The sequence below is a fragment of the Pantherophis guttatus genome, chromosome 5, assembly GCF_059756535.1.
Source record: "Pantherophis guttatus breed Tessera chromosome 5, ASM5975653v1, whole genome shotgun sequence".
NCBI lineage: Eukaryota > Metazoa > Chordata > Lepidosauria > Squamata > Colubridae > Pantherophis > Pantherophis guttatus.
Window position 1 is genome coordinate 62,748,329 of NC_142067.1, and position 72,089 is coordinate 62,820,417.

The 72,089-nt window shown below is 39.9% G+C and overlaps 1 protein-coding gene and 1 pseudogene across 1 annotated transcript; both read left to right on the forward strand.

Annotated features, from left to right (window-relative positions):
* Positions 1–17,228: 17,228 nt before the first annotated feature.
* Positions 17,229–39,143, forward strand: LOC148113413 (uncharacterized). The gene is made up of 4 exons (XM_087871548.1): positions 17,229–17,924; positions 35,505–35,571; positions 37,878–38,066; positions 38,953–39,143. The coding sequence occupies exons 1-4, from the start codon at positions 17,229–17,231 to the stop codon at positions 39,141–39,143; spliced, it is 1,143 nt and encodes a 380-aa protein (XP_087727674.1).
* Positions 39,144–39,187: 44 nt separating this feature from the next.
* LOC148113414 (uncharacterized) lies at positions 39,188–41,493 on the forward strand (annotated as a pseudogene).
* Positions 41,494–72,089: the final 30,596 nt, after the last annotated feature.

Sequence of the window (72,089 nt, forward strand, 5' to 3'; positions counted from 1 at the left end):
CGCAGGGGAGAAAAATAAAAATTGATAGTTTGAGTACAGCACAAGATTTCCTCAACCAGCTGAGAGGAACAGGGAAAGAACAAAGTAGTAGAGAAGAATTAGAGGCAGCGGCATTAGAAGAGGAAACCCCACACCAACGGAAAACTAATGAAGGACCCTTGGAGGAGAAGAGGACAGAAGAAAAGGAAGACAAAGAGGCCAAAGGGAAAAAAAACTAGACCATTAAGAGCCGTACGAGTAAATAGAAACTAAAACTGGACGAAGAAAGCAGGAATGAATGACTGGAAACTAATATCAGTAAATGTAAATGGACTAAATGATTATAAAAAGAGAAAACTAACACTTACAAAATTAGTGAAACAAAACGCAGACATAATTTGCCTACAGAAGGTGCACATAAAAAAAGAAGAGGGCAAATGAGTACAAAAAATTTGGAAAAACATTTACCACATTAGCAGAGAAAAAAAAAGAGGGGGTGGCAATTTATGTCAAAAAAGGAATTGAAGCAGAGCAAAAATATAATGACACAAAGAGAAGAACTCTAATGATTGAGCTTAAGAGAGGGAATTCCAAAATACTATTAGTAGGTCTATATGTTCCAAATAAAAATCAGGGGGAATACTTCAAAAAACTTCATGAACAATTAGGAAAAATTGAATATAACGAAATTTGCATAATAGGCGACTTTAATGGAATAGTAGACCCGGATAAGGATTATAAAAGCAATAAAAGTAATAAAAACAAAAGGGCAAAATTACTGAGAACCTTTTTTGACTTAGTGGAAGAATTAAATTTAATTGATATATAGAGGACCCTACACCCAAATAACAGACAGTATACATTTTATTCTAATCCTCAAAAGTCATGGTCTAGAATCGATATGGCATGGGTCACCAGGAATCTTGGATTAGAAATAGGAATGAGAGAAATCAGCCCAAATATATGGGCAGACCACAACCCCTTAGAAGTAAAGTGGAAGAGTGCACAGAGGAAGAAACAACAGAGATGGAGGTTTAATGTGAAATTGTTGAGAGATAAAGAATGTGTAGACAAACTTAAAGAAGAATTAAAGTTCTTCTTCAGAGAAAATGAAAATCAAGAAACCCCTCGTGCAATAGTATGGGATGCAATGAAGGCCTACCTGAGAGGGGTTGTGATATCATATAGCGCACATAAAAATAAAGAAGAAAGCAAAGTCTTGGATGATTATTTAAATCACTTAGGAGAAACGGAAAGGAAACTCCAAGAAAACCCAGGTGATAAAATAGCAAAAGAAAGTTGGCTGATGTGGAGGCACAAATTGAATATCATAGATCAAGAAGACCTGGCACAAAAAATAAAAAGAACAAAACAATACTATTTTGAGAATGCCAACAAGTCGGGTAGATGGCTGGCTTATAAATTAAAAAAGGAAAATAAAAAAGGGACAATCCATATATTAGAAGACTCTAAGAGTAATTTGTTGAACAAGGAAGAGGATAAATTAGAGATAGCTAGGGAATACTATGAAGCTCTTTATAAAGAAGAGGAGATCCCAGAAGAAAAAATAGAGAATTATTTGGCAAGTGAAGAGCTTCCACGGATAACAGAGGAAGAAAGGGAAATGCTCAACGGAAAGATAACGGTTGAAGAATTAAAAACAGCGCTCTCCAGACTCAAAAACAACAAATCACCAGGCCCGGATGGATTCCCAGGAGAAATATATAAAAATCTAGAAGAAATATTACAACCAAAATTAGTGGAAATTTACAATGAGGCATTGATGGGCTCTAAAATCCCAGATTCATGGAGGGAAGCCCATGTCACACTACTGCCGAAAGAGGGTGCCGACTTAAAACAAATTCAAAACTATAGACCAATTTCTCTCCTAAACTCCGACTATAAATTATTTATGAGTATAATGGCGGAAAGAACAAAAAAAATATTGAACACTTGGATACATAAGGATCAAAATGGATTTCTCCTGGGGAGACAGATTAGGGACAATCTGAGAATTGTGTTGGACGTTTTAGAATATTATGAAGAACACCCAGGAAAGCAGATGGCCTTAGTCTTTGTAGATGCCCAGAAGGCATTTGACAATTTAAATTGGAATTTCATGATTAAACAAATCAAGATAATGGGATTTGGAGCAAATTTTGAAAAGATGATAAAAAGTATTTATGACAACCAAAGGGCGAGCATCTTATTAAATGGAGACAGGACCAAAACATTCCAGATCAGGAAGGGGGTACGACAAGGTTGCACCCTATCACCACTATTATTTATTTTGGCCTTAGAAGTTCTGCTACGGAAAATCAGGAATAATGGGGAAATTAAAGGATTAACAATCAGGAAAGAGATATATAAAATGCAAGCATTTGCAGATGATGTGGCTTTGATTTTGGAAAACCCATTAGAATCCGGACAAAATTTTTTAGAGGAGTTGGGTAAATATGGAGAAGTAGCAGGATTTAAATTGAATAAAACTAAAACCAAAATACTAACCAAGAATGTGACTGAGGTCCAGAAAAAAGAGATAGAAGAAAAATTGGGATTATAGGTTGTTAAAAAAATAAAGTATCTAGGAATCTGGATAACTTCAAGGTGTTCATCTCTAAAGGAAGACAACTATATCCCCTTAACTAAGAAAATAAAACAAGATTTGGATAGATGGAAGAAAATACAATTGTCACTTCTAGGCAAAATAGCTTCTATCAAGATAAACATCCTCCCAAAACTATTGTATTTGTATCAAACGATACCTGTAAATCTAGATAAGAAATTCTTTTTAGATCTTAACAAAAACATTAGGAAATTTATATGGAGTGGGAAAAGACCAAGGATTTCACTTAAAATCTTACAAGGAAAAAGGGATTTAGGGGGATTTGGACTCCTGGATTTGGAAAGATATTACAGGGCAGCCAAGCTAGTATGGATAAGGGAGTGGGCCACTCTGGAAAATGAAAGGATCCTAACGTTGGAAGGCCACGACCTACAGAAAGGGTGGCACGCATATTTATGGGACACAGAGAAGAAAAAGAAAACATATTTTCATAGGCATAAAATTAGAGATACTTTAATACAAACATGAACTGCAATTAAACAGCGATATTATAAAAAAAGTCCCAAAGTGGCTCTCCACGATGGAGGCCCTGATTTATCCTAATAGATGGGGAATGAAGAAAATGTGTAGATACAAAGACATACTAGATGAAGGAGGAAATCTTAAGTCTAACGATGCCTTGAGAGATCAAGATATCAATTTAGACTGGTGGACTTATCTACAAATAAAGTCTAGATATCAGAAAGACAAGGAAGAATGTGGCTTAGAATTAGGATCTAGTGGATTTGATAAGGTTTTGATGGGAACAGAAAAAAAGATTTTGGCTAAACTATATAATTACCTATTAGATGATGATAGAACAGAGGATACAATTAAAAACCAAATGGGAGCATGGGAGAAGAATATTGGACGCAGTATAAATTTTAATGAGTGGGAAGAGGCATGGAATAGGAATTATAAATTGACCAGAGCAGTGACTTATAAGGAAAACCAGTATAAAATGCTACACAGGTGGAACTTAGCCCCTGCTAGGCTAGCAAAGATGTATCCAAATATTCACCCAAACTGTTGGAAATGTGGTCATGGGCAGGGCACCTTCTTTCACATGTGGTGGACATGCCCTGGTGCGAAAAGGTATTGGAGCAAGATTTGAAGATGGTTACAAGAAATAATTGGAGAACATATTGAATTGACACCTGAGATATTTCTCCTGGGAATAGTAAAGAGGATTATGGAAAGAAAAAGACTTATTTAATTATACATATCACCACTGCTGCTAGACTGGCATATGCACAATACTGGAAAGAGAAAGATCTGCCAACAGAAGAACATATAATTAGGAAAATACTGGAGCGCGCAGAGATGAGCAAACTAACACATGAAATAAATGAGGATGAAAACTCAGATTACTATTCTGTTTGGGGAAGGTGGTATGAATGGATGAACGATAAAATAAAAAAAGGAGGAAAAGATGTGCCTAATAAAAAGAATAAGTAGCTTAAGAAATACCAGGTGCATATCTTGTGTATATGTATATATGTATAAACACTGCACTTCTGATATAAATAGAAATGATATTTAATGTATTTCACAAACTTAATAAAACATTTAAAAAAAACAAAAGAACTAAATCCTTTAGTCTTTATAACTTTATTGATATTGGAACTGAAAAGAAAAAAATAGAAAGAAAGTTTGGACAGATTGGAGAAAGAAAACCGGAATATACTGGGTAGCAAGATGAGAAAAGTACCACAGTTTGATTAAAATGGATGTAAATACTTTCTATGTAATTGATGTCTAAATAATGTAAGGAGGAGAGTTCCTCCTGCTTCTTTCTCTCTCTTTTCTACTTTTTCTTTCCTTTTTTTAAATATCCTCTTATTATATTCCTCTCTTTTTCCCCCTTTTTTTTCCTTTCTCTTTTTGAATCTTCCTTTTTGATTTTTTCTGCTATACTTTTATTCCTTTTTTCTTCTCCCTTTCTCTTTCCTACTTTTACCTTTCATTACTATTATTAAGAGAAGTAATTTTCAAAGTGGGGAAAATGTGATTATAGAAAAACTACAAGAAATATGAAGATTATGAATGAATTTTTGATTATTAATAAGAATTGTTGATAGATTCAACGACTACAGAAAATTGTTTCTTTAAAATGGTTTAAATTATTGTTCTTTATAGAAAATAAGAAAACGTGAATGAAGCTTTGAATATTACCAAGAATTGTTTATAGACTTTATGACTATTTTAAAGTGAGAAATGTCATTATAGAAAAACTACAAAAAATGTGGATATTTTGAAAGAATTTCCTTAAAAAAATATTAATAAGTGTTCCAATGGTTACAGAAAATGGATTTGAAAGTGGTTTAAATGTTGTTTTTCTACAGTAAATAAGAGAATGGGAATGAATTTTTGAATATTAATAAGACTTGTTTATAGATTTTATAACTATGGTAAATGGGTTTTTAAAATGGTTTAAAATGTTGTTTTACATAGAAAAACAAGAAACAAATAAGAAATGGGAGAAAATTAAAGAAAATTAATAGTTCAGGAGAGAGTAGGAGAGAAGATATATACTAAAACGCATTATTAGTTTAAATTGGCAAAAAAGTATGATTTTGAGGATCAGATAATTAAAGCTAAATTGTGAATTAGTCAAATATAAGGTTAGGAGCAGAGGAAAGCATTTCTGGAGAACAGCTGATTAGGCTGTGAACCAGCCAAAAATAAACCTAGGAGGAGCGGAGGAGGCAATGCTGGAGAGCAGTGAGAGCCAAACTGCGAACCAGTCAAATATAGGGTAAGGAGTGGAGGAAAGCATTCCTGGAAGACAGCTAATTAAGCTGTGAACCAGCCAAAAATAAACTTAGGAGGAGTGGAGGAGACAATACTGGAGAGCAGTTAAAGCTAGACTGTGAACCAGTGAAATATAGGTCAGGAGTGGAGGGAAGCATCCCTGGAAAACAGCTGAAAAGCTGTTATCCAGCCAAAAATAAACCTAGGAGGAGTGAAGGAGAAAATGTTGGAAAGCAGTTAAAACTAAACTGTGATCCAGCCAACAAATAAGGTTAGGAGTGGAGGAAAGCATCCCTGGAAACCAGCTAATTAAGCTGCAATCCAGCTAAAAATAAACCTAGGAGGAGTGAAGGAGATATTTTTGAAGAACAGTTACTGATTTTGAAACATTCTTAAGAGAGGAATAAAATACTTTATGTTGATTATTAGATGTGAGTTGATGTGAGTTTTCTGCGGGCCACCCATGAGGTCAATATTGAGGAAAGACTCGGACACGAGTTTTCTCAGGATGAGACGACCCAGATCTGACTCCGGGAGCCTCTTTTATTGTACACAAACAAAGGCAGGAGGGGTTTGTTAGCATAAGCCAATAATATATTACAGCATGTCTCATGTAATGCATACGTAAGTACAAGTAATACATGGAAGCAATGCCCAAATTTGGGAAGATCTACAATCCTAGCTGCTAGTGAGTTGTTACAGTTATCTATGAGTTGTTGCAACCTTTATCTAGTTTTTCGCATACGCGGTACAGCATGATTCTCTCATGCCTGCGCGTAGCTCCTGAGCATGTTACAACATCTCCTACTTTTTGTTTTAATTTTTTAAACACGATCATCTTCCTCATCAGAGAGGGCAGATAGCAATGCCTTTTGCTGTAGTATGTCGTTAGTGTCTGTTTGGGCTATGTTAATATGTTTTTTTCTGGTTTGGCAAATATGTTTGTCATCATAGCAAACAAAGCAGGAATACATTGGATACTACAACATACAGAAATAAGCAAAGCAATGATCATGAGTACAGTAGACAATATGTTCTTCAGCCATCCGGTTTCTGCAAATGTTTGTAGCTCACCCATCCTTTTATTATGGTGAACAAAGTTAGTGGAAAAGTGGCCAGGAGATGTCAAGCGAGGTAGGCCATCAAGTTTCTGAGTTGTATTCCAGTTATACATTTCCACAAATCGCTCGCACAAATTGTAAATCCATCCGGATCCAGGCACCCAAGAAAACCACATGTCAGGAGTTTGTAACCTCTGAGTTATTCTGGAAGCCCTATCCTGTAAGTCCCGAGCACCTTCTCTGACCACACCTGATTTGTTCCTCCAGTTCCAGAAGGGCTTTGGTTTCACTTATCAGGACGTCCTTCCTATTGGAGGGAATAAAACCTTTGCACATTTGCAGAAGGGAGGGGAGACATTGGATACAGCAACAAAGCAAAACAAGCAGTACGATTATAAATACAATAGTTGGCATAATTGATTTCAACCAAGAACCATCCGGGAGCCATGACCAAAGAGCAGCCCAGATGTCAATGGCGCCAGATCCATCGGATGATAAGGGATTGTTTTTGATCAAGTTTTCCATATGTTCTATGGTGTGAGTGATGTTATACTGATAATCAGATACATAGGTACAACAATGTGAGTGTATGAGGGCACAAACGCCTCCTTTAGAAGGCATATCGGTTATGTAAGACCACCTCCCTGATTTCAGCCAGTTCTTTGTTCATCAGCTTCAGCACCTTGATAGTCTCGTTGAAAGTATGTACTGTCCAGATATTTAATAAATGAAGATCCCGATAGTTCATTGCCACCCAAGATTGGGCAAGATGTCTCTGGATATCTGAGTTTTTAATGAGCCACCCAGTGTCAGTGGTGGGTGTGGTTTGGGAAATAGGAGTAGTGGAATTTGTCTGATTAGCAGCTATTTGAATGTCTTTTATTACTGTCCCATCATGATTGAATGTAGAGGCTGCTGACATGAAGGATCATGAGATGTAGGGGCAATAGATGCAAGATCATGACTTAATTCCAGAATCTGTGATATTTAGTCTCCTTTATGCAATTGTTGCAGAGGCCCATTGTCCTTATTCACTCTCCCCTCAGCTGGAAATGTCAATATGGGAACCTTAGGTGGTGGAGTAGACTTAGGTAGAAAGTAAGGACCTCGTACATAGACAATGCATTTTTGGCGGGAGTGTACTTGACTTGAAGTGTATGTATGTGGGGATTTGATATTCCTTACATGGTCACTTGAGAGTCCCAAAGCTAACAATGTCCAAGGCCATAAACAAATCATAGTCACTTATACGTGTGAAACAAAATTACTAGCAAAATTAAAAAAACAATTACCCACAATACCCACTCCCAAACTTCTACTAACATTAGTATGTGTAAGAAAGTGTTATATTAAAGCTAATAAAATGTATATGTACAATGTGAAGGTAGTTTCCTCCTGATGAATCTTCCGCTGTGCGTTGAGAGTCTGTTGCCGGTAGGACTCAGCAAGGTGTTTTCTTCTTAAATCTCAGCATGAGGGGTTTCTCCTTCTTTTTGTTGTAAATGAAATGGTCTGACATGTCTTTTGGGGATCCAAATGGTGCGATTTTTGTACTGGACAGCAGCGTATCCACAGCCCCAGGTAATAAGGTCAGCGGGCCCTTTCCAGGCAGGATTAGGTGGTTGGCAGAAATAGACCTATGGTTTGGGGTAGCTGATGGGGAAGCAGAAAAATGACGGGTCGCAGCCGATGTGGGAGGCTGTCCAGTCAGGTTAAGAAAGTTCAAAGTATATAAGCAAGGATTGAGTTTGTTTTGCATGGCTGGGAGGCCGAGGCATTTTTCCTCTTTCAATTTATAAGCCAAATTTGTGTGTGATGGACCACTTGTTACAAAAGTCTGCAAAGGCAGTACTGGTGTACGCAGGTCCATTGTCAGTTTTAAGTTCAATTGGGCGTCCCATCAATGCGAAAGTCTGAATACAATGATTTATTACATGTTTGGTTACTTCTCCCCTTTTTGGGAATGCCATAGTAAATCCTGAATAAGTATCCACGGAAACATGCAAATATTTCCATGGGGCAAAGGATGGATACTGAGTTACATCCATTTGCCAAATTTCACAAGCTTTGAGTCCTCTAGGGTTTATACCCATAGGGATAGAATGAGCTTGTTGACTACAGGTAGGACATTGTTGTATGATGGCAGTCGCTTCGGCTGCCTTGAGACCAAATTGCTTCACTAATGCTTTTTTATTTTGATGGAAATCTCTGTCTCCGCCACCCACAATATCTATAACCTTCCAATAAACAAATCTCCTTATAACACTATACATTCAAGTCCTTTCTCCCACTGCCATTCTGACTTCCAAGCCAGCCCAAGTCTATGCAAACCAACTTTCTCTTCCCATCTATAAACAATTCAACCCCTTCTCAGCACCAGTATCTGATACTTCCAAAAGTCAACTTTCTGCTTTCCTTCACTAACTCTCTCTTACCTCCCCACTTCTGGGTTAAAACCCTCAAAGCCATTCCCTTACATTCCCTGTAATACTGGGTTCTTTGCATACCAGTCTTTATTCAAAATAGCATAATTATCTATTCACAGCCCACAATATCCAGTCAATCCTAAAAATTTCCTCAACTCTTCAGGTGTTATCTTCTTTCATTAATTAAATGTCCTAAGTATTTTATCTCTCTGTCTACATATTGTAATTTCTAACTCATCTCTGTGATAATTCCTAAAAAGGCAGCAATTTATGCTGCTGACAAACAAACAAACAAACAAACAACAAACAAACATACAAACGAACAAACGTGCCATCTGTTAAGTATGCAGAATGCACGCAGACATAAAAACATTAAGGAGTAAGAAAAACAGCTTCAAAAATAAAACAGACAATCTGAATGAGGTATTTTGAGTCAATACTCTGAAACTGTAAAGGCAGGTATCAGATATCACCCTTTACCCCGCCTTTCTCAGGCTGGTTCTCTGAGAGAGAGAAAAATGGTGAAGAGAACAAAAACCGTAGCCCCCCTTTTTGTGCCACTCACCTCCCAGGGAAAAAAGGAGGGGGTGAGAGAAAGGAAAAAACTTTTTAAAATGGACAAGCCTCCCTCCTCCTGGGAGGACAGGAAGAGAAAGGAAAAAAAATGCTTATACACAAAATTACATTTCATGCAATCCAATAAATGACTTCATACACACCCATTCACATCTGTACTGCAATCAGACCTTTTGTATAATACGTCCTCCATGCAAATTAGTCATTAAAATTATTTCAATGAACTAGCTTATTCCCAAAACAGTGGAAAAAATTTCAGGCAGCAGTTTTAATCACAAAAGGTGATATTGGGCCCATAACCATTGCCTGTTTTTCCAAAGCCTTAAATTCAAGCCCAGTCAATTTGCTGGCCAGCCAAGCATATCATAATTAAAATTATTTCAACCACATACTATTCCACACACTATCATTATAGATGTACATCAACAAAATATTTTTAACAGAAATCACTTCAAATTGATCAGTTCAAATCATCTGAGTTTTCCCATTTAGACAGGTTTTAATTTTATTACCTGCTAAACCCCGGGTGGGAAGAACAATAAACAATTTACAAACATACTGAGAGTCAGAGATCAGAATAAAAGGTTGTTAAGAAAAAGTGTGGAAAGCTGAGATAGCTGCATAAGTGAAAGTCAGATTTTGAGATAGAAAGAACAATATTTATTAAATCAGTTCCATTTCTTCGACAGGCTGGAATACGCCCCAAGGTTATAATTTCAGGAATAGCTCGGATAAAGGGTAAAACATTTTTAGATGGTAATGAGACAAATAAAGCCATTCAATGCAATATACTTTTTGCTGTTCTAAAGCAGCCAATACTCCTGTGGGTAGCTTACTAGTAGGAAATATTAACTGACAATTTCTATGAGGGATCCAATCCAGAAACTGAATACTCAAGATGTTAATTAAATCTCCTGGCTTTTTTCCTTTAGTCAATAACTCAAATAATGGGCTAAGTAAATGCATAGGTAAAGAGAAATATGAGCGGACCCAATTAATAGTACACAGTAATTGTTGCAAATTTAACTTTGGGTAACTTTATACAAGGAGTAGCTGGAGCAGAAAGAAATTGCAACAGTTTATGCCCTAAATACAGATAAGAAGCATACAGCTGTATTTTTTCTGGGGCAATGTGCAATTCATTTACACATAAATCATTTTGTATTTCAAAAAGCCAATTAGGTTGTTTTCTTGAGGTTTGCTGCCTGGTGATAAAGCAGTGCTAACAAATTGGTTTTATACAATGTTCCTATATCCTGACACACTTGAATCATATCTGCCAAATTAAGATATTTTCCCAGCCCAACAATTGCTTTTCGGCATTTGGGAGTGGCGTTCTCTGTAGCTTTTTTCCTTATGTTAGAGAAGGCTTGTTGACGCTTGCCAAAAACAGGCATTTTTCTGAAGGTTTGATAAGCACATTCAGAAGAAACTTGCAAAGTTGCAGCCGGTAGGAATTTCTTCTATATTCCACCCCCCTTTTTTTGTCTAACTGTTTCTTTAAATTCTGCTTAGTGGGGGGTGTAACTAACTCCTTCAGAAGGAACTGATGATTCAATTAAAGATGGTTTTGAGGTGACAATTTTAACTTTATAATCAGGTGGAGGGCTTGTCGTTAATAGTTGCCCTTCCAAGGCATCAGAGCTATATTTTCTATTCCTTGATGACATTAATCTAAAAAGGAACCATTATCAGTGTCCTGAAGGCTTTTTTTTTTTTTTTTTTTGTCATGCGTCATTAAACAGTCTATAGCCAATCTCCAGAGTGCCAGAATTTTTCCAGGGCTGGGAAGGTTCATGGAGGCATGTTCCTATCTGCTTCCACACTTTCACTTTTAAAGAGCCCTTTTCCGGATAAGCCGGATAATGTTGCCAAATGTATTTTAGTACACTGATTAGATGTTTTTTGGGGGGAATGGGAAGCGGTTTATCAGCTGCCTGGCTAATTACACTAGATAATTTGCAGATATCTCGAAGTTCATTGAGATGAACTGCCTGGTCCTTCGAGAAGCCCGACCCCATACTCACGATGTGGGAGGGTGCTCCGTTCACCGACGGCCGTCCCTGGGTGCGAGGCTATTCCCAGCCGGGGGTGAGATGGGTGGGTGACACGGATATCACGTCGGGGTCACCAGATGTGAGTTTTCCGCGGGCCGCCCATGAGGTCAATATTGAGGAAAGACTCGGACACGAGTTTTCTCGGGATGAGACGACCCAGATCTGACTCCGGGAGCCTCTTTTATTGTACACAAACAAAGGCAGGAGGGGTTTGTTAGCATAAGCCAATAATATATTACAGCATGTCTCATGTAATGCATACGTAAGTACAAGTAATACATGGAAGCAATGCCCAAAATTGGGAAGATCTACAATCCTAGCTGCTAGTGAGTTGTTACAGTTATCTATGAGTTGTTGCAACCTTTATCTAGTTTTTCGCATACGCGGTACAGCATGATTCTCTCATGCCTGCGCGTAGCTCCTGAGCATGTTACAACAAGTTAAAAGAAACATTGACTTGATTTGGGTCTTTGAAATAAGGAAAATATATGAAATACTGATTGTTAAAATGATAAATGAATATTATAAAGAGCTGTTTAGATTTGAAGTTTAAGATTTAGGGTGATTACATAATAAAATATTAAATGTTAGAATAAGATGTTAGATTGAATGATAAAAATTGGGTTTAGATTTTTTCTTTTTTTTCCCCCTTTAAGATGTTAACTTTTGAAATTTGGAATTTATACTTATTTTATACCAGATCAAACCCTTGCTCTAAAAAGATGCTGTTTTATGTTTTATGTTTAAAAATAAATAAATAAAAATTTCAAAAAAAAATCTCTTCTTTTGAGAAAAGAGTATACAAGATCTTGTGCTATCTTGGTTCACTTCCTTACCTGCGGCCGCTCTCAGGCAGTATTGATAGGAGGGGAGAGATCCAGCCTCGCCCACTGCTTTACGGGGTTCTGCAGGGTTTGGTACTCTCTCCGCTCCTGTTCAACATTTATATGAAGCCACTGGGTGAGATCATCTGTCACCATGGACTGAGGTATCACCAATATGCTGATGATACTCAGCTGTAAGTCTCGGCTTGTGGTGAGTTAAGTGATATCGTGTCCTCCCTCTCACCGTGCCTAGAGACTATTAGGGGCTGGATGGGGAGCAATGGGTTGAAACAACTATTGCAAGACCAAATGGCTCTGGGTTTGAGGTTCATTGGCTCAGGAAGAATTGCCACCTTTGGTCTTGGATGGGGTGGCACTGCCCCAAACAGATCCTATGCATAATCTAGGGGTTTGACTCCTGCTCAAAGAGCAGGTGGTGGTCGTGGCCAAGAGGACCTTTGCGCAACTGCAGGTTGTGTGCCAGTTATGCCCTTTCCTGGACCAACAGTCCCTACTCACAGTCACTCAGGCCCTAGTCACTTACCGTCTTGACTATTTCAATGAGCTCTACATGGGGCTGTCCTTGAAGAGCATCCGGAAGCTCCAGTTGGTGCAAAATGCAGCGGCCCGCATGGTTTTGTGCAGACCCCAGTGTGCACATGTATCACCTCTCCTGTGGGAGCTGCATTAGCTGCCAATTTGCTTCCAGGTGCAATTCAAGGTAGGTGCTGGTTGTCACCTTTAAAGCCCTTCATGGCAGCTTCCGCTTGGCTCCGCAAGCTTTGAAGATGCTCCTTTTTGAGCGCCCGTTTCCTGGTTCCGTAAAAGTCCCAGAACAGCCGAAAAACTGCTGTCTGGAGGCTTGGAACCCTCTCCCCAGGCAAAGGGGAGAGAGAAGAGTCGACAGGCGGAGGTAGAGCCCCCCAAGTGCGCTAGGAGAAATCCTGGGGCGCAAAGGGTGTGGGCTCCCTATTGAAGCCTGTCAAGCTGCTCCGGACCAGGAACGACTCCGCGAAAGCGGAGCTAGAAGCTGCGACCAAAATCTGCTGAAAATCAACGGGAGGACTTTTAACATCTGTACTTTGATTGCAGACAGAGCAAATCAGGAGAAAACAAAAGGAATTTGCAAGTAACACTTTAACTCCGCTTTAAAATGCAGAAAATGGCGCCTGAGGGCGGGAGGAGGAAACTACCAGAGAAAGTGCTTGTTAAGGCTTGTTAAAGTTTGCAACAGTGATACAGCTACTGGATTACACCCTAAGGGAAAGTTTTAAAGGGGAAGCGTCCATGGAAAGAATTTGGTATTGAGGAAAAGAATTTGGTACTGACTTTAATTAAAATCTGGTTTTTATACTGTGTGGAAAAGAGTTGAATTGTTGTCCAGATAGCTGGATGAATACAAAGTGGCTGAAATATGGCTGACAATAGGGCTGGTGAATCAGCAAATTTCCAAGCCGTGACTGTCCAGGCTTTTCAGGAACTTTTAGACTTTTTTACCTCAGCCCTGTTGGATACAATCGAAAGGGCTTTTTCAAAAAACAGCTTGGGAAAATATAAGCAGTTGTTAGAGGGACAGCAGGAAATTATCCAGAAGAATTTATTTTTGGAAGATCAAGAGATGGACAGGTTAAGGGACTGGCTGGCACAGTTGAAACAAAGATTTTGGTGGACGTTTCCATTCAAATGACAGAAAAGCAACAAATAGTTTCTTTATTGCAAACTGACAATCTTTATGGCAACAAATTTTGGCTATATGGACAAAGAAATGGACTGAATGATTATACAAGCAAGAAGAGACGAACTGGGGAATTCAAGTTAGAAAACGTGATCTCAAGAAGAGAGCGAGTATTTCAGAAACATCAACCTCAAATCACCATTTTAAAAGTTTCAAAAATAAAACTGGGGGGGCTGTTGAAAGAATTTATTAAAAAAAAGGAATGGAAAAAATATAGAAAGAAGAGAAGAACAGAAGATTAAGAAAGATGTCTTCCTGTGGATTTTGAAATTGGCATCGGACAAATATGTGTTTTAATAGTATTAAGAGATTTATAGAATGCTTAACATAAGGTTATATTATTTTAAAAGATATAGATTTTAAGATGGAAAATTTTTCTTTTCTTTTCTTTTTCTCTTTGAAGGAAGAGGATTAATGTTAAATTTAGAATTTCACTAGGGAGTAATGTTTGTATACAAATGGAATTTATTCATGATTTTTACTGTTTGTAAAACTGCTAAAGTATCGGATTATACATTAAGGAAAAAAATTTTTTTTAAAGTAGGAAAAATGAACTTAATTTAATTGGTTTTGAGAATATATAAAAGGGAGGTTGATGAATTGGAGCAAGGGAGTTAAAGAACATGTGAGAGTTTTGAACTTTATAATTTGTTAGTTTATTTTAGCATATGTTTGTTAGATGCTATACCCTGTTTTTGCTCTGGGAAGTCGGGGGTGGGGGGGTGGGGAGGGTGGGATAAGGGATGTGGGGGGGAAAAGGGGCCAATATGAGTAGAATATAGGAGTTGCTCAGACACTAAAGGAGGAAAATATTTCACAGCAGAGAAGTTAGAAAGGAGAGAGGAGGAGGGGGTAGGAAGAGGAGAGGGAGGGTGAGGAATGGAAGAAAGGAGAGGAGGAGGGAAGGGAAGGGGACAGGAGTAGGAGTGAAGGCGAGAAGGGGGGAAAGAAGAGAGAAGTGTGGGAAAGGGAAGGGAAGTAGGATGAGGTGGGAGAGGAGGCAGGAGAAAGTAGGAGAGAAGAGGAGGGAGGGAAGGGAAAGAAAGGAGAAGAAGAAGAAGGTTTGTTGTGGAATGAGGGGAGAAAAAAAGAGCAAATCCGAATGTAATTAAAATGTTTTATTTAATGCTTTCTTTAAGGGAAACATGTATAAGTAGGATTTCTTATGTATAAGAAAGTGTACAATTTCTATTATGTGGGGAAGGGGAAAGGGTGGGGGGGAGAAAATTGTTTGTATTTCTTATAAAACTTTTCAATAAAAAAAAAAAAGCCCTTCATGGCTTGGGACCAGGTTATCTGAGGGACTGTCTCTTGCCGGTCACACCTACACACATCAGAGCAGAGAGGCAGAGAATGTTGCGGGCCCCATCCCCAAGGGAGATACACCTGGTGAGACCAGAAAAAGGGCCTTTTCCATGGTGGCTCCCTCTCTCTGGAACATCATTGCCCCAGAGTTTAGAATGGCCCCCACTCTAATACTCTTCTGGAAGGCACTGAAGATCTGGTTCTGCCAGTGGGCCTGGGGAACCCAGAGTGGGATGGAGCCCATTAAATGGCTCATGTGATCTGCTGTTGCTGGGGCGGGGGATGGGAGGTGGGGGTGATTTTGTTATATTGTACTATATTAATTTATTTGATTCTTTTTGTTAGTTTTTATTGTTTAAAATGTGGTTTTATATTCTGTAAGCTGCCTTGAGTTGCCATGGACGAATAGATGGCAATATAAATTCAATCAATCAATCAAATAAATAAATAAATAAATAAAGACAGATGGATTTGTTCTTAGCTGCTGTTGTTGTTGGTTTTTTTTCATTTTTTTTTTTTAAAACACAGAAATAAACATACAATATATCTTTTCGGAACACAGCATTGATCCGGTCATAAATTTGTTCAACTTTTTGCTCATCTTTAACAAAAAATTTTATATTCTATTTTTGCCATAATACTTATCACAAATCTCAGCTATTACCATCTTATAAAAAACTAACTCATATTAACTTGATCAAAGCAATTACCCTTCTAGTAATCCACCTTAAATCTTAATTCAATTAATACCTCATACATTTCACAATTCTTACCCTAAATGCTCACTATTTACAATACAATTCAAACATGTTCATATTTCTAAACCTTATTTCCATTTCTAAAACTTCCTTACATTTTCTTATTACTTCATATAATATTCATTAAATCTTTATTTAATTATTACTTCCTCAAATTTAAGTCTTATCTCTAATCTTGAAAATATACCAATTTGACATTTAAACAAAGTTCTTAGTTCAAATAACACAACATAATACAATTACACAATTATTTCCCTACATTCTGTCTATTTAACAATACCATTATCTAAAAACCCTTTACATGAGAGGACTTCCAGTGGCACCGTAGGCGTTGATGGTCGCTCCCTTTGGAGCGCTAGCCCCGCGATCGCGTTAAAGCCGCTAGAACAGCAAAAATCAGCTGTCTAGTGGCTTGGAAACTTTCCCCTTGGGAAAAGGGGGGAAAGAGAGCAGCTGGGTGTGGGTAGAGCTCCCCAAGAGCCCCAGGAGTAATTCTGGGGCTTGAAGGGTGAGAGCTCCCTGGAAGCCCGACAGAGTTCTGGATCCGAGATGCTTCTGCTTTAAGCAGAACAAGATGCTGCCACCACCCCTGCAACAATCTTTCAAAATACTGGATACAAAAGCAGGCAGAGCAAAGGCAGGAGTGATCATAATTGCAAGTACCAAACTTTAACTCTGAATGTGTATTATATACTTCCTTCTGGATTATTAAGGGAAGAAAGAGAAAGGAAATGGCGCCGGAGCTTTAATGGGGCATGGAAGTGAAAGTTAAGAGCAAAGTATCGTCCAGTGCTGACAGCCCCTGTTTAAAAGTATTGGATTTTACTTTAAAAGAATGAAGATTTAAAATTGACTTTAGATGAATCAAAAAGTTTACTGAGGACTGGAAATGAACTTGATTTAGTGGACTTATTGTTTTGGCTGTTGCAAAAGTTTAAAATTAAAACTGAAAATTAGAAAATGGCTTCAAGGCAAATAAAAACTGTTGTGGCTAAAAGTGCTGGGGGATCACCAGCTCAACTATCTAAATTGCAATCTTTGTCAGCTCCAATGGAACCACAAATATTAACCTGGAAGCTTTGCAGGAAGCTTTAAAGACACAAGCCTCTGTTTTAGAGGAAAAAATTACTTCTGTCTTTGAAGAAAAAATGCAGGATGTGGCTGAAGAGATGGCAGAAATTAAAGAGGTAATTCAAATTCGAAATAAGGAAATCAGAGAAGATATTGTTTTGGCATTTCAGGGTCTGGCAAGCCATATTGAAGGGCTAAAAGTGGAAGAAATTAATCAATCCAATGTGGATTTGGAAAATAAAATGGGCGAGGTCCAGACAAAGATGGAGAGGGCAGACTTAGAAGTGACAATGATACAATATAGGGTGACAGAATTTGCCCTGAGAGTAAGAGGCCTGAGAGAAAATAATCAAGAGAATTTGCGAGAGACCTTTGCAGAAGCCTTTGCACAGATAATTGGAGAACAAAAGGCAGAACTTGAATGGCAAATTGACAAAATTTATCGTGTTAACTCATGGGTTGCCAGACAGAAACATTTACCAAGAGATATTGTAATCTACTTTACAACAAGGAGGATACAAAATGAAATTTTACAAGCTTCCTACAAAAATAAACTTCAAGTGGCAGGGCAGGAGGTTTTAATATTGAAAGAAATTCCTCCCAAAATGCTGAGAAGCAGAAAGGACTATGCTTTTTTGGTGGAAGAACTTAGAAATCGCCAGATACAGTACAGATGGGAGGTTCCAGTTGGATTAGTGGTGAATTACTCAAGAGAAAGATATTGTCTCAATACAGTTTGGAAGGCAAGAGACTTTTACACAAATGTATTAAAGGTTGGATGCCCACTGTCCCCAGAAGCTAGAAGAAGAAAGGAAGCAGAGGAGGCAAGAAAGGGGGAGAAAGAAGAAATGCAAGCATAGGCCCAAGGAGGGGTTTTGATTACTCAAGAAGACTTAATACAACTCTCGGGCACTGTTCAAGCTCCGGTGTTATTGGAAAAAATAGAGGAACCAAAGGATCAGAGACAGACCTGAGCGGCAACTAAGCACAGAGAAGAATTAAAGGTGCAGCAAGTTCAGACGAAAATTCAAGAAATCACAAAAACCGAAGCAGTGGGAGGAGCAAGGCCGAACAGGAAAATGCAGGAAGATTTTCAGCTGATGCTCCAAAAGCTTCAAGGTGCCAAGAATGGCAACTAGATTTTTAACTTGGAATGTCAATGGTTTAAATTCACCGCAAAAGAGGAGGAAAATATTTCATTATTTGAAACAGTACAAAAATGAAGTAATTTGTTTGCAAGAGACACATATTAGAATGAAAGATCAAAAATATTTGATAAACGCAAGATTGGGAATACATTTTGTAGCATCTGCACCAGAAAAGAAAAATGGCATAGTTATATACTTAAAAAAAAGATTTAGTAGCTAGACTAATTGAAGCAGATGATCAAGGAAGATATATAGCAATTGAAATTTTAATAGGGGGGAAAAATACTTTTAATTGGAGTATATGCACCTAACCAACAACAAGAAAAATTTTACAAGCTTTTACATACCAAACTAATACAATGGGATTACAAATCGTGTATATTATTGGGTGATTGGAATGGAGTTTTGGATACTAAAAAAGACAAAAAAGGACATTCGCAAAATATTCAAATGCGCGCTAGATTGCCTAAATCTTTCTTTGATATGATGGAAGATATGGAGTTGAGAGATATCTGGAGAAAACGGAATGTTGAAGAAAAAGACTTTACTTTTTTTTCTGATAGACACCAATCCCTTTCTAGGATTGACTTTATATTAATTACTAATGATTTTCTTTCTAGGGTGAAGAAGACGAAGATATGTCCAAGAACATTAACAGATCATAGCCCGGTTTGGATGGAACTGGAACATGAAAAGGGACCCAGGAGGTCCTGGAGGTTAAATGAAAATTTGTTTAGATATGAGGAAAATGTGAAAGAATGTAAAAAAATTTTGAAAGAATTTTTTATTATGAATATGTATAAAGGTACATCTATGGAAGTGGTATGGGATGCAAGCAAAGCATATATGAGAGGTATTTTAATATATTTGAATAATAAACATAGATGTAGACAGGAAAAAAATGGATTGATTTAGAAGAGGAAATAAAAAAGAGAGAGCAAGTATTAACATTGAACGCAGCAGATAAGAAAACAGAAGAAGCAATTAATTTATTGTGAGGGCAATTTAATATGTTGATGGCAGATCAGGCTGCAACTAGTCTGCAATATGCTAAACATAATACTTTCTGTAATGCTAACAAACCAGGTAGATGGTTAGCATATTTGTTAAGGAAAAAACAAAAGCTACATACTATAGAGAAAATAGAATATAAAGGTAAAGAGGTGTATCAGCAAAACATGATAAAAAAGGATTTTTAGAATTTTACATGAGGTTGTATGCTAGTGATAAAATTCAAGGTATAGATATAGATAGATATCTACAGAAGGAGAATATTTCTATAGTTACAGAAGAGCAAAGGGAAGGTTTGAATCAACCGATAACCTCGGAAGAAATTGTCTTAGCAATTAAACAGTTGAAAGTGGGTAAAGCTCCTGGGACAGATGGATTGACAGCTCTTTATTATAAAAATTTGCAGTTAGAAATGGTGGAACCACTTAAGGAATTATTTATTAAAATACAATCTGGAGGAGATGTACCCTCATCTTGGAGAACAGCATTTATTTCTTTGATTCCAAAAGAGGATCAAGACCATAGTCAGCCAAAGAACTATAGGCCTATATCGCTTTTAAATACAGATTACAAGATTTTTGCTAAAATATTAGCAAATAGGTTAATGTTAGTTATGCAACAAACGATTCATAATGATCAAACTGGTTTTATAAATGGGAGACAAATGAAAAGTAACGTAAGGCAAATAGTTAACATATTGGAATATTTGGGGAAGAACAACCGTCCCTGCGGCGCTTATATTTTTGGATGCGGAGAAGGCATTTGATCAATTGAATTGGAATTTTTTATTGAAAATAATAGAAAAGATGCAGTTTGGAGAGTATTTTACACAATCTATTAAGGCAATATACCAGAAACAAACAGCACAAATAATAATTAATGGTAGTTTAACAGAAACTTTTAATATTGAAAAAGGAACAAGACAAGGATGTCCTTTGTCCCCATTACTGTTTATTTTGACTTTGGAATTTTTGCTGAATAAAATAAGTGGTTCAGATAAAATAAAGGGAATTAAAATTAGGCATTATAATTATAGATTACGAGCATTTGCAGATGACTTGGTTGTTACTTTAACCCAACCAGTGCAATCTGTTATAGGTTTAATGGATATAATTAATCAATATGGACAAGTATCTGGATTTAAAATAAATGTAGGGAAAACAAAAATAATAACTAGAAATATGACTATAAATCAAAAAGAAGAAATAGAAAGAGTAACAGGATTTGAAATAGTAAAGAAGGTTAAATATTTAGGGGTTTATATTGTGACTTCAAATGTAAAATTATACAAGTATAATTACGAACCGTTGTGGCAAAAAATACAGAAAGAGATGGAAAACTGGAAAAAACTACAGCTGTCTTTGTTGGGAAGAATAGCAACAGTAAAAATGAATGTTTTACCAAAGTTTTTATTTCTTTTTCAAATGATACCAATACTTAAAAAAGATGCAAATTTGAAGAAATGGCAGAAGGGTATCAGTAACTTTGTTTGGGCAGGAAAGAGACCGAGAATAAAGCAAAAAAATAATGCAAGATATACGTGAGAGAGGAGGTCTCAAAATGCCCAATTTAAGATTGTATTATGAGGCAGCTGCCCTTTCAGCAATTAATGATTGGACTAACTCAACAGAAGAGAGAATATTGAATATAGACGGATATGATTTGGTATATGGCTGGCATGCATATTTATTATATGATAAAAAGGTGGATAAGAATTTTAAAAATCATATATTAAGGAATGTGTTATTACGTGTCTGGAAAAAGTATCAATATAAACTAAACAATAAAATACCTATATGGGCAATACCCAGACACGCGATAGAGAATATAAGTGTAGAACAAAAACAAGATGTGATTACTTACAAAGAGCTTCTTATTATGGAAAGAGGCACATTGCAGTTAAAATCTTTGAATGTATTAAAAGAAGAAAGGATAATTCAAACTTGGTTTCAGTATGGACAGCTGCAAGCTAGATGGAAAAAGGATCAGAAAATTGGTATTTATTTATTTATTTATTTATTTATTTATTTATTTATTTATTTATTTATTTATTTAATTGAATTTCTATACCGCCCTACTCCCGAAGGACTCAAGGCGGTGAACAGCCATAAAATAAAACACATACATATACAAAATTTAAAATCGAATAAAATGAATTAAATAAATTTGGCTGAATTAATACCCATAATTTAAAATACCCATATTTTAAAATACATTAAAATTTAAAATTTGCACTTATCTTGCAAAATGAGGAAAACTTGGTAAAACAAATTAGAGGCCAAGGTCAAATGCACATAAAAAGGTTGTATAATGTACTGATAGAGATAGATTCAGAAATGGAGTTAGTCAAAGACTATATGATAAAATGGGCACAAAATATTGAGGAACCAATAATGATGGAAATGTGGGAAAAAATATGGGTTAGAAATGTAAAATTTACGCAAGCCCAAAACTTGAGAGAAAATTTTTATAAAATGTTTTATAGATGGTATCTAGATCCTAAAAAGTTAGCTTGTATGTATCCAGGTTTACAATCCAAGTGTTGGAGATGTAAGTGTGATGATGCCATGTATTATTACATATGGTGGACATGTAAAAAAATCAAGGCATTTTGGATAAAAATATGGTGGATTATGCAAAATATTCTTAAAAAGAAGATAAAGTTTACCCCACAGTTGTTTTTATTGGGTATAATTACAGATTGTACGGTTATAGAGACTAATTTGATTTTGAACTTAATAACCGCAGCCAGACTTTTGGTGGCACAGTACTGGAAGAAGGAAGATCTACCTACTATTGAAGAATGGACACTAAAAGTAGTGAATTTAGCGGAGATGGCTAAAATTTCAGCATATTTGAAGGATCACTCAAATGAAAGATATATATTGGAATGGAGAAGATGGATTGACTATATTCAAAATAAATATGGGACTAAAAAGTTTCAAATAGTTTATGAATGAAAAAAAAGGATATTTAAGGGAATTCTTATATTTAGTCATGTAAAGGGGAGTTAAAGTGCAAGAGGAAGATAGGAGTTTATAGATAGTTTGCATATGTTAGCTTATGTTTGTTAAATGCTATACCCTGTATTTTGCTCTGGGAAATCCAGGGTGGGAGGGGTGGGTTGGGAGGGGGGAGGAGGGGTGGGAAAATTGTTTGTAAATTTTTTTAAAAAAACTTTTCAATAATAATAATAATAAAAACCCTTTACATGAGTCTTATTTAGTAAATTATAATCCTATATCATTTCTCCTGGTTTACTGAGGAGCTCTGGGGGATGAAGTGGCATAGACGAGGCCTAGAGAGCTGTTGGAGAGCCAGTCATTCCGAATCTGACCGATTTCAGTTAAGGTCGGCCACACGGGCCTACCTGGTGTAGTTGGCAGCGGCAAAGCGGCGCTACTTCACCAATGTCATTGCATCCACAGAGAATCGTCCAGCTGCCCTGTTCAGGGTGTCCCGCTCCCTCTTAAATCAGAGGTTGAGGGAAGACCCTTTACAGGGACGAGCTGAGGAGTTTGTTCAGCACCTGTTGGACAAAATTGCTCAGATTTGGGACGGCCTGGACTCTGACTGGACAGAGTCAGACGAGGGTGAGACAGCAGGTCTTGTGCTTTGGGAAGAGTTTGACTCTGTTACCCCAGAGGAAGTGGACAGGATCATGGGGAAGCTGAGTGCGGCCACATGTGTAAGTGCGGCCACATGTGTGTTGGACCTGTGTCCCTCCTGCCTGGTTTATTCAGCCCAGGAGATGACATGAGGCTGGATCCAGGCGGTGATAGCGGCTTCTTTGAGGGAGGGTAACTTCCCGACCGCCTTGAAGGAGGCGGTGGTGAGGCCCCTCCTCAAGAAGCCGGCCTTGGATCCAGCTGTCATTTTCGTCCAGTCTCCAACCACCGCTTTTTAGCGAAGGTTGTCAAGAATGTGGTGGCACATCAGCTCCCGCTGGTCCTGGAGGAAGCGGATTACCTTGACCCGTACCAATCGGGTTTCAGGCCCGGGTACAGCACGGAGACGGCATTGGTTGCGCTGGTGGATGATCTCTGGAGGGCCCGGGACAGAGGTTATTCCTCTGTTCTGGTTCTATTGGATCTTTCGGCAGCATTTGATACCATTGACCACGGTATCCTGCTGTATCGCCTCGAGGGGTTGGGAGTGGGGGGCACTGTTTTACGGTGGTTCTCCTCCTACCTCTTGGGTCGAACGCAAGCAGTGTTGACAGGGGGCAGAGATCGACCTCGAGGCTCCTCACTTGTGGGGTGCCCCAGGGGTCGGTCCTCTTGCCTGCCCCTGAGTTTGCTGATGATACTCAGCTCTTTATTTCCACCCCGAACCAACCCAGCGATGCCCTCAATGTGATGGCCCGGTGCCTGGAAGCGGTACGGGTCTGGATGGGTAGAAACAGACTGCAACCTGGCCAAGACCAAGTGGCTGTGGGTACTGGCATCTCGGTTCAGGGGAGAGGTGCCATCACTGACTATAGGGGGTGAAGTTTTGCCCCCTGTAGACAGGGTGCGCAACTTGGGCATCCTCCTGGATTCATGGTTGAGCTTAGAAGATCATATAATGACTGTGACCAGGGTGGCATTCACCCAGATACGTCTGGTGTGCCAGTTGCATCCCTACTTGGACCGAGATGCTCTATGCACAGTTACTGATGTGCTGGTCACCTCACGGATTGACTACTGCAATGCTCTCTACATGGGGCTGCCCTTGAGGACCACTCGGAAGCTTCACCTGGTGCAAAATGCAGCCGTGCGGGTTGTGATGGGAGAATCCCGATACTCCCATGTTACACCTCTCCTGCTTTGCTTGCATTGGTTACCGGTTGCCCTCTGGGTGAGATTCAAGGTGCTGGTGATGACCTATAAAGCCCTACTTGGCTTAGGCCCAGGATATTTGGCGGACCACCTACAGCCAGCAATGATACCCCATTGCCCGGTTCGCGCCCATAGAGAGGGCCTGTTCAGGGTGCCGTCGGCTAGACAGTGCCAGCTGGTGGCCCCCATTGGTAAAGCCTACTTGGTGGGTGCACCAACCCTCTGGAATGAACTTCCCTTGGAGCTCCGATTAGCACCTGACCTTCGCACCTTCCGTCGTGAATTAAAAACTTGGCTTTTTAAATTGCTTGACCTGGTCTGATGGGGGTTTTTAAGGGTTAAATTTTAAATTTTTTAGATTTTAGATTTTATTTTGTATTGTGGCTTGTGTTTTTATTATTGTGAGCCACCCTGAGTCCATTGGGAGATAGGGCGGCATATAAGCCGAATAAAATAAAATAAATAAATAAATAAATAAATAAATTTCAATTTTCTTTTCTTTTTGCTTAAATGAATGTATTATTAAAAATATTCAAATTATTACAATTGTTATAGATATTTAAACAATATCCCAATTATTATAGCCATCAATTTTCTTGAATAATATCATCCAACATCTCAATAAAAATTAATTCATTATGTCCATTGATATATTTCCATCTATATTTAAATTCTAAATATCTGTAACATATTCTTCTCTCCTTTCTATCTTTGTTTCTCTCTCCCCTGTTTTACCCTATCTATCCCATTGTTTCCCCTCTCTTTCTTTTCCTCTTATTTTACCATTATTAATCTCAGTATAATCATTAAATCAAAGTCCTGGACTCTTGTATTTAACTCTATATTCCTTAATATTTTTCAACCTTTTTCTTTTATCATTCCACTGTTAATCCCAGTATAATCATATTTATTTTTACTGTTAATCCCAGCATAATCATCTTATTTTTACTGTTAATCACAGCATAATCATCTTATTTTTACTGTTAATCCCAGCATAATCATCTTATTTTTATTGTTAATCCCAGCATAATCATCTTTATTTATTTTTTTCATTGTGAACCCCAATGTAATCTCTAGGAAGCTCCTTTTTATTATTACTATTCACATCTTCAGTAATTTCTTCATATTTAATCATATTGTCTTTATCTTCTTTATTTTCAATCTCTGTGTCTTGCTTCTCTGTCTTCATTTTCCTGTCTGCTTATGTGTACTCTATTTCAGCTTTTATGTCCTCTAATTTTAGTCATCCATACAACATTATAATTATTTCTCTTATTTCCATTTTCCATGGCAAGTACATCAATTTAATAATTTCTCTAATTTCCTGCACCATTTTATTTTTTTAAGTTAGTATTGTTCCGATTATAAAAGTTCCATTGTATTCCCCCCTTTCCCCCCCCTCAAAGTCAAGCCACTTGCAGACAAAGAAATCCTCCCCCAAAAGTTCTCACGGCTCTTATCTGTAAAGTTCACACTTTTCCAAAACAAAGACCAAGTTGCAATTTTTCCTTTTTACTCCTGAAGGTGTCTCTCCAGCTTCCAAAAACTCAATTCCATTCATCCCTCCTGCTCAATGCTTAATCCGGTTGCCCTAGCTTCGTAGCAGCTGCAATGGCTGCCATCCCCCGCCGCCGAGTCATAGAGAGTTTCCTCTGACCTTTGAGGTCAGAGGTGCCTCTCTTTCTTCCCCATCCTTACAGGATGGTTCTGGTCTGAAGACCCATCGGCAGCGGTTCGTCAGTCCAGGTTTTTGCGGGGCTCATTAGAGCCCGCTATTTCCCCTACTATCTCGCCGCGACGCCAAACTGGAAGTCGTCTTAGCCGTTGTTGAACAGAGAGAGAGATATGGAGAAATGAGTAGGAAAAGCGCATATGAAGAAAAGAACAACAGTTTTGTTGCCCCTCACCTCTTCATGAACACAACATGGAAATGTTACTGTGCAGCTTGTTCAAGACACTACTGAAAAACAGTTGTATTTTATATATTTTATATGCCTCATTTTATAAAGGTATGAAGTGTAATGCCATGTGAATTGATGATAAACATGTGAATTGATGAAAACAAAATTATCAAAGGATAATGGAGACAACAGACCATTTGTGTGCTTGTACCATGAAAAAATAATAACCTAATGAACTTTTTCTCATTTGTTGAGACGAAATCCAGCTGAAAACCTCTCTGTGTCCTAAGATCATTCAAGGCCCTTGACTCTCTGGTTTAGTTCATGGATGTTCTGCTTTCACTTTAATTCAGGACTTCAATGGGGAAGATTTAATTGCGGCTGCAGGACACATAAGTATTTCATTAAGATAGTGCAAAGCTATTATTATATTGACTTTTTATGAACATCTGAGATTTCTGGAGTCTTAGACAGAGAAAGAGCTCTGTTAAGGGGTTCCTAACATGTACATCTCCATGGACCTGAGACAAACTCTGAATCATTCTGTGCCTACTGAATCCGGATCATCTAATTACATCCAGAGTCTAATTTATCTGTTCTAATACTTGATGGCTTTTGTAGGAACAAAATGAACTGGTTCATTATGCATCTTTCATAAGATTTACGTAATCATGTTAATTAAGATCTGAAAAAGAATGAAGGTTCTGTAACACTAAGCTTGCTCAACTGCAGTTGTTTCTCATAGCAGAACCTTCAGACCAGGAACAGTAATGAAGCTCCGAGATGCAGCTTTATTCCATGAATCAGACCCAAGCAACTATCCCTACTATTCAGTGGTGAAATTCAAAAATTTTCCCAAACCAGTAGTAAAATAATTCTTTTTAAAAAAGTTTTTAAAAAGTTCTGACAATCAGCTGTGCTGCGCGATGATCTGAACTTTTTTTTTACTTTTTAAAAGCATTTTTTTACTACTGGTTCAGGTGAACCAGTAGCATTTTTACTACCAGTTCGTGTGAACTGGCCCGAACTAGTAGCATTTCACCCCTGCTACTATTGCATCTTAGAAAATTTGTTTAATTCTCCTCATTCATTCAGTCATTCATTCATTCATTCTACTTAATTGATTTTATTTCTATTGCATCTTTTCCTTCAAAGTACCCTGTATGATAAAGTACCCTGTATGATAAAGTCCCTTTATTTTTATTTCTTCAAAAACAATTTTGTCAGTTTGACTGAGCTGAGAGAGAGTTACAGACAAAAAGTCAGATTCCATGGTTGATAATGAACTTGAACATTATTGGCATGAAATTGGCAGGAAGAAATAATCCATAATTCACTTAGTGTTTTTGATTCCTTGGGTCTGAGCGTAATTGGGAACTTAGTCTTAGTCTTGAAAATTAACAGGAGAATTTACTTCTAATAAAATTTCCTTACCAGTCTGGAAAGTTGGACATATTTTTAGCCTTTGTTGTTTTAATGATTTCCATGGTCACAGATACATTGAAAATTTGGGGACTCCACTGTATTTTTTTCTTTTTTTAAAAAAATATATATTTTCCATTTTTCCAATTTACATAACAATAAGCATTTTTTAACAGTACTGTGTCATGTGTCTCTTACAGTTATCTACATTTATTTCTATACATTTTTGTTTCTCTGTTCTAACCACTTATACCACTTATCCCAAACCTCATAAAATTCTGTTTCTTCCTTGCCTTTTATTTCTAGTGTGAGCTTATACATCTTGGCACATTCTAATATCTTATGTCTAATCCTCTCATTGGTTGGTATATTTTCAAGTTTCCAACACTGGGCATAAACAATTCATGATGCTGTTACTATATATAAAATGATATGTTGGAGTTGCTTCTTTATCCTTTCATTAATTATTCCTAATAAAAATAATTCAGGTTTAAATTCAATTTGTTCTCCTGTTATCTTTTGTAACCATCTCCTTATCTGTTCCCAATATTTCTTTGCTTTGGGGCATTGCCACCACATGTGATAAAATGTTCCATTCTTATATTTACACTTCCAGTAGTCCAGTTTCACATTTGCGTACATTTTAGCCAATCTTGCCGGTGTTAAATGCCACCCATAAAACATTTTTTACTGATTTTCTTTATATGCGGTCGACAATGTTAATTTTACAGTTTTTGTTCCATAATTTTAAATTTGGGATTTTGGGATTTTAGATTTGGGGGTTTTATAATTGAGCCAATTATTTAATAATTTTAATTATTTTTAAATTTTGTCTGTCTTTGTGCTTTTAATCAGGCTATACACCACCCTGAGTCCTTCGGGAGAAGGGCGGTATAGAAATAAAATTATTATTATTATTATTATTATTATTATTATTATTATTATTATTATTATTATTATTATTATTATTATTATTATTATTATTTTATTCCTCTAAATTTATATTACAGCCTATATTTTGTGCCCATGCTATCATTGGACCTTTCACTATTTCTTCTTCTATTTATATCTCTAATAGATATTTATATGCTTTTGTTATAAATTTTTCTTCCTTGCCTGTCAATATTCTATCCAATTGTTGTGGACCCCTTGAATTCCTTATTCTTCCATATCTTTTCTATATCTCAACTGTGTCTGTAGATATGGCCACCAGTCTATAATTATACCCTGTTCTTTTAATTCTTCATTTGATTTAAGCTTCCCCTGGCTATCTAATAGTTCTTTATATCTTATCATCTTTTTTTAAAATCTAATATGTTCGGATAAACCGTTGCCTCCATTGATGAAACCCAGTTTGGCAATTTCATATAATGTTTCCTTTTAACCTTTCCCCATGTCCATATCAATGCTTCTCTTATTTGATGTCGGTAAAAATATGAGTGTGCCTTATTACATTTATCCCATAGGAAGGCATGCCAACCTGCCTGTAGGTCATGTCCTTCAATCATTAAAGCCCTTTTATTGTCTAAGTTTATCCAGTCTGTGATCCATAATAGCAGCTTGATAATAAAGTTTCCATTGGGAGTCCAAAGCCACCTCTGCTTCTACTATCTTGTAACATTTTCATATTTATCCGTGCTTTCTTACCCAGCCAAATAATTTTTTTAATAATTTTATTTAATTCCTCAAAGAATCTCCTTTCCAATTTTATAGGGACTGTCTGGAATAGATATAATAGTTTTGGCAATATGTTCATTTTAATCACTGCTATCCTTCCTAGTAGTGATAACTGTAATTTCCCCCAAATCTCTAAATCTTTTTTCATTTGTTGTATCAGTTTTTTATAATTATCATATTTTATTGAAGAACACATTACAGTGAGCGAAATTCCTAAATATTTAATCTTTTTTTCAATTTGCAATCCCAAATCTTTTTCTAATTCTTTCTTTTCTTTTTCAGTTAAATTTTTTACTAACATTTTAGTCTTTTCTCTATTAATTTTCAGTCCTGCCACTGTCCCAAATTTTTCTATTTCATTCATTAAGGTGTTTCCTGTCTCTAGTGGCTCTTCTATGAAGAACACTAGGTCATCAGCAAATGCTTGTGTCCAGGGGTGAAATGCTCCTGGTTCGGACCAGATTGCCCGATCCGGTAGCGATGGAGGTAGGTGGTTCAGAGAACCGGTAGCAAAAATCTCTGCCCCCCCCCCAAGGCCAAGCTGAGCCGTGCAATCATCAGAAGCTTTTTTTTATTATTTTTAAAAGCATTTTTTCTACAACCTCTTTGGCCAAAAAAATGCTTTTAAAAGTAAAAAAAAGCCTCTGATGATCGTGCGGCTCAGCTGGGATCGTCAGAGGCTTTTAAAAGCATTTTTTCTCTCCTCTGAAGAGGTTGTAGAAAAAATGCTTTTAAAAGGCTTTGACGATCCCAGCTGAGTTGCCTGATCGGCAGAGGCTTTTTCTTTTAAAAGGTTCTGACGATCCAAGCTGAGTTGCCTGATTGGCAGAGGCTTTTTTTCTTTTAAAAACATTTTTTCTACAATCTCTTAGGCCGAAGAGGTTGTAAAAGAAATGCTTTTAAAAGCCTCTGATAATCCCAACTGAGTTGCCTGATTGGCAGAGGCTTTTAAAAGAAAAGAAGCCTCTGCCGATCAGGCAACTCAGCTGGGATCATCAAAGCCTTTTGAAAGCATTTTTTTACAACCTCTTCGCCGAAGAGGTTGTAGAAAAAATGATTTTAAAAGTAAAAAAAAAAAATTGGCCACACCCACCCAGTTACATTACCCCCACCACCAAGCCACGCCCACAGAACCGGTAGTAACAAATTTTAGATTTCACTACTGCCTGTGTCTTATATTCTTCTCTTTTTTTTACCTTTAACCTTTTAACTATTGTATTTAATTTGGGTTAGCAGCACTTCTAATGTCAAGATGAAAAGCAGAAGTGACATTGGGCATCCCTGTCTTACTCCTTTGTTTATTTCGAATTTCTCTGTGTTATCCCCATTAATTATCACTCTAGCTTTTTGTGTCGTGTATATTGCCTTTATTGTTTTCTCAAACTTCCATCCAAATTTCATATCTTTGATCTGTTTGAACAAAAACTGCCAATTAAGATTATTGAATGCTTTCTGTGCGTCTAAAAATATTAGTGCCACCTGTTTTTCAGGATGTGCTTCATAGTACTCTAAGACATTTAACACCGTTCTTATATTGTTCCTAGTTTGCCTTGTAGGTAGAAAACCATTTTGGTCCAAAATTTCATTTAATATTAATTTCAATCTTTCCACAATTATACTAGTAAAAATTTTGTAATCTGTGTTCAACAGTGAGATTGGCCTGTAATTTTTTTATTTGTTTGGGATCTGTACCTTCTTTTAGAATAAGGGATATATAAGCTTCAGTCCAGGAGTCTGGTAATTTGGCCTTCTCCAATATATCATTATACACTTCCAGTAATATCATTTCAAAATCCTCATACAAACTCTTATATACCACCCCTGGAAGTCCATCTGGCCCCGGGGTTTTATTACTTTTTTGTTTTTGCACTGTTCTTCTTAATTCTGTGGCTGTTATCTCTTTATTTAATATTTCCCTCTGCTCTTCTTAACCATTAACCATTAAGTATTGTTTTATGTTCTCCTCATCTATTTCTTCCTTTTTATATAGCACCTCAAAGTAATTATGGATTATTTTTTTCTTTTTTTCCATTTTGTAATGTAACTCTCCGTTTTCATCCTGTAATTCCTGAATCAATCTTTTTTCCCTATCCTTTTTTAATTTATAGGCTAGCCACCTCCCAGGATTGTTTGCATGTTCAAAAGAAAAAGTTTGTTTTGCCGCTTTCAGTTCCCTTGCCCTTTCCTCTTGCTCCACTATATTTAGTTTATGTTTAGCCAGAACCATTTTCCCTTTAATTTTTTCATCCTGGGGCACCCTTTGTAATTTAGATTCTATTTTTTAAATCTCCTCCTGAAGTATATTTTGCATTTGCTTTTTCTCCTTTTTTTGGGGGGGGGCTATTTAAGCTATCGCTATACCCCTTAGGTACACTTTAGCTGTATCCCATATAATTTGTAATGATGTTGTTTGTTTTGTATTTTCTTTAAAAAATAATTCCATTTCTTTTTAAATCTTTAAAATAAATTCTTTTTCCTTTAAAATTTGGAGATTCAGTGTCCACCTTCTCCTAACTTTTTTCTGTCCTTTCCAAATTATTTTTAAGGGGTTGTGGTCAGCCCAAGTATTTGGCATTATTTCTATTGTTTCTATTTCCTTTCCTACATCTCCATTCATCCATGCCATATCTAATCGGGACCAGGATTTATGGGGGTTCGAGAAAAAAGTGTATTCCCTTTTTAATTTATTCAATTCCCTCCACTGATCGAATAAATTGAGTTCATGTACCATATCAAAGAATGGCCCTGGTAGTATTTTTCATTTCTTTTTATTTTTCATACTGCTAACATAGTCCTTTTTTTCGTTCACCACCGCATTGTAGTCTCCTACCATGCAAATATTTCCCTGTTCCATTTCTATACATTTTTCGTGTAATTTGCTGTAAAATTCTTTTTGATTCTCATTTGGGGCATAAATTGTCACCAACAACCATGATTTCTGCCCAATTTGTAGTTCTATCATTAAAACTCTTCCATCTATATCTTGATATTTTAATTTAGCCTTTATCCCCTCCCTGATATATACTGCTATTCCCCTCTGTTTTTGTTCCGCTAATGCTGTGTATAGTGTTCCTAATTTTGGGAATTCCAAACATTTTCTATGCTGCTTTTTTATATGTACCTCTTGTAGGCACACTATATCTATACCTTGTTTTGCTGATTTTGTTAGTATTTATTTTCTTTTAGCAGGGGCATTTAATCTGTTAACATTAATCAATATTAGCCTAATTTCTTCTTCTGTTGTTCTACTTATATATTGATTTCTGTCTTCTATTGATTCTAACATCTCTTTATGGTCGTGTTCTCAAACCTGCTCCTTCTCCTTCCCTTTGTCCCTTTTCTTTCTTGCTTTCTATCTCCAGTTCTATTTCTTTTAGCTCCTGTTGCTGGTCTTCCTGACTTCTAGATTCTAATTCCTCTTTGCTATTTCTTCCACCCCCATCAGCTGATCATAGAGTTCTTGTGCCTTGCCTAGATTGTCTATCTTGATCTTTCTCTCCTGCCATGATACCAACATCACTTCTGGGATTAACCATCTAAATAGTATATTTCTTTTAATCAGCTGTGCAGTCTCTTCTCTGCTCTCTTACTTTCTTTGGGACTTGTTTTAGTGTTTGTATTTCTTTATCCTTATAAATCATTGGGTCATCTCTTGTAATCTTATAAATTATGTCTCTGACTTTCTTTCTCACAAATCTTATATGAACTTCTCATGGCAGTCTATTGTGCCTAGCATAGTTTGTGTGAATTCGGTATGAGTCGTCAATCTCCAATAATATTTCTTGCCTATCCCTTTGTAATGCTCCCACTATCAGCCCTGCCATAATAGTGCCCAAGTCTTCTTCCTTTTCTTCTATTACATTCTGGAATCTTAGATAGAATGCAGCTCTCTCCATTTCCAGGTGGATAATTGATTCTTCGAGTTCCTTGTTCATTGCCATCAATTTTTTGTCTACTATGTCCACTTTTTTTCCCCATTTGTTCCGACCTCATTTCCACTGTCTTTATTCTTTCTTCATTTTTCTCAATTGTTTGTTGTATCATCTCTATCCTATTGTCCAATTTATTCATATCTCATTTCAATTCAATATGATTTTTAGACATTGTTTCCTGCATCTTCATCGTTTCCTGAATGGGCAATAATGTTGTCTGCATAGTTTGCATGTTTGATATTACACTCTGTTTTTCTGTCCCCAGCATTCTTTCTATTGTTCTCAGATCTGATGGGGATGAGGGTGTCAGTGATGGGTTTGATGTTGTTTTTTTCCCCTGTTCTCAATGTTGTCATTGTAGTGCTTGTCATATTACTCAAGTTTACAGTACTCTTTTAATTAATTCTCAACTTAATTCAAATCTACTCAATTCCCTTTATAACCAATCTTGGCAGTACCTTGAATACAATGCTGTTTGTTCTCTTAATTCACTCTTCTTTATATCCTTATACCTTAATCCCCTTTTAATACCCTAACTTAATCCTCTTATCCTCTAATTATTCATTACCACTATATATTTATAGGAGGACTAATAAGGCATGGGGAAAAGAAAGAAGTGCCATGGCACCAGCCCGGGAGCTCTCCCACCAATGAAGAATGCAAAACAACCAAAAATTGATGAGCACTTTGCTGACAAGAGATTTGTAAGTAAAAATATCCCCCCCTCTATTTCCAACAATCTGGAGAGGTTAGAACAGGACCAGCAAAGAGATTTGACAAAACAGCAGATACTAGACTTTCCTGATCTGGGGGGAGGGGAGCAAAATGACAGCCAGCTGTTTTCACAAACAACGAGTCCAGCTACAGCCTGTATGGAAACTGAGATAAAGTCTAAAAAGTTTAAAAACAAACTAATCCAGAGTGTGGAGAGCTTACCTTGGGAGAATGCAATAGAGTTTATGGCAAAGCAATGCCTTCTTACAGCACAAACGGTTGTTTCAATATTTGAGCAACTAATAACCATCCAACATGATGTAGAGACACTGAAAAAAGATATAGCTGTTTTTCTGCAAGAACAAAATCTGGCTACAGGCACCTTCGCTAAAGTCCATACAGCAGACTTGGGTAAATCCCAAACTCAGGATAAGGAAGAGGAAAAAGAGCAAAGACCCAGGGAAACAGTTAAAGACCCTGCCAAAAAGTGGCAGCCCACTCGGAAAAACAATCCTTCTCCAGACAAGGCATCAAGAGGAGGAGGTATTAATAGAGGTATTAATAAAGAAGTTTCATTGGAAGACAGTAAAGCATCTCCTCTACAATTACAGCAATCACATCGCTCAGTACAAATACATCAGGTTGCGCTTAGAATCCATATGAAGAGAATTAATCATGGACACTAGATTACCAAGAGTGCTATACTAAATTCCCTAAGCCAGCTTCTTCACTGACACTGGGGGCAGATTGATCTCCGTGCTGTGGAGTGGCTTCCTAAGGCCCCAGATTGGAAGCGAATACTTCTGTCTTTCAAACAGCCGATCATAGCACTGATGCTATTCAAGATGAAGGCACATCTAGCCTTCTTTCAAATCTTTCCCATCAGAGTTTTCTGTGAGGAAAGGATTAAACCCTTAATTGTTAACATGCGAGCTCCCGAAGCTGATGTCTCTTCCGCATTCTCAACCTTGGAAAAGAGAGAGGAAGAAAGTGGGAAGCTTTGTCTAGTGAAGATGTACTTAACAGCACAGAAACCATCTCATTAATGCTTTTGGCGCTCTCCCAAGGAAAGAACAAGATTACATACTATTCAAGTTAGAAAATTTAAAGAAATCCTTATTGGACATAATCGACACAGCTGAACCGCTTATTGATCTGGTTTCCCCTATAATTAAGCCTCTTACTTCTCCCCCAGGGGGCAAGGATTTGCATGAAAATGAGATCATGGAAAACAGAAGCCAAGGCACACAGGGGTGGTTAGAGGCCCCAGTAGAGAAGGAGATGTTAGCATCCTTATGTGATTATTCTATGATACCTTTAGTATCACATCAAGAAATCGAGAGATGACCCACGTCAGTGTCATCAGCTCAAAGCCGAATGGAGCATGACTGAATAACCCCCTGCTCTATACCTAGAGAAGAAGCATCGGAATGGCAAGTCTTGTTAGCTGGTGCTAAATCCTCTTACTCTGAACAATTCAACCAGGAGTCGACACAGAATTTAGATGGAGCACCCCTCCTTTTAGAGAAGGCCAATTTTGTGTGTGACAACACTTCAAGTCATTGCAACAACCATACAACTTTCCTTTGTATAAATCAGATTTCCTGATGAGCTGCAAAAGAGGATCCCCTCTCCATCATAACCTGGAATATAATGGGTTGGACTGTTCCATCCAAAGACCAACTTTTTTTTGACTATATATCACAATTTGACATTCTCTTTTTACAGGAAACCTGGACCTCCGTAGAGATACAGTTAGATGGTTATTGGGTTAACTCTGTCCCAGCTATCCCAAGTAAGGTGGGGGGGAGGGGGAAAGCTAAAGGGGGTATTGTGACATTAGTGAATACATCCTTGCAATTTAAATGTGTATCACTGCCACCTTTGCAGTCATGGGTTGTGACTATCTTACTCTTACTTAAATAGGTAGAGATTTTGCTTTTCAATATCTACATTCTCCCAATCAATAAGAATAATTTGATCAACAAGATTTGGGACGGCATAGAAGATTTTATCCTGGGCTGCTTAGATAAATCCCCTACAGCAGCAATAATTATTGGGGGGGACTTAAACGCTAGGATGGGCCCAAACAATCAAGCATTATTTAATCAATTTAAGATCCATTATGATGAGAATGTACCAGGAGAACCCCTGCATCCCAGACAATTTAAAGACACTAAGGCAAATCGGGCAGGACTGTGTGTAAAACAGATGACTGTACGCTTGGACCTTTGTATCCTGAACGGTTCCACTTGGGGTGACTACCCAGCAGATTATACTTATCGGGGAGCAGGAAGAAAATCCACAGTTGATTACTGGATAATATCATATGACCTCCTGAAGTTCTTGCAGAAGATGGAAGTCGCGTCTGGAAAGCGATCACGATTCACTTATCCTTACTCTTACATTACACCAGAAATTACTAAGAGTTGGCTCAATCTACCTACCCAGATTAGAGAGCCAAAATACCCAGGTAAAAATTAAATGGACCGAGAAAAATGCAAAGGAAGTTACTAAATGGATGTTATTCCAGAAACCATAGAATTACATACATCTCTACTAAGAAATAAGTTTGAAGGACCATACTTAGAGGAGTTTGAAACTTTAATTTCAAATTTGAAATTGGTTCTCATTAAGAAAATACTAGCTCACTCCAAAAAGCCAGTTTTAAAGAACAAAAAATGGTTTGATAGAGATTGCATGCAATTAAAAAGGATATATAATAAGGAATACAGAATAAATAAAAATGACCCTTCTGAGGATCACACTCACTTCTTAAAACAGTTGAAAGCACAATATAAAACCCTCCTAAAAGAAAAGAAAAGTATGGCTTTGAAGGAGTCTTGGCAGAGATTAATTACATCAGTCAGGACAAAAAATACATCCCTTTTTTGGTACATCACCAGAGGATTGGGGAAATCCCCCCTACCCCCAACCAATCAGGTACCAATTCAGGCCTTGGAGGAATATTTTAGAGAGTTATATACAGACTATGTAAGTAAGGAGAGCCAAATTAATTTGGACCAAACTGCTTACTGGCCCCCTGTCACACGAGAAGAGGTATCCCAGCTGATCGAATCCCTTAAGGCTAATAAGGCACCTGGTGCTGATAATGTCCTCCCAGAAATAATCAAAAAGAACACCAGTTGGTGGGCCCACTTTTAGCATCGCTGTTTACATTTATAGATAAAACGGGCCGTATGCCAAGAGACTGGGGATTAGCAATTATTATACCAATCTATAAAAAGGGTAATAGAAATGATCCAGGAAATTATAGACCTATTAGTCTTCTGAGTGTTATTAGTAAATCGTATGCTAAACACCTAAACTATAAATTCCAGGATTGGGTAATTTCAGGGGGGGATAATCAAGGATGAACAAGCTGGTTTTAGAGAAGGAAGATCTATGGTGGATCATATCCTGATACTTCACCATCTGGTGCAAAAATATACATACAAAAAAAAAAATCCTCTCTCTATGTGGCCTTCCTTCATTTTAAGCAGGTTTTTGATTCAATATCCAGGCACACCCTATGGGAGAAATTAAAATGCTCTACAATGATAAACGCTTCCTTTTCCTCATACAAAAATTGTATGCCAATTCCACCTTGAAAGTGAGGTGTAATCCTTAAGGGACTTTAACTGGCCCAGTATGGGTTCAAAAAGGGGTGCGGCAGAGCTGCATCCTGTCCCCCTCCCTTTTTAACTTCTATATTAACTCCCTGATTGATCTCTTACAGAACCCTGATCTACATCCTCCTAACATAGCACAACGCAAAATTCTGATTCTCCTATAAGCCGACGATGCTGCTATTATTTCACAAACGCCCATAGGACTGAAGAGAGCAATTAGGGCAACACTTGGCTTCTGTAGACAGAACAAGTTGGTCCTTAACTTTGATAAAATCAAAAATTTTAGTTTTTGCTAAAAGACCCAGACAATACTCCTGGAAAATTGAAGGACACAGATTGGAACAGGTTAAGACATTTAGATATCTTGGGGTGGTCTTCCACTCGCAAGGGACATGGAAGGCACACCTGGAGCAGACATTGCAAGCAGCCAGTAGGTCCTCAAATGCAATTGAACACTTCTTTTATACAGGCGGAGGTCAATTAGTACCTGCTGCCTTAAAACTTTTTGAGGCCAAAACATTGGCGCAAATTCTTTATGGGGCACAAACAGGAATCCTTGCAAAGAGAAACTTGCTAGAAACTATACTAATCAAATTCCTGAGAGCCATCTTAGCTGCACCCAAAGGAACTCTAAATGCCCAGTTAAGAATTGAGACAGGTATGCTTCAAATTCAGGTAAGAGCCTGGAAGATGATGATCATTTATTGGCTAAAAATTCATTTTTTTCCAGAGGGACTGTCCCCGCTAGTGTTGACTGACAACTTCCCCTCCCCCTGGAAACAGAAGAAGAACTAAATAGGTTGCCTCTCCACAGTAGGGACAAAATCAAGCAGGGTGTGTGGGAATCAGTAGGTTATCTAAATGATCTGATCTTCCCAAAACAAAGAATAGCTTTCTTCAGAGCCAGATTTAATATTCTCCCCTCAGCACTTCTCCAGAGTAGATACAATGGAACACCAATAGCAGAAAGGGTATGCATATGTGGAAAAGGAGAAGTTGAAGATATCTCACATGTTTTATTGTATTTTTATTGTGAGTTATACAGAGTATGTAGGTCAATATACATTCTCCCCTTATTAGAGAGATTGCCAGGGAGGACAGACAACTTTTATATAGGCTTTCTCCTCCAAGACTCAAATCCGGCTACCACGCGTGCAGTGGCAAAATTCTGTCACTGCAATGTCCACAAGAAAAAAATTGGTTACCGAATTATAGTGTCAACTAGTGCCAATTTTTTTAAAAAATAAATATTTTTTAATTTTTTCAAACATAAACATAAAATATATCTTTCAAGAACGAAGTCTCGATCCGGTCATAGATAGGTACAACCGCTTACATTTCTTTAACAAGCTCCATTCACAATTTCCCATTACATCTTTTAAAATCAGAACATAAAATTTTTTAACATAAATGCTAGCATCTTAATCTAAACCATTACTGACTTTTGCGCATGCTCCAAGATGGCGACCTGGCTCTAAGTCTGCCGAGGTAGAGATGGGGGGTTTTGGCTTGTGGGGAGCTCCGGGGGCCATTTGACCATCTAGACCCCCTTGCCCAGCAAGCGCTACTTGAGGCCAGTGGACTGAGAGCTTCTGTGCTCTCTGAGACGCTTTCTAAAATGCCGAAAACAGTGTGGCAGCGAGACTCCAAGGAACAGCTGATCCGCAGTCGCCACGAGAAGGGTGAGAAGGGCGGCGTCCGTGGTTTATGGATGGCGGTGGCGGCAGCAGTGTAGATAGTGAAGCGGCAATGAAACATGCTGGGGAGCCTGCCGGCACGATGGCTGGGGCGGCGGCTGCGGTGGAGGCTGCGGTGGGGCGCTGGCATCATCGCAGATTGCACCCCCCCCGCGGTGGAGTAGTGGAGTTGGACGCTGGGGGAGGAGGTGGGCATCAAAGGAGACGAGGAAGAACTGAAGACGTGACTGTTGGTAGTGCCCGCGAGGAGGCCTGCGCCTCCGCCCCCCCTCCACCGACGCCGCTGCAGCAGCTAGTTGCTGAGAGGACTGGAGTGATGTAGCCGAGAAAGATCATGAGGTGGGAGCCTCCATCGTTAAAATCTGTAATATTTGGGAACTTCGGGCCGCCATAGGGCTTTGGGGTAACTCCCAATTTTCAATCCCTATGGTGAGGCCCCCTTTATAACTACTGGGGGGCTAAGACTGGGCATAGATAGGGTGGCTGGAGACCTGGGGGGGGCTAAGGAGGGTTGAGAGGTTGTCGGAGTGGTTACTGCGGCGCCTCGGACAACCCTCCCCCCTCCCTCCTCCTTCCCCCACTGGGCCATTACTAGGCCCGATAACTAACTAACATGCTTGCCCTGCCAGTTTTCTGTTTCGTGGAGGCGGTTCCCACCTGTTTTCCATCCACCCACTTGCCTATATTACCCAGCTATACACCGCCTGTATGAACATTGTGGACAGTTTTTCCCGGAGACTTTGGACCTGGCTCTGTTTGTCATCCAGTACGCTGGCTGTATGGAAAATGGCAGTTTACAGGAGGTTGAACGGAGTCGGTATCTTATCATCGTTTCACCACCGAATGGGATGCACCATCTTCCCCATGGCCAGTTGGCCGACCAGCATGAGAGGCTGGTTGGAGGATTACCCTGAGCTGGTTGGAACATAGGACTCCGCCACTGCTGTGAGAGGACAGTGAAGACTCTCTCGTTATGGTCAACCTGCCTTGTTTTCCTGGACAATTTTTGGACTATCATAATGGAGCCCTTGGCCATGCCTCACTACTACCTCAGGGCTTTTAATGTATCTAAGGTCTCAGCTTCTTGGTCTGCGAGACTCCCCACTCTCGCAAGCCTGGCCCTCCACGTTATCGAGGGCCTACCTCAATGACAGGCTTTGGAACCCAGAGAAGTGGCATGTGGCAAAGAGGGGGTTGAGGGGTTTTCTATGTAAATTTTTGGATAAATTTTAAGGGGTCCCAGGGGGGAGGGTAGGATTCGAACTAGAGTAGTGGGTTTGGGGGATAACCCACTAAGGGGAGGATCGGGCCTGGCCATGACGTGCGGCGGGGGGTAGGGGATCCGGGGGTGCCGGGGGGGTCGAGCTTGTCCAGATTGTGTTTTTACCATCGGTACTGTGAGTGGGAGGGGTAGATATGGCGGGAGCAAGGGGCCATATCATGTGGAGGGAGCGCGCGCCTGCTGTCTTCGAGCGGTGGAGTGCTCCGGCCCCCAAGGCTCCACCCATTCTCCAGGTTGCACAGACCCTCAGGGCCTGGGCCTGCGACTGATGTTGTGCAATGCCAGGTCTGTAGTAAATAAAGCCCCCCTCATTTGTAATTTTATTCAGGAGGGGGGAGCGGACCTGGCGGGTATTACGGAGACCTGGTTGGGCCCAGAGGGAGGGGTCCCTCTGGTAGAAATGTGCCCACCAGGTTTCCACGCATTCCATCAGCCGAGGTCACAGGGGAGGGGTGGGGGAGTAGCGGTTGTTATTAGAGAAGGCCTTAGGCCGAGGGAGGCCACTGTCCCTCAGACAGCTGGCTGTGAGTCTCTCCTTGTGAAGTGGGGTCATGGGGTTCAGATGGGTTTGCTGATCACGTACCTGGCTCCCTGCCACGTGGCAGCAGCCCTGCCCGAGTTTCTCAATGTTATCGCCACAGTGGCGGTTGATACCCCCAGACTTATGGTCATGGGGGATTTCAACCTGCCGTCCGTGGGTGAGGCATCTGAGGCGGCTCAGGAGTTCATGGCTTCCATGACGGCTATGGACCTAACCCAGTTAATTCATGGCCCTACACATGCGGGGGAAAACACGCTGGACTTGGCTTTTGTCTCAGGACAGTGGCTGAGTGATCTCGAGATAGGGGATATAGTCATCGAGCCCTTGTCATGATCGGATCACTCTCTCCTTTGCCTCGACTTTTGAACCGCTGCACCCCGCCGCAGGGAGGCGGAACCGACAAGATGGTACCACCCCAGGCGCCTGATGGAACCTGACAGGTTCCAGATGGAGCTTGGGCCAATCCCTGAGGTTCTGGCTCATGCCTCGACTGGAGACCTAGTGGCCGCCTGGGATAGGGCAGCTGCTGGAGCTCTGGATCGAGTCGTGCCTTTGTGGCCTCTGACCCGGTGTCGATCTCACCTGGCTCCTTGGTTCACCAAGGAGCTAAGGGAGATGAAGCACTGGAAAAGATGCCTAGAGAGTAGTTGGAGGGCCAGTCGTGCTGAATCTGACCGGACACTGGTAAGATCTCATATTAAGAATTAACTAGTGGCGATAAAAGCAGCAAAATGTACTCATTTTGCTGCTCTTATTGCATCATCAGATAATCGCCCAGCCTCCCTGTTTAGGGTGATCCGCTCCCTGCTCCACCAGGAAGCGCGGGAGGACCCCTTGGAGGGAAGAGCTGAGGATTTTGTTCAGTGTCTGCATGACAAAATCACTCAGATTCGGGAAGATCTGGACTCTGACTGGGTAGATCCAGCGGGGATGACGGAGGCAGGTCCTGAGAATGTTATCTGGGATGAGTTTGATCCTGTGACCCCTGAGGACATGGACAGGATTCTGGGTAGACTGAATGTGACCACATGTTTGTTGGACCCGTGCCCCTCCTGGTTAGTGCTGGCTTCCCGGGAGGTGACACGAGGCTGGCTCCAGGGGATTATAAATGCTTCATTGGGTGAGGGTGTCTTTCCCGCCACCTTGAAAGAGGCGGTGGTGAGACCTCTCCTCAAGAAGCCTTCCCTGGACCCGGCAGTATTGGCTAACTATCGTCCAGTCTCCAACCTTTGCTTTGTCGTGAAGGTTGTTGAGAGTGTGGTTGCACGACAGCTCCCCCAGTACCTGGATGAAACAACGTATCTAGATCCGTTCCAGTCGGGCTTCAGGCCTGGGTACAGCATGGAAACGGCATTGGTCGCGTTGGTGGATGATCTCTGGAGGGCTCGGGACAGGGGGTGCTCCTCTGTCTTGGTCCTGTTAGATCTTTCAGCGGCTTTTGATACCATCGACCATGGTATCATGCTGCACCGGTTGGAAGAGTTGGGGGTGGGAGGCACTGTACTACGGTGGTTCTCCTCCTTTCTCTCTGACCGGTCGCAGTCTGTGTTGATGGGGGGGGCAGAGGTCGACCCCGAGGCCCCTTATATGTGGGGTGCCAAAAGGATCGGTCCTCTCACCCCTTTTGTTCAACATTTATGTAAAGCCGCTGGGCGAGATCATCCGTGGTTTTGGGGTGGAGTACCATCAGTACGCTGACGACACCCAGCTGTACATCTCCACCCCAGACCACCCCAACGATGCCCTTGAAGTGATGTCCCGGTGCCTGGGGGCTGTACGGATCTGGATGGGGAGGAACAGGCTCAGGCTCAACCCATCCAAGACCGAGTGGCTGTGGTTTCCAACGTCCCGATATAGTCAGCTGGTGCCATCGCTGACTATTGGGGACGAATCATTGGCCCCCACAGAAAGGGCTCGCAACTTGGGTGTCCTCCTGGACTCACGGCTGTCTTTAGAAGAGTACTTGACGGCCGTGACCGGGAGGATTTTTCATCAGGTTCGCCTGATTCGCCAGTTGCATCCCTTTCTAGATCGGGACTCCTTACGCATGGTCACTCATGCCCTCATCACCTCCTGTCTGGACTATTGTAACACTCTCTACATGGGGCTCCCCTTGAGGAGCACTCGGAGGCTCCAACTGGCGCAGAGTGCGGCCGCGCGGGTGGTGACGGGAGCGACGTGGCACTCCCATGTAACACCTCTCCTGCGCGAGCTGCACTGGCTCCCGGTGGTCTTCTGAGTGCGCTTCAAGGTTTTGGTTATCACCTTCAGAGCGCTCCATGGCTTAGGACCTGGTTATTTACGGGACCGCCTGCTACCACCAATAGCCTCCCACCGACCAGTACGCTCCCATAGAGAGGGGCTCCTCCGGGTGCCGTCGGCCAAACAATGTCGACTGGCGGCCCCCAGGGGGAGAGCCTTTTCTGTGGAGGCACCTACTATCTGGAACGAGCTCCCCCCGGAGATACGGAGGATCCCGGATCTGCGTACCTTCCGTCGCGCGCTTAAGACCTTCCTATTTCACCAAGCCGGCCTGACCTAAGTCTTTCCCCTTTTTAAATGGAAATTTTAAATCTGGTTTTAAATTATTGGGGTTTTAAATTTGTTCAGCCAAATTATTTAATTCGTTTTAATTTATTTTAAATTTTGTATTTATATGTTTTATTCCATGGCTGTTCACCGCCCTGAGTCCTTCGGGAGTAGGGCGGTATACAAATTCAATAAAATAAAAATAAAAAAATAAAATTCTATTATATCACCACAAATTTAATTTCCAGATAAACTTAATTCATTTTTATAGCCATTTATAAATCCAAATTATATCTGGTTCTTTCCCAAGCTCCCTTCAGTACGTCTTTTAACATCAATATCAAAACACTAATCTTAAAAAATATTCTAACCTCTTAATCTAATTATTTACCTTATAATTTTATCACCACAAATCTTATTTTCAAATTAAGTACAACTCTATTTTTATTTCAATTTATAGGACAAAATTCTATCCATATTTCTTAATCTCTAGGCCCATTTCATCAAATCTTTAAATCTTAAACTTTATCAATTTACCTTTAATTTTCTCACGCTTATCATCTATTACACATTTCATTTTACACAGATTTATCCCAAAATCCATATCCTCCTCCATATCTCCTACTATTATTTGGCTGATTTCCATCATATTTTATTTTGGCTGATTTCCAGCATAATCTCCTCCAAGCCTCCAACTATTGTTTGGCTGATTTCCAGTATATTTTATTTTGGCTGATTTCCAGCATATTCTCCTCCAGAACTCCAACACTTGTTTCGCTGGTACCCAGCATCTCTTCTTTTAATTTTTTCCTTGCAGTATATATTAATTTGGAAGGCTATACTGGGAAATAGCTAAATAATAGTATTTAGCTATTTCCCAGTATAGCCTTCCAAATTAATTCTCAACATATTTCATAATATTAATCATTTCCAGCATACATTGAGTTCGATCACAACTTGTTACTTAAGTCTGTGTATCTTATGTTTTCATCCAGTAATACATTAATCAGTCATATTTACCATTCTCAAGTTTGTTTACAAATTAGAATTAAAACATGTTACATCAAACAATAAATTTTCTTAGACTTATCTCATATTAGTATATACTCTTATGTTTTCATAAAAATATCATTTTTAACCACCTATACATCAATCCTCTATTTTAGTTACCTTCTTTTATTTTCCATCTTTATTACTTCAGGAGCCCTCCTGTTTTTATCTAAAAATCATTTATACATTTAGTTTTTAAACATTACATTTTAATTTTATCTGCTTTATTTCTTCATTTCCCTATCTGTCCATAAATGTTCCACTTCAAAATCCATATTTCCATATTAGAAACTCTATATATCACTTTAATTCTTTTGTAACATCTGCTCCATGTAAAATCCATCAAATTCTTTTCTTTTGTTCCTGCGCCACATCTTTTGTTGCTAAGCCAGTTAGTTTCAGTTTTAATAAATCCAGTGTATTACTTCTTTCTTTGTAAAATTACCCAAAGACAGAATAGGAATCTCCAAAATCCAAAAGTTTATAGTTAATTTCAAAGTAAACCAAGGTAGATAGCAATTCAAAGTATTTCTTTTCCAAACAGAAGGAGGATCTCTACAATCCACATTCCGCTTAGTCACAGCAATCTCCATTTTATAGCTATTATGTAACCATCCTTTTGTCTCTCTTTAACTTTCCAAAGGTGTTAAATCCTGAAATAACACTTCTCAATTCCATTCCAATTAAAAAAAAAAAAACCCAATTTACTAATTTGTTAAAAGCCAATTCTTCCAACTCAGTTTATACTAAAAGAAAATCTTTAATGGGTCTTTGTTTCCAAACAAAGGTTTGGAGGTTTTGCTTTACCAAAACCTCAAGCCTCCAAGATCTTCAGCCGCTATTTAAAATTTGGGGTCTTATTTGTAAAAATCCATGCTGTTACGTTGTTTCTCGCCTGGGTTGGTGTCACTCACCCAGCTTCGAAGCACATCGTCTTTTCTTCTTCCCTCCTGCATGAATCTTTTCCCGGTTTGCCGAGGCTTTGTGGCAGCTGCCATGGCTGCCTCCCCCCACCGCCAACTCAGAGGATTCTCTCTGGCCTCCGAGGAACTTGCCTGTTCCTCTCAGTTGCCCGAGGAACTCTTCTTCCCCCATCCCTACCCAGACTTCCGGTTTGCACCACGGTGTTACAGTCGGGGAAATAGTGGGCTCTGATGAGCCCCGCGAAAACCCCGACTGACAAACCACCAACCGATGGGTCTTCGGACTGAACTGGTGCCAATTTTTTTGAGATATCTATAACAATACATTTACTCACATACTTATTGGCTCTACATGCATGTAAATTAGGTTTGAGATCATGTATTTTCATAACAGAGATGTTATTATTCACAATTAATGTCAGTATTATTTTTAATTTATTGTATGTCTATTGCTGGTCGATGACCGTAATAAAGTTTTATTCTATTCTATTCTGTTCTGTTCACTATATATTTATATAAATATCTATAAGTATTATCTTCTCAATACTCAAATTAATTAATATATATAAAAAACTATCAGTCAGTTAATTGTAAATAAAATATACTTATAACTCTAAATCAATTATTAATGTAACTCTTATCTGTATATTAAGTATCTATATATAGCCTATACATTTAATCCCTTTAATGTTTCCTTATTTAGCTAGCAGCCTATTAATTTCACACTTTCTCTCTGAACCGCCGTTTCTTCGTTTTTCTTTCTCTTCTATATCCATTGTCCCTCCTTTCTCTTCCACTCCTGGACCTCTCTTCTCCTTCTCCAACACAGTTCACTTTCTTTTTTTCCTCCTACTCGCCTCACAGTCTCTCTAAGGAGGCAGTTTCCTTCTCTAATCTTCCTCCGTCTGCTGTCAATCTACTCCTGTCACTCTTGCCACCGTGTTTCATCCTCTCTCTGTCTCTTTTACTTTCTCCGACCTTCTGTTGCCTACCGGTCCTTCCACATCGCCATTTGTATTCTGTCTGTTCCTCCAATATATCGCTTCTTCCTTCTATCTCTTCACTCACACCTGTCTCTCTCTTCACTGCGTCCCGGTCTCTCTCCACCTTCTCCACTTTCTCCAACCTTTTGCTACGTACTGCTCCTTCTCCATCTCAATTTGCTTTCACTTCTCTTGCTGCTCTCCTGAATCACCAATTTTTCTCTGCCTTCTAGCTGTCTGTCGCCCGTCATCTCATCTTGCTCACTCCTCCGTCTCTTGTCTTTGTTGTACCACCTCCCTTTTCTCTTTCCTCTATTTTCACTCTTTCTTCATTCTGGGTTTCAAATTACACCTTCCAATCCTCTCCCAGACACTTTCTTGCTACTCCTCTCCTCCTAAAGCTCTTGCCACAAAGTTCTTTGTCTCCCTTCTCTCAATCTTTAGTTATTTTAATTTGCTGGCTCACAGCTCTTCCCACTGGGTCGCCACTTGCTTTGAGGATTCCCTTGCAAATTGAGCTTCCTTCTTTCACCAAAAATCACGGATTTACTCTTTCAGTAGGCTCTTCTCTTCTATTACAGTTTTGGGATTTTTTACTCACTTCAATGAGACAGTCTGTTAGATATATCCTTGCTTCTGCATTGTCTGTGACTAGTCATGCCCTCGGGTCTGCCATCTCACAATAGCAGACTCTTTCATGCCAGGTTTAAGGGGTTTCCTTTCATTGCAGTGGGTCATCGCCTTTCACCTCGCTACCCCCCAGGCTTCCTCTTTATTTCACATGCCTCTCCAGGCTCTCTGTGCCCCAAAGGGTACCCAATCATGAAAAAATCAGAGTTAAAGAACGGAGACCATCTTCTTTCCTGTGCACTGCCACAATGTCGCCACCGGAAGCCTCCACTGTATTTTTTTTCAGCCAGGTGAATAGTGAGAGATAAAAAACACTTATGGTACAAATTCAATTGATGAAGCCAGAGTAGTGAAGTAGTATACTGATGATGATACCAAGTTGGCTAATGAAAGGTCAGCAAGCAGACAACCAAGCTCAGAGAACGCCAAAGACTTCACTGTTCAAGCCTGGGCTACATATATTCTCTTCTATTAGTAGTGATGTATATCCCTACTTAGTAGTTCTTACTGTAAACTAAAAGCATCAACAAACTAATTTGTCCTTCTATGGAAAGAACTCTAAGCTTACATGCAATGTTCAATATGGTTTTGCAATATTCTAGGATCAAAGAAGTTCACAATCCATCAGGAGTACAAAAAATCGAAATCTGCTTGTTTGCTCATTTATACTTTGTATTTAAAAGACTATACAATACTAAATAACTCTGGGTGACAAACAAGAACAACAAAATGTATAAAATCTAATTTAAAAAGCATGATGGTTACTTTGGAGGGAACACTCATAACACAGCTTCCATTCACTCTAGCCTAAAGTAAGCCTTTAGATTTTGCTTGAAAAATAGCAGGGATAGGATCCATTTAAATATCTGGGAAATGCTGTTCCAGAGATTAAGTGTGGTGACAGAGAAGGCACACTTCTCAGATTCCATCATTATTGGACATGGGTTCATTGTGAATTAGAATCCAAAGTATATTTCTCCTACTTTTATCACAAAGGAGAATGAAAGATAATTTGTTTTCTAATTGAAATATTCAGGGAAGAGGGATATTATGTCACCTTCTTTGATGCAAGCAGAATAAGGAATTTGTTCCAATTTCAAAAGTTTTCCTCCTGTATTTTTTTAAATTTAAATTTTAGGTCAGCACACATCACTTTGCTTTGAACATCTGGTTAGGAAATGCAAATATAGTTCAGAGTGAAAGGCAGATTATGTCCAAAAGAAAGATGGGTAGTTTATGTGCAACAGTGGTAAGAAGTTCAATTGATTAGGAGAAGCCAATTTACCAAAAGTCCTTTTTCTGAAAAATTGAAATTAAGATCAGTGTTATATAGCTACACTTGTAAAAACCATTTAACTGTGTATCTTCGATCCACAACCATGTTTTTACACAACAGCTTGCTTAAAGACATATTTATTTAACTCTCTCCTACAAAATTGTTCTTCTGCAGCACATATGACTGGAAGCACCCCACCCCCCTGTATATAATCAGTGGCAATGACTTCTGTTTCTGCTGCCTGTTTGGGGTCAAAGTGCCAAAGAGTTCAACTTAGTTTAAGTAGAAAAGGATTAAAGTAGCTTCTTACAAAAAAGAACAAAGGAAAGATATTAATTAAAATCTATAGTCCAACCAGTGTAAAATACAATAACAATTATATCCCACACCAAAATTAAATCTAATTGCAGCATAATTATGTATAAACACTATTGGCTGTCATAATTGCTCTAATTTTTAAGGATATTGGGTGTCTATTTCCAACATTTTTTAACTTTATCTAAACAAACAAAATCAATTCAGTTCCAATACTTCAACAGCTGGTAACCACTAAAAGAGGTATAATGCAAGCTTCTTTTCCTATAGTAGCTGATATGGCACAATAAAATTAAAGCCAGAAAGTAGGACTACTATGCACCCCATCCCTTGAGTAATTTTACTTGTTGTAGAGTTTATCAACCTTTTTAGGCACCAGGCAACCTTCATAGTTTACCATGACAACTAGAATTCCCTTTAAAACTATCATTCCAGATTTCATGGGATCTCTAAATCAGGGGTGAAATGCTCCCAGCTCGGACCAGATCAGCTGATCTGGTAGTGAGGATGGCCGGTAGTTCGGAGAACTGGTAGTGATGGCAGTTTGAGGCTCCATCCACCCACCCAGAAGTTATTACTTTCTGGTTTTTTGAGCCTCTGAGCATGCACTGGGGCCAAGAGAGGTGGTGGTGGCGACACTGCATGTGCAGCCCCAGGACATCCGCCCTCTCTCCTGAAGCGCCGCTGCCGCCCCAGAGCTTTCCTTTGCCTTTGCAGCCCACTGTGCCCTCTTGCCCTTCTCTTTCTGGGTGCAGCGCTTCTGCTTGTTGGGCCACTTCCCTGCAGCACTTCTGCTGGTGCCACCACGCAAGCCCCCCATGAGGAAAAAGAGGGAAAAATGAAAGCGGCTGGCTGTGGAGCTGCCAGCTTCAGGAAGTGGTCTAACAGGCAGAAGTGATGCGCTCAGAAAGAAACTCCAGCCTTGCCCCAGAGCCACTGCCCGCTCGCCACCTGCTCACCACCCGCTCACCACCCACTCGCCACCCACTCACCCTTTGCTTTGAGTCAGGGCCCAGGGCCCAGGGATGTGCCATTCCCTGAGGCCATGGAGCCTTTGCCTACTCGCCACCTGCTCACCACCCACTGACCACCCACTCACCACCTACTCGCTGCCCACTTGCCGCCTGCTCACCACCTGTTCATCACCCGCTCGCTGCCTGCTTGCCTTTCATCTTGGGTCAGGGGCTGGGGCCCAGGGATGCACCATTCCCCGAGGCCCGAGAGGCACCTTCTGCTCACCGCCTGTTCACTGCCTGCTCGCCTGTCGCCTTGGGCCGAGACACAGGGATGCGCCATTCCCTGAGGCCCTGGAGCTGCTGCCTGCTCACCACCTGCCTCAACAGGGTCAGGGAATTCACCATTCCCTGACTCTGGCCTTGCCCTGGAGCCACTGCCCACTCTCCCTTCACCATGCGGCATATCCTTACCTTTCTCCCATGGCTGGCTGCCAGGGAAGGCAAGCACCCCAAAGTTATTGGAGCTGCTCTCCTTCTTGAATGTGCTGCCGCCATTGCCGCCCTGGTCCATGCGCCGGCTGCACAAGCACACACCATTTATTTCATTCATTCATCAGCAGCAGGTTGGGTGTGCCCTGGCAGACCGATGGTGAGCTAGGCTAAGATCCGATATTGGGACAAAATTCAAATATTATAATTCTAAATCTTTGGTCAAGACAGAAGTGCCTCTTCCGTGCCAAGGTGCTAAGCTGGCAAAAGGTATTTGACGTAGGTACAGAATTGTAAAAGGGCAAACTGACCCTAAACAGTTACATCCTGTGGTTTACTGTTTATTGTATCCCAAATGTCATGCATATCCCCAGATGAGAAATACTGCTTCCTTTACTGCCCTTGAGGCGTCTCCAAGCCTCTTATCTCCTCTTTATTATGTCTTGAGTGCCGGAGCTGAGAACCTGAGCCTGTGAGAACAGGATTGTTATTTCCTTTCCCAGAGATCGATGAAAGGGCAGCTTCTACGTGTGAAATGTATCACTCTCTGTAATAACTCTGCCTTTAAATTGTATAAATACCTGGCCAGAAGAAGCCATCAATGTTCAGACTTTGTGTTTGCCTTTGAGCTGTCTGAACCGTGCACAATAAACTCTTTCCTGCATTGAAGAGCTGGCCTGGTCCCGTTTCTTTTCCTGCAACAATGGTGCCCTACCATTTCCAATGGTAACCGGTCAGGACCTAGCGTTTTGTTATTTTTCTGTTTTTTAATTGCCTCTATTAATTCAGACATTCTTATATCTTCATTCAGCATGTTTTTTATTTCCTCTAGGACTTTGGGTAGTTCAGTTTTCTTGAAATGTATTTTTTCTTCTGTACTACCATCATCATTCTTATATAGTTTTTTATAGAAATCATGGATTATATTTTTATGTTCTTCATTTTGGTAGTATATACTTCCCTCTTCATTTTGTAATTTAATAATCAACCTTTTTTCTTTCTGTTTTTTCAGTTTATCTCCCTGGCTTATTTCCATTTTTGAAAAAGCTTTGTTTACTCTGCTTTATTTGTTGTGCTAGTTCTTCTTTTTTGAGAATATTCAATTTATGTTTAATCAATTCCATTTGTTTTTTTGTTTTTTTAATTTGATTTATATGCCGCCCTTCTCCAGAGACTCAGGGCAGCTTACAATGCGTTAAGCAATAGCCTTCATTTGTTATTTAAAGTCTCCTCTTTGGCGTTCCTTTTGTAGTTGTGTCTCTAATTTTCTATATTCCTCCTCTAAATTTCCCTGTCATTGTTTCTTCTTTTTATTTTCTTTGGCCATATATGCAATTGCAATGCTTCTCATAAATGCCTTTCCAGTGTCCCATAGTTTTGTATATTTGTATAAAGAAGCAAAGGCACCAGCCTCATGGGCAGAGGCAAATATTACTTTGATTCCAAAGGAGAACACTGACTTAACACTAATCCAAAATTATAGACCTATATCACTGCTGAATTCGGACTACAAAATATTCATGGCAAAAATGGCTGAAAGACTAAAAAGATATCTGAATAATTTTATACATCCTGACCAAAATGTTTTTTTGCCAAAAAGGTAAATAAGAAATAATATGAGGACAATACTGGATGTGTTAGAATACTATGAAGTGCATAGTGAGACACAAGTGGCATTGATATTTCTAGATGCACAAAAAGCTTTTGATAATGTGAATTGGGATTTTAGATTGAAACAGTTAAAATATATGGAATTCATATATAAATGTGTTTATAAATGTGTTTAAAGCAATATACTCCAATCAAGAGGCAAGAGTCATAATAAATGGGGAAGTAACACAAAATTTTAAGATTTAGTAGGGCACAAGGCAAGGATGTCCATTATCACCACTATTATTCATATTAACCTTAGAGGTATTAACAAGAATAATTCAGAAAGACAAACAAATTAAAGGACTGGAAATTAAGAAAGAAATGTACAAACTACAAGCCTTTGCAGATGATCTTGTATTTATTATAGGAGAGCCATTACAATCTAGTCGGCAGCTTATGGAAGTACTGGGCGAATATGGGAAAGTAGCTGGGTTGAAGGTAAATAAGGAAAAAACCAAAATGATAGTCAAAAACATGACTAAAACACAGAAAAAGGAACTGACAGAGAGTCTCCAAATAGCGAAAAAAGTAAAATATTTCAAAAATACTACTAACGGCAAGATGTATAACAATTAAAAAGGACAATTACAATAAACTAAATGATCAAATTAAGGTGGATTTGGAAAGATGGGGAAAGCTGCAACTCTCCCTTATGGGGAGAATTGCAATAGTAAAAATGAATATCTTGCCAAAAATATTGTTCTTATTTCAGAACATACCCATAAAATTAGATAAAGAATACTTTAGAAATCTGGATAAAATAATGTCTAAGTTTATTTGGCAGGGGAAAAGGCCCAGAATCAAACTAAAATTATTACAAGAAGCCAAAGAAAGAGGAGGATTTGGATTACCAGGTTGGGAAAGATATTATCAAGCAACTGCACTCACATCAGCGAAAGAATGGATAAATTTAAAGAATAGGAGGTTATTAATATTGGAAGGGTATGATATGCAAATAGGATGGCATGCATTCTTGTGGGATAGAAGACAAAAAACACATCAGTACAAAGGCATCAAGTCAGACAAGCTGTTCTTGAAGTTTGGACAAAAATAAAACAACAGAATTATTTGGAAATTCCTGTCTGGCTCTCTATATTAGAGGTGCTAGTACATCCAAATTTTGTCAACCTGGGAAAAGTAGTCACATATAAGGAGATTTTAAATGAAGGAGGGGAATTAAAATCTAAAAAAGAATTACAAGACAAAGAGGTAGAATTAGAATGGTGGGCATGCCTACAGATTAAATCACGCTATATAAACAATAAAAAGGAATGGGGTATTAAAAAAGAATTGATGGCATTAGATAAAAACTTATTGGGAATGGACAAAAAGGCAATAAGGAAAATTTATCCATATCTATTGGAATATAAAATGGTGGAAGAACAAGTGAAGGAAACCATGGTAAAGTGGGCTCAAAATTTTGGTTATAATATTAATATAGATGACTGGTAGGATCTATGGGAGAAACAGGAAACTAATGATGGCCACTGCGTACAAAGAAAATTTGTATAAAATGTTTTACGGGTGGCACCTCCCACACACAAGATTACCGAAAATGAACAAGAACTTATCACCACAATGTTGGAAATGCAATTTTCTACCACATGTGGTGGTTATCAGAGGTGGGTTCTACTTACCTTTACTACTGGTTTGCAGTAGGAGCATGCATGTGCGCTTTTGCGCATGTGTGTGTGCTTCTGCACATGCGCAGAAGCTTTTATGCATGCACAGTTTGTCAATTATGATGTCCAGGTGGATGGGCGGAGCCTCCCGCCATTTTTATTTCCGGTTCTAAAGAACCGGACAGAACCAGGAGCAACCCACCACTGGTGGTTATGTAAAAAGCCAGAGAGTTCTGGCACCAAATTAAGGCATGACTGGAGGAGATATTAGAACAAAACATAGACCTAAAACCAGAATTATTCCTAATAGGAATCATAAAAGGGAATTATAGCAAAGAATCAATATACTTAATACTTCATGTGACAACAGCAGCAAGGTTGGTTTATGCACAATACTGGAAAAAAGGAAAAAATTCCCCCAGAAGAAGAAATAACAAGGAAGATTGTGATGTGTGCAGAAATGGACAGGCTGACACTATAACTCAAAAACAAGAATGAGACAGAATACTATAAAATCTGGAATAAAGTGTATTATTGGTTGGAAAGGAGAAAAAGAGTTGGAACAAAAAAGATTTAGGGCTTGTAGAATTAGTACTGAATAGTATTAATAAATGTAAATAGTAAACAAATAGTAAATAGATAGTAAATGAAGACAAGGGTTATGTATATAAGAACAAAGTAGCAATGTATTGTAGGATGGGAACACCACCAAGGCAGTGCCAGATCAGTATAAACGTATAAAACTCCATAGTAATTAGAATGCAGGATCAGCTCAGAAGAATAAAACTATGCATACATTTAGAAAAATGACCTTCCCAAAATTGAAACACAGGAACATCAGGGCTATTAGGAAACAAAAGAGAACTCACGAAGACAGTATAAAGACCAGGATATGCCAGGAAAGAAACTATTGAAATAGGGATAACAAATAAAAGGGATAATCAGCTCAGGGCAAAGAACAAGGATTTAATCAGTAGTCCGAACGATCTGATAAGAGCATGAGGGCTTAATCGATAATGACATGATTAGCTTAGAGTGAAAGACAGAGCAATAAAACATGGGAAGGACAGGAACACATGCCCAGATAATTCTTGAACTGAAACTTTACCCAGTATTAAGTAAATCAAGGAAACTAGAATAAGAAAACACAAGACAATCAGCTAAGAGCATGAGGACTAGAGGATAAGAGCATGAGGGCTTAATCGATAATGACATGATTAGCTTAGAGTGAAAGACAGAGCAATAAAACATGGGAAGGACAGGAACACATGCCCAGATAATTCTTGAACTGAAACTTTACCCAGCATTAAGTAAATCAAGGAAACTAGAATAAGAAAACACAAGACAATCAGCGAGCATGCACACAAAAGAAAACAAAGAACTTCCATTGTAAAATAGAATATAAAAATGTATGCTTACCTCATATTGATGTTGGCCCACCCAGGAACGCTGATCCTCGCCACGGCTAGATTGAACTTCCTGCTAAATAAAGAAACCTCGCTTTCATGCAGCTCGCTTCCATCTCAATTTCTTTCTCTATGTGGATAGTACTCCACTACGTGAGCGACGCTCTCCCAGCCGGGAAATTCGATCCTGAAGGAGAAGCCTTGGAAAAATCCAATAATATTGGCAACCACGAAGGGACTCCCAGCCAGCCCAGCCACCAGACGGGGCCCAGAGATCCAACCCAGCCGGCACGGACCATTTTGTCCACGGGAAAAATCCACGGACCCTGCCTGGGTGGCATCAGGTAGTAAAGGGAGGTTTTGAGCATTGTGCTCAACAGCTGCTTGAAAGTAGGTGAGTACCGCTTAAATTGTGCGAATGTGGGGGGGGGGTTCACCTGAATGACAGTCTGATTCCACCTCTTTGAGCGACCTCTAGCCACACCTCTGCCTACTGCTAGCTCCACCGAGCCGTGACCGATAGGATAGAGAAAGCAAGGGGGGTCACCGAATGTGGGACTTTGTGTTCAAAGGGAACAGAAGCTGAGCCGGTATTGAATGAAAGTAAAAGGGTAATATAAGGAAAAGAAAGTCTCTGGTGTCTTTAAAGAGAGCAACTCTGAGTATATGTATATAGACAGGGGAGGTGCTAGTACTCGGTGGAGGGGCAGCCAGGTCCTCTCAGATCTCTTTTTTTGATCCAAAAACCTAGACGAATTCCCTAACTAGGAAGGTGGCCCCGTACTTCGTGAGAGAATCGAAATCCTTCCCAGAATCTTTTTTTTCCTGAAAACTGGATGAGGATAGATAGCCCGGCTAAGCCAAAGTGAACCTTACATTTCAAGGATCATGGGAAGCTGTAGCTTGAGGGCAAAGGAAAATCCCCTTTGATTTTGAGTTGATTGTGGCCTGGGATGCCAGGATGACCCCAGTCTTAGCTGGCATGAGTAAAAGGAAAGCCAGGAAATTGTGTAGAAAATGGGCACTGATAAAAGATGGCACCGGGACACAAATTTGGTGTCGAGCCCCAGATGGGTCTCGCCATTGTTGGGGAGGAAGATGAGAAGGGGCCGAGCAGCTGTAAACTCCAGTGACGTGCTCCCAGCTGTTTGGAGGGACCTTGCCGCTCAAGCACAAAAGAAACGAATGCTTTCATTGGAGCTCGGTGGAGCATAAAGCTTGCGAATGGCGCCTCCTTGTGATGTAACAGAAAGTGCGCCCTATCATCAAGCAAGCTAGTGGGAAGGGGGGTGTGGTGTTAACTGTTTGATTGCCAAATGGTAAATTGCTTGTTACTAAGTGTATAAAGAGCGCTACACAGCGGCTGTGTGTAGCACTAACTTTAAACATCAATGCCGGCTTGTGCCTTACTCCTGCCTGTGTTGCTGTGCTTAACCTGATTAAAGACGCTGCAAACCGCTTCGTTTCCTTCTGGTTGTTGTTTGCTTCCAGAGCTGTTGGGTGGACAAGCCAAGATTTGGCCTGACAGCGGTACTTTTGATATAAAGATACTAAAAGCACTTAGACCAAAATTAAAGCCCAACCACATACCCTATTAGTACTGTTGGGCAGAACTAGCTAGGAATAGGGAATCACTAACAGAACAAAACCCAACCAACAATGAGGATAAAAAGAAAGGGAAAATTATGGCACCTCTGCTAAGTAAACCAGTACCCAGGAGACAGAGGGGCCAATTTGAGTATATCCTCACACACACACACCCTTCTCGGCCTCTGATTTAGTAATTTGGAAGTAAGATGCCCCTGCCTGTTATTCCCCAAACAGTTATAAAAGCAATAATAGATAGTCATAACCCATCATGGGGAGACATGAACCAACTACTGCATGTCTTCCTAACGAAGGATGAATTACTAAAATTATTTGAGAAGACTGAACAAATTGCAAAATGACCACTTATATTGGCCCCGGGCCAAGCTGCCCAGGCATGAGTCACTTGGCCACTAGAGCAGCCTGATTGGGACTATAATGATGATAACCACTGGGACACATACACCAGGGCAAAAGAAAATTTAATGGAAGCTTTGGAGAAGATTAGAAAGAAACCCTTAAATCAGTCAGAATTCCAACGGGTTATCCACAGAGACCAAGAGATTCCAGATGCCTTCTGGGTTCGACTTTCAAAGGCAGCTATGACTTATGCCCATCTAGATCTTAGCTGCCAGAAGGACCAGAGGATATTAGCCTCTGCCTTCATTGACCAATCCACTCAATATATTAAAGATCATTTTCACAGAATAGTGTCCAACTGGTCATCCTTAGACATATTGGAGTTGCTTCGAATCACCAACTTCATTTATGACCAGAGGGACAAACTAAAGGAGGAGGAAAAGGAGAAAAAAGAAACTGAGAAAGAAAGAGAAAGAGACAGGAGGAGGAAGATAGAAAGACAGGAAGAACTGCAAATATTCATGGCCATGCATAACTATGCAAAGCCCCCACAAACGCGATCAAATCCTACTAAACGCCTATGCTGGAGGTGCGACAAGTTGAAGAATCCCCCATATGCTTGTCAGCACTGCTTTAAATATGGAGGATCAGGACACTCCAGACAGTACTGTAGTCAACACCCCCATCTCCACCAGTTTCGGAAACCACCCAGGAATGATAGGCAGAGAAATGGTTTCTTTTACCCTGCCGAACAGGGGAATAACTATCATAGAAATACACCCTCAGCACCATTTCCTAGGAACTGTCCCTCCCGTAACAATGAATGGGACGATTCGGACACTCATAATTGGAGACCGGAAACAGACCCACATGACTTATGACTAGGGAAAGAGGATAGTGAGTTTACAGCCACCTTTCAAGGGCTTGCGATTCCCCTAAGGAATGGCCTAGAAAGTGAACCTATGATTTCCCTCCTCATAGCCGGCACAAAATATGAATGCCTAGTTGAAACCGGAGCAACGGCTTCTCTAATTGCTAAGCCACCCCACAAAAATTCTGTGCTACTAGAAGCCCAAGACAGCATAATGGGGATAGGGGGGAAACCATTCCAATTAAATTTATAAAAGAGATAGAAGTTGAAATAGGACCCTTCTCACTGACCCATTCATTTACTATCTGCCCATGGTCTCCAATCTCCCTTCTTGGGAGAGACCTCCTGTGCAAAACTGGGGTGACCATTAAGTGTGGAACAGGAGGTCTAGTGCTGGATGTCCCAAAAAAAAAGAACTTTTCTGTTAGCCATACATGATTCACCACTTCATGTGGATCTGAAGGATCTTCCACCATCTTTGTGGGGTTGGGATTCCACAGAGGTAGGACTCCTAAAAGGAGCCACCCCAATTAAAATAAGAGTAAAATCAGGAAACCCCCCTTGTATCCCTCAATACAGAATACAAAGAGAGGCAATTGAGCTGATACGCAAACTGATAAAGGCTTATTTAGAACAAGGCGTCCTACGGAAATGCACATCCCCATGTAATACTCCAATTTTCCCAGTAAAAAAATCCCAAGTAGATAGAGATGGGAATCCCATTTATAGATTTGTTCATGATCTAAGCCTCATTAACATTCATGTGATCCCTCGAGCCCCCATAGTGCTTAACCCAGCTACGATTATTACAGAGGTGCCAGCTACAGTCACCCATTTCATGGTCATTGATCTGTGTGCTGCCTTCTTTAGTATCCCCGTGGACCAGACTTCGCAATACTTTTTTGCCTTTACCTGGGAAGAGTAGCAATATAGATGGACCCGCCTGCCACAGAGTTATACAGAATCCCCCACCTTATTCTCACAGATCTTAAAGGCAGATTTATCTTCCATCACGCTGCCTGAACAATCGACCCTAATCCAATATGTGGATGATCTCCTGCTAGCATCCAGCAGCAAGCAGGCATGCAAAAGGGACACCCTTCACCTACTCGAATTTTTGGCAGAATGAGGACATAAAGCCTCCCCCACCAAATTACAATATCTGAAAGAGGAAGTGACATACCTAGGCTACGTTATTGGCCCTGGGGTAAGAAAACTGGCTCCAAGCCAGGAGGAAACTATATTAGCAATGATAAGCCCTCATACAAAAAGGCAAGTGAGCGCCCTCCTCGGTGTCCTTGGATTCTGTCGTCCCTGGATCCCGTCCTTTGGGGAACTGGCAAAACCCTTAATACAATTAACAAAGAACATGCCAGATCCCATAATATGGACCAAGTCCCTAGAAGAAACCCTTTTAAAAATAAAAAAAACCTTAGCATCGGCTCCCACACTAGGTCTTCCTGATTACAAAAAACCTTTTACCCTATTCATTCACGAACAATTAGGCATCATGTCTGGAGTCCTGACCCAGCACTTTGGTCAAGGACATAGACCAGTGGTGTATTACTCAGTAAAAATTAGATCTGGTAGCCCAAGGAACTCTCCCCTGCTTAAGAGCAGTAGCGGCAACCGTTGAATTAGTAAAGAGGACGAGAGACCTGGTTCTCGGACAACCTCTGACACTAAAGGTGCCTCACAAGGTTTTTGCCATTCTTCTGAAGTCCCAAACCCAAGCCTTCACACAACAACGCCTAGCACAATATGAGGCTGAATTGTTCACCTTAGACCACATAACACTTGAAAGATGTAGCAAATTGAATCCAGCCACTCTACTCCCCACAGAATAAACAGATGACTGCCTCCATGATTGCCTCCACCTAATACAGGACACAGAACTCCCACGCCCAGATTTAACCGACACCCCTTTGCTAAATCCAGACCTTGAAGTTTTTACCGATAGCTCCTCATTTATTCATCAGGGTAAAAGGGTCGTTGGAGTGGTGGTAGTCACCGTCCATGAGATAGTTTGGGCAAGACCACTTTCCCCATCACATAGCGCTCAAGTGGCAGAACTCATCACTTTAACAAGAGCTTGCGAAGCTGCTAGTGACCAGTCTACTAATATATATACCAATTCCAAATACACTTTTGGAGTATGCCATGCTACGGGAGCTCTGTGGAAACAGCGGGGGTTTTTAACATCTGCTGGTCACCATGCCAACCTTGGTTCACAAGGTTGCCCATGCCAACCTTGTTTCACAACTGCTAATAGCCATACAATTACCTACAAAGATAGCTGTCATCCACTGTAAGGCACATCAAATGGATGACTCTTTGATTACAAAAGGGAACCAATACGCTGATACTACAGTAAAATGGGTGGCCACAGAACCCCACCCAGAGGAAATCTTTGTCCCAGCCTTAAGAGCAGACCCTGACACTCCCTATGAGGATTTTCTCGAGGAAGGAGAAGCCCAAATATGGGAGAAGAAATTAGGTGCTACATTCACAAATGGATTTTGGAGTCCCCGATGGCAGACCAATAGCCCCAAGTCGCCTCATATGATTAATCTGTCAGAGGCTACATACAAAAGGCCATTGTGGGACTCAGGCAATAGCAGATGCAGCAAGGAGAGTATGGCATGCTCCCAGAATATATTCAGAGGCAGCCAGAGTAGCCAGCACATGTCAGATATGCCAAGCCAATAATAACACATCAGGAAGAGCCTTCACGAGGGAGGTAGACCATGGGCACAAAGACCTTTCAAACGAGTACAAATAGACTATATCCAATTGCCTAAAGCTTATGGATATCAATATGCCCTAGTATGTAGAGACCAGTTAACACATTGGCCATGCCTCAGCCCTCGAAACTGCCAGACACCTGATCAAAGATATCATCCCTAGGTTCAGAGTACCAAGTGTCTTGGATATGGACAGAGGTAAACATTTTATAGCCCAAATCCTTAACTACATATACCAGGCACTAGGTATTACCCAGAACCTCCATTGCCCCTATTCGCCCACTTCCTTGGGCGGAGTTGAAAGAGCTAACAGGGAGATAAAAACAGTACTGGACAAGCTCTGTCAGGAGACATACCTCTCTTGGCCACAAGTCTTGCCCATTGCCTTATTCCATATAAGAACAAGGCCAAGAAGGAATATGGGAATCTCCCCTTTTGAGATTCTTTTTGGGCGCCCACCTGACACACTACAAGGCCTCGATCCACAGTCCCTCAGCCTAGAAAAGGGGGATATGGTTCTCTCTTCATACCTTTCAGCCCTGCATAGGAGACTACAGGACCTGTGGACGCAGAGTGCCCTAACCCAGGTGCTGCCCCTGGAAGAAAACCTGCACCTGTTCAAGCCAGGTGATTGAGTGTGGATAAAATTCTTCACAAGGAATTCACCACTGCAACCCAAGTGGATGGGACCTTACCAAATTCTACTAGCAACCCAGGCAGCCATCAGAGTGGCAGAGAAGGACAGCTGGATACACTGGACACACACCAAACCAGCAGTGGTGGACAACACCAGCAATCCCTCCAATCAAGCTGAAGAAAAACCCAGACACAGAACAATGGACATTGCAAGCATTTTTTGAACACAACGAACTTGAACTGTAATACCTATTTATTAGCACCGTTCTGATTATCTTTTTATATATATTTACATTTTTCCTCTTTTTTTTTAAATTAATAAGGTGGGGGGGAGGGATCAGATTGCACAATGGAAAAGGGGAAATCTGTTATAAGCATGTTATGTAACCTATATTGTATATTACTGATTGTAACCCAAACAACAGTGTTCCTAAAACCAAATTTCATCCCAGAAAAGGGAAACATCTGGGAATACCTAACAAGAGAAATACTTAACACCACAGAATTCTGTTTAGCAGGAGGAAAATCAGTGAAAAACATCCTAAAAACATGTTTAATGGGAGCAGCAATGGGACCCCAAGCAATACTCAATGACACTAGGCTTAGACACCTTCTTATTACACCATCATATTCAACCATTTATGAGTGGGGCAACATCTCCAGGGAAAAAGAGCAGGACATGTATACCCTCCATGTAGCTGCCATTTCCACCTCACCTTGGTGTTTTAAAATCCAGGGATGTAGCAAGATGAGAGATGGAAATTGCATTAATTTAAATAATACAGAAGTAAAATGCAATAATACAGAGCAGTTTCCCTTCTCTTAAGGCTGCCTCATGGTTGGTTCATCTTGTGTGGCCTACAAGCCTACTCATACCTACCAGCCAACTCCACAGGGGGGCCCTGCACCCTAGGGAAGCTAACCATGCTAATGCCATCACTACAGAGATGACACAGGAGGACTTTTCATTTCCTAGAGGCAGACTGTGACTCTCAAGTGAGCCTACTCACCAAAGCAGAATATGTTTCATTGGCTATTTCACTAGTGGGAGTGCCAGGACTAGCAGTTTGAAATTCTAGAAATCTGAATAGCCTGGCATGCACCCTAGCAAAAGGTCTAAATTCGACTTCCCATGCATTGGAGCCCTAAACAGAGAATTGAGACAAGTCAGGGAGGCCACCCTTGAGAATTGTGCAGCAATTGATTACTTACTATTAAAACACAACCATGGCTGCAAAGAATTTAAAGGATTGTGCTGTTTTGACTTGGAACAAAGCTCAAAAATTGTAGACACAGAAGTCAAGCACCTGGAAGAACTGGCACAGAACATTGGCCATAGCCAGTCATCTCTAGACTTCTCTTGACTCTTTTCTTGGTTACCAGACTTCTCTCAGCTCAAAATTGTCCTAACAGATATAGTCACTATCTATGTACTGGGAGGCCTCTGTTGTCTCTGTCACTGCATCCCTCCCTGCCTCAGCTGCATAAGGACTTGTAAGCCAAACCATCCCCAACTAAGGTAGGAAACCATCAAGCAGCCCTCATGATGGTCCAGATTGACCACGAGTACAAATTTACTCAGATCTGGATCCAGCTAAAAAAGAGGAAGATATAGGTGTCTCTATATAACACATACACAAAAATAATAATAATTATGTATTGTAGGATGGGAACACCACCAAGGCAGTGCCAGATCAATATAAACGTATAAAACTCCATAGTAATTAGAATGCAGGATCATCTCAGAAGAATAAAACTATGCATATGTTTAGAAAAACGACCTTCCCAATTTCTTTCGCTATGCAGATAACGCTCCACCATGTGAGCGATGCTCTCCCAGCCGGGAAATTTGAGCCCAAAGGAGAAGCCTTGGAAAAATCCAACAGTATGTTAAATATTAATTATATTTGTTGTTATGGAAAGAATATGTATGGGTATGTTAAGACCAGGATGGTCACACTGTGTCCAATGTTTTTAATAATTATTAAATAAAAAACTTTTTTTAAAAAAAAAAGTTGAGCAAGTTCTTTTTTTAAAAAAAATATCTTAAATACAAGATGCTGGCTCATTTTTATTTTAAATAGTTCCCATTCACACTTAACATGAAGGTTTGTGTTTCTTTTTTAAACCACAGATTGTTACAGTAAAGAACAAAACTCATTTCTTCCTTTTTTTAAAAAAAACTTTATTTAAACATGCTGAGGTCAACAAAGCAAAGTAATGTGGGGTGGGGGGTAAGAAAGAGGGAGAGAGGAAAAAGAAGAGTAGGAGGATTGAATAGTAAACTACAACTTTAAGTAAAACAGCATTTATGGCATCTTAAATATGAGGTAATGTAAACTTTTAAAAGCTTATACTACTTCATCAAATGAACTCTTTCATATGGACTAATAGCTCTAGGGAAAAACTTTTTCCATTTATCTGTCTACAGGTGTTAACCAAGCTAAGTACACAGAGAGAGGGGGAGGGGGAGGGAGAGAGGGAGAGAGAGAGAAAGCACGTTTGACAATACTTGGTTATTCCCCCCCACACCGCCCAGATCTGGCTAGATCACATGGTACTCTGACAGAAGGCCACTTATTTAAGTGCTTGAAACCCACTATTCCTCAATTACTCACTGCTAAGCAATTATTTGATTTAGCAAAAACAAATTCTCATGAACCAGCGGAAAACTAAAATGTAAACAAATAACATTTCTCCTGGCTTCAGTGCACAATGAACCTAAAACAGTACTGCAACAAATTACCATTCCTCTTCCCAGTTTAAATGGGAAAATATATATATACATATACAAATACATATACATATACATATACATATACATATACATATACATATACATATACATATACATATACATATACATAAATACGCTGGCTCTTCAGCTGTGAAATGGAGATGAGCAACACCTCCTAGAATTGGGAACGACTAGCACATATGTGTGAAGGGAACCTTTACCATATGCATATACACATACAAATACACATACACATAAACATACACATATACATATATATATATATACATGCGCTGGCTATTTTTTGGCTTTGAAACAGAGATGAGCACCACCCCCTAGAGTCGGGAATGACTAGCACATATGTGCGAGGGGAACCTTTACTGTATACATATACATATACATATACATATACATATACATATACATATACATATACATATACATATACATATACATATACATATACATACATATACATATACATATAGTGTGTGTGTGTGTGTGTGTGTGTGTGTGTGTGTATGCAAGTCTTGGTGTATTCGGGTCTTTTCCCGTGTAAGATTGGGAGTATCTTGGCGACATTTCGACGAGGTCCCACTCGTCATCTTCAGGCTGGTGTCTTCGGCTTCATGCATGTGCGAGCAAAGCATGATCAGAGATGCCGTCTCTCTTTAAATACTGGTGGGGAGGTGTGGAGTGCTGGCTTTGTTGTGGTAAGCGGGTTGGTTGGCTGTGTTGTTACATCTTGATTAATTGATGGAGTTGATGTTTGCAGATTAGTCAGCTGTTTCTGTTTCTGTGGCGGCATCGCCAGCTGCTGCGCCTGCCTCCGATCCCCACACAAAGCAAACTAACACACTCCATGAGCACATGACAAGACCTCAGACTTGGAGCCAGACCAAAGCCCGGGACGTTGCATCGCAGCCATCTGCTCAAGGCAGTACATCACAGAACTCAGGTTGTTACAACACTGGAGCTCAGGATGTTACAACATGCCAACTACCCAGGATGTTGCAGCTCAGGACTCAGGATGTCACAACACTGGAGCTCAGGATGCTGCCACATGGCCCATTATCCACGTTGTTACAACACAAAAGCCTAATGGGCACACAGCTAGGATCTCGCCCACACAGGATGTTATGAAACAGCTGACTAATCTGCAAACATCAACTCCATCAACTAATCAAGATGTAACAACACAGCCACCCAACCCACTTACAACAACAAAGCCAGCACTCCACACCTTCCGACCAGTATTTATAGAGAGATGGCATTTCCGATCACACTTTGTTTGCACATGCACAAAGCCGAAGATACCAGCCTGAAGATGATGAGTGGGACCTTGTCGAAACGTCGCCAAGATAGGATTGTATAAGCAAATATATTCAGAAAGCAGAATGAGACTTATTGACAGATCATCTACACTAATAAAATAGTATTTAGGTCTAAAATGTCTATTATAGATTGGCTGTTATAGGTTAAGATTGCCTCCATAGATTCAGCAGTCTTGAATAAGTAGCACTTGTATATAGAAAAGGTGGTGGGAACCAGCTATATGGGAGACTTCAAAAAACTCCTTTCAAATGGAATTTAGACCCAGTCATAAGACAGAAATGTCTTTCTCAGCAGTATTTTATATCAGCAGTCACAATACCTTCCTGGGCTGTTTGCAAGGTAAGGAATTCTGTTGCAGTGGTTCTGCTCCTTTCTGAGCAGTCAGTATTTGTTGATGACAGTTGAGCTGGACAAAAATGAGATACTATCAGTGCAATGATAATACTTAGATGTACATTTCTAAACTGGGCCATGCTAGAGATGTAAAATCAGTGGTGGGATTCAGCTGGTTCGTAGCAGTTTGCTAGAACCGGTAGCTAACTTTTTGTGCAGTTCCACAAACTGGCTGTATGTGCCTCACCATGCCCGGCCCGGTCCCGCCTCTCCCCTTCCCTCCCCTCCCAGTCAATGAGCAGCCGGGAGGCCAGTCTGGATGGAAAACCAGTTCCAAGCTGGCCTTTCTCCTTTCCTTTTCCTGGCCTAACTTAGGCCATGGCCCAAAGTGCCTAGCTCTCTTTAACAGAAAGGACACCGGCAGTAGCGCTGCTCTGTGGAAGGCGCACCGGTGCCTGCCACTCCTTTCAAATGCAAAAGGAGCAGCATCCACCAAGGCAGCCAGAGCAGCAGACATGAAGATACAGAGGTGCCACCAGGAACAAGGATGGTCAGGCTTGCATGCGTCCGGGTGACCTTCACTTTGTGATGAGGTTCCACTGGAAAAGAGAAAGAGTGGAGATCTGGTAGACACTCATGGGTCCCGCTGCTGCTGCTGCTGCTTGCAAAGAGACCCTCAGCAGCACCATGATGCCTTTGCCACCCTGGCCTCTGTGGAGCTTTCTGCTACAGCCTTTGCCTGGGACAAAAGAGGAAGGAGCCATGTAGGCCCGCAGAGAGGAGAAGGGAGGGGCATTCCAGCTGTTTGTATTGAGGCTGGTTCACAGACTGTTCTAAGCTTCATCTCTTGGATTCTCAGGCTGGTGTTACAGTGGGAGGGAGGGAATCCTTCACCCATTTATTCATGCACATAGAGGGTATGTTGTGTTTATTTATTTATTTTATTTATTTGTCAATCATATATAAAATAACAGGTAAAAGTATAAACATAATTTGAATACATGAAAAGAGTAAGTAAAAAGGAATATTAGGACAGGGATCCCACAACGGATTAAACTAGGGTAGAACAAAGAGACATCAAGGGAAAGGCAAAGTGTGTTCTCTTCCCCTCAACCCCTTGCAAGGGATTTTAGAACCCCTTTAAATTAAACATGATTTTTGAAGGTTGCCAATGTGCTTTCCTTGCTATTTTGAACTGTGAGACTTACAAAAAGTGTAAATGCTAAAATAAGCCTATCGCAATTAACACAACAAAGTGACAAATCGTGTGGTAGATTCATTCACGCAACATATTTGTCTTGATTAGGCTTTTCCAGGGCTTAGGGTGCTATGCAAACCCATTTTGTTGATGTACAGTGTTGATCAGTATATTATGCAAATCCAGAAAACATATTAATTCAGAAAGCAGCCTAAGTGTGAATCAGGCATAGTGTGTGTGCTGCAAGCATCATAGTTTTAATTGCTATCAAATTCAAAGATGACTTTGAGTAAAGCTGGCTGTTGTTTGAGTCAGCAGATGCAGCCATGTCACTATCTTGCAGTCTTCCAATATGTTTTTCAACTTCCGAGGCTTACTAGTGACCTGCTTGTCTTTTGAAGTCTCACATCCAAGTATTAACCAGACCTGACCCTGCTTAGTTTGTGCACATAGAAAGTCAGCCAGGTGGGGCTACCTTCTCAGACAAAAAGAAGGTTATAAGAAGGAAAAGGATGCACAGCAGCAGAAATGCAATGGAATACAAAAATAATCTGAAAATAAATAAAAATGACAGCAAGAACCCACATGCTCTGAGCAGGAATAAATATATAATACATAACTGTGTATTTAAAGAATATATAGAAAAATGTTAACATGTTAAAAAGTATTTACCATATTATTCAATACTCTCCTGATTCCCCATGTTTTATGGAATCAGATTGAAATATATTATTTTTCTTTTTTATCAAGTTAATTTATTTTATATATCATATGTACCAGAGTGTATTCCCCAACTTCTTTATATCTTTTGAAGAAACTGTACTTTTTATTCTTATAACATTCCATGCATTTTACTGGACGGACTTTTTAATTCTTTGGGTTCAATAATGATTCTAGTGGGGTCCTCCCATTGTTGGTAGTCCTTGAATTACAACAGTTCATTTAGTGACTGTTCAAAGTTACGACACTGAAAAAAGTGACATGATAGTTTTCACACTTGCGACCATTACAGCATCCCCATGGTCATGTGATCAAAATTCAGAGGGAAGCCAGGTGAGGGGCCGGGCAGGGCAAGGCGCCCCTTGATGTGAGTGATATCGAGTTGGCCATGCTCACCCAGTCACATGGCCACTCAGCCATGCCTACCCAGCCCATCATTAGGGCAGAGAACCGGTTGTTAAATTATTTGAATCCCACCATTGTGTAAAATGCTATACTAGTGACTGAAAACTGCCAAAATCTAGATGGGGGAAAAACAAGCTGAATTCAGATCATTTTTTGTGCAGAGTAGATTTCAGTCTGCTCTGATGGAAACACTGGATGGGGAGGCACTCCTGAAAAAGGAAGGAAGGAAAGAAGGAAGGAAAGAAGGAAGGAAGGAAGGAAGGAAGGAAGGAAGGAAGGAAGGAAGGAAGGAAGGAAGGAAGGAAGGAAGGAAGGAGGGAAATGCATTACATGGACCAGCCAGAAGTAGAAGGCTTTACATGTGGTAAAAGATGATGGACAAGATAGGAATATTAGTAAAAGAAATAAGTAATAATTCAGGTCAAAGCTCTATAGACAGCAGCAGTGAATTACTTCTGAATGTGCAATTAAGGCATGCTAGGGGACAGTGAAATGGGACAGGGACAGGAGGAGGTCACACAAAGCAGCTAGGCTATGGCCCCAATTTAGCAGCTGCTCTTTGGAAATTACTGGCAACCTTAAACTCAAATGTGAAACATCATGCAGAGATGAAATCCTGCCCTTGCTTTATTTTTGTTTTTGACTACATGCATATCCAAGCATAGTATTATTGAATATTGCAAAGTATTCATGAGCATTATAATGTATTTTAGAATATTAATGCAATCATTTTCTTTAGACAGACTCAAAAAAGAAGAACCAGTTGTTACATCAGCTTAGACCTTTTCTTTGATAATATCTGCTGAGATGCATTAGTGAGTTTTTGCTCTCTGAGGCAACAACAACAACAAAAGGAGGATAAAAATAGAAAGGGATGATCTTGTCCCATATGCTAGCCAAAGCTTGAAAACAAGGTGATTAACTTTTCAGTGCTGGAAGCTAAACAAAGATTTTACCAAACCAGCTGAGAAGTGGAGCAACATTAATCTTGGAAACTGCTTATCCTAATTTAGTGCAGTGTACTGATGCATGATAATGCAAATGAATAGTATTATTGCCAAGTGACCTGCTATATCAGGCAGAACTTGAAACTGAACATCAACAGACTTCGTGAATGCATCAGTACAATGACAGATGAAATCTAGGCCTTTTTCATAGAGAATCCTTGACTTCCTTGAATGATAGCATTTTTGATAGCATGAATTCTAGTTATTGCTTTAATATTGCTTTAATATTGCCTTATATATCCACACCTGACATACATGATGATCTTTGGTCCAATTAAAATATTTCATTACAATACAACTTTGATTATCCACATTGTGTATGTTAGTTGGTAGTGGTGGATATTATAATCAAAGGCTTTTATGGGGCTACATAGGGGAGGTTTGACTTACGGACTTGCCTTTAAAAGAGGCATTGACTCAATTCAGGGCCATCTATCCTGACCAGCAACAATTTTTCAGCTCTTCTAAGGAGTTGCATCCCACCTTGAAGACTTTTCACTGGAAATGCCAATATGAATCAAGGTTTCTGGCTGTAAGTTATTATTCCTTTCCCCCTATAATTTACAATAATTCTGGTTTCCCCAATAAGATAATGAAGGCAAGGAATGGCAAGAAAATCTCAAAAAACACACATTCCCTCTCATCTGAAACAGAAAGGCCAATAAAAAATGAACAGAGACAACCTTTTTAGTGGGAATTTTTTTTTTGCTCTTATCTTTTCTTATCTTTTCTCTTCTGCAATTACTTAGTGCTTTTTTGTATCTATTTTTAAATCTACAAGGCAGCACACAGAGAAGTTGCTGGTGTTCAAGAAAGGTACAGTGTAAACTGTATTTAGTTGTATCACACTGTTCTGCATTTTAAAGAGGCAAATTAATCACTAAACTGCTGTTCTGTGCTTTAAACTACCAGCTGTTCAATGCTCTGAATTGCAAGATTTATCCTTCAGGATTGTTTTGTGAATAATTCTTCTTCCCAAGATTTCATGGAAAACTGTTTTAAGCACAGTGAGAGAAAGATCTTTCTAGGGAAGCGAGAAGGAGGGTTAGGCAAACTGGCATCTGGCTTCTCTTTGATCTTCCACACTTAGGAAATGACAGTTTATCCCTAGTGGGCCTGAAATTTTAATTAACAGGATTGAGAGTGTTAAGTTCTCCTGTTCATTCATGGAATTTCATTCAGCTAGGTGAAATCTTCTATGTTACCCTGCCAATGAAGGGAGAATGCACAGAAACTGCTTTAGCAAAGAGCAAAGCATTCACATCAATTAACCAAGATAAGATGGCAAAGAGGAACTGATCTTTTTGATAATTCTCATTAAGGCATAGAGCATACTGGTAACATAATGACCAATAAATTGGTTACAACTCCATGTTTAACAGATGCAGTTATCTTACTACTGTATGTGGGAGAAAAATTTATCTTTACACAATGGAGGTTCAGGTTAAGTGCAAACTTCAACTGGAAAAATCTTTGCCTTCAGTGTTTTGTGGTGTTCATCTTCATTCAATCTAAAAAACAAATACAGGTGTGATGACAATTGAGCCTAACCTTTATGTTGTTAAGTGAGAAATTTGTTAAGTGAGTTTTGCCCCATTTTATAACTTTTCTTGCCACATGTGTTAATTGAACTACAGCAATTGTTAAGTTAGTAACACAGTTGTTACATGAATCTGGCTTCCCCATTAACTTTGTTTGTCAAGATTGCAAAAGGGGACCACATGACCTCGGACACTGCAACCATAATAAAAATGAACCAGTTCTCAAGCAACCAAATGTAAATCACATGACCACATTAATGCTGCAGTGGCCATAAGTGTGAAAAAATTGCTCATAAAATTTGCTGTGCACTTAAGTCCCTCATGCCTGTTAAGTGAAACCATACCTCAAATGAGTGTTAATACTCATAATTATTAAGTTAATACTCATAATTCCAGTGAGAATGGATTCTTTTCATTAATTAATCCAGTGGTTCTCAACCTGTGGGTCGCGACCCCTTTGGGGGTCGAACAACCCTTTCACAGGGGTTGCCTAAGACAGTGGTCACCATCCAATGGTCCTTTGGGGGTCCACGGAGAAATTTTCGTATTTTTGCAGGTGGTGCAATATGGAGAAAGGAGCACAGCCCTCGCCATCCAGAATGAATGGTGCTGTTGTGGCGGTGGGGGAGAGGGTGGCAGAAGCGTGAAGAAGTGGCTGGAAGCTGCGGGAGCGAAGCACTACTTTCATTTGCACGGCAACAGCATTTCGCCTCGGTATATTTGTGCAGCCAGTGGCGCAAGACAGCCCTCCTCTCCTGTCGCTTGGGACTCAAAGCAGTAAATGGCGTCTGATCCGGGGGGCAGCCAGATTTTGCTGTCTAATCCAGACACCAGATCAGCCCCCTGCAAACTCTCGTCTCTTGAGGAGCACTCCCTGAAGCGGGGCTGGAAACTTTGGTCGGGCTCCTCGAGAGACGAGAGCTTGCAGGGGGGTGACCTGGTGTCTGCAATGGAGAGCAAAATCCAGCTTCTTCTCTCCACTGTAAGTGCGGCATCAGGATTCCACCTTGGTATATTTGTGGCACAAGGCAGCCCTCATCTCCTGATGCTTGGGACTCGGAGCAGTAAATGGTGACTGGTCCAGGGAGCAGCCAGATTTTGCTCTCCATTACGGATGCCAGATCAGTCCCCTGCTAGCTCTGGTCTCTCGAGGAGAAGAGTAACCAACATGTTAAACTAGCAAATGGCTGGAAGGTTAAGGTAGCTGGAGAAGGTGTTGCTCGTTGGTCATTTAGTAATGAACCATTGCCTATGTTATATATTCCTGGGTTAAAATTCAATTTATTATCTGTTAAATCATTATTGCAATTTGGGTTTACAGTAACATTTAAAAATGATAAGTGTTTTATTGAGAAAGATGGCAAGGTTGTTACTGCAAGTTTAGAAAATGATTTATTTATTTTAAGGGATAACCCAGTATTGGTGCCTAAGTCTAAGTCTGTTTATAAGAATGTCAAACCACATGATGAATGTATTCATCTGTTACACTGGAGACTTGGACATTTAAATTTCAGGACGTTAAAGAAAACAGTTCAGCTATCTGAAGGGATAAAACTACAAGCATGTAGTAAATATCTGAATTGCAATGCCTGTAGTCAGCAAAAAAAGTAGGGTAACACCAGCAAACCGTGTTAATGGTTTTAAAACCAAAAAGCCATTAGAGGTAGTGTTTGTAGACCCAATTGGACCCAAAAAACCCAGCATAGGAGGTGCCTGCTATATTCTGAGCATAGTAGACCATTATTCAAGATACGGATTCTGTTATCTTATGAAAACAAAAAGTGAAACATTCCAGCATATTAACAACTGGCTGCGTTTTGTGGAAAGGAAACAGAAATTTAAGGTTAAATGCTTA

Excerpts from the sequence above, each read along its gene's own strand:
- LOC148113413 (XM_087871548.1), top strand. The coding sequence starts at position 17,229 with ATGCAGGATGTGGCTGAAGAGATGGCAGAAATTAAAGAGGTAATTCAA. Across the intron at positions 35,572-37,877 it reads CTCTGTCCCAGCTATCCCAA|GCGGAGGTCAATTAGTACCT; the intron begins GTAAGGTGGGGG and ends TCTTTTATACAG. Across the intron at positions 38,067-38,952 it reads CCAGTTAAGAATTGAGACAG|ACCCCCTTGCCCAGCAAGCG; the intron begins GTATGCTTCAAA and ends TTGACCATCTAG.